The sequence below is a fragment of the Zea mays genome, chromosome 3 (genome assembly GCF_902167145.1).
Source record: "Zea mays cultivar B73 chromosome 3, Zm-B73-REFERENCE-NAM-5.0, whole genome shotgun sequence".
In the NCBI taxonomy this organism is placed as follows: Eukaryota; Viridiplantae; Streptophyta; class Magnoliopsida; order Poales; family Poaceae; genus Zea; species Zea mays.
In genome coordinates, this window is record NC_050098.1 from 187,775,510 (window position 1) to 187,845,115 (window position 69,606).

Here is a 69,606-nt window from a genome sequence, read left to right on the forward strand (position 1 = left end):
CCCGAAGCTGAGCAGTTCAGAGTGATTCTCCCTGGTGCACCGGACACTGTCCGGTGGCACACCGGACAGTCTGGTGCGCCAGACCAGGGCAGCCTTCGGTTGTCTTTTGTTGTTTTTATTTGAACCCTTTCTTGGACTTTTTATTGGTTTGTGTTGAACCTTTGACACCTGTAGAACTTATAATCTAGAGCAAACTAGTTAGTCCAATTATTTGTGTTGGGTAATTCAACCACCAAAATCAATTAGGAAAAGGTTTTAGCCTATTTCACTTTCACTGGCCCCACAAGGTAATGGGGATATGCCTGAGTCTGTACGTGGTGGCGTTCAGTCGTGCCTATGGTATGGACGTGGTTCGGTGATGACACGTTTTGTTGTGGCTAATGTGGGCCAATAGTACTGGATTGGGGCCTCCGCCTCGCTGGGTTGCCCGATAGGGAGTTGGTCAACCACTCCACCTTGTTGGGTTGCTCGATAGGGTTGCTCGGTAGAGAGTTGGTCGGCCGCTCCGCCTTGTTGGGTTGCCTGGTAGGGAGTTGGTCGACTGCTCCACCTTGCAGAGTTGCTCGGTAGAGAGCTAGTCGGTCGCTCCGCCTTGCAAGGTTGTTTGGTAGAGGGTTGGTCGGCCGCTCCGCCTCGTAGTGTTGCTTGACTGCTCCGTCTCGCAAGGTTGCTCGGTAGATACTTGGTTGGCAACTGAGCCATTAAGAGGCTTTGGGCCTACTTTGGGCACCCGATTCCTAGGTACCTGATAAGCAGTGTCGCCCTAGTTTCTAATAACAAGCCCAAGTTTTATTTTTAAATAGGCTTGTTCACTCTCTCTCTCTCTCTCTGTCACACACGACATCAAGGTGTTTCACATATAGCTTTCTCAAATCTTTTCAAATTGTATTATTTAATTTTATCTAATATTTGTCGAAGTCCATATTATAAACGACTCACTCCTAATATCACTAATAAAGAATGGATCATAGTGCTAATAAGTAATATTCTTTACCTTAAAAGTCTAAGTGTTTGTCTCCTATAAGTGCTAAGAACAAGTGTGCACACTTTCAGTAGGAGGTCACTCTATAAGTTGGTATCATTAAGGCTAACACCTTTCTCGAGCTTATATGTGTGTAGTAGTCTCATTGAAAGGAAAATGGGAGTCTCCAGAGAAAAGCAACACACTTCAACTACAAATGCTATCATGCACATTGGTATCTAGTTTAAATGAACTCGTACATGTGGCATCTCTAAACTGATGTCACTGTGAAGTTCTTTAATTAGTATAAAAATTATTTAGTATCCTTTGTATGCTTCCACCAGACTTTATATAGATTAAAATCACATTTGGCTCACTCCCATCGTTATGCATAAGGTTTGTTCCTCTACATATGTATGCATACATATAGGGGGAGCCTAGTCTATATAACACGAGAGTCTATTCATGTGATCACTCTTCTAACCAAATGGGGAGATTTCATATCAAAGGGGGAGAAGTTTGTAGGATCACAAAAATTATCCCTCCCTAGTGCTTTTGATATCTTCATTTTGGTGTTTAGTTCTAAAGGGAGAGAATTTGTAGCACCAAAGTAAGTCTAATCCATATCAAATTCCAAAACTACATAATATTCAATTTTTATTACAATTGGTTTATAACTTACAAATGGTATTTTGTGGAAGGCATATTTCGATAGGGGGAGAATATACATAAGAGATAAATAGACTGAAGCTTTCAAAGGAAAAATATCACCCTATTTTGGGAAATGGCCCAAGAATGGGAGGAAGTGATTTATGGAGTTAGGGAGAGGCTTAAGTCTATAACACCATGCAATGAGGATATTTAGCAAGGACAATATAGTTTTCATCTAAGTTCCTCGAATGGTATCTTTTTGTATCATATAGATCTTGCCTTTGCATTGCATCATATTAAGTAGATTGTATTTTATATGTTGGCATTTAATTATTTGCTTGTTTGGTTGTGTTAGAACCAATCACCACAAAGGGGGAGATTGTAAGGAAAATAGACCAATGCCTATTAATAGTTAAAGTTTTGGTGTTTAATGATCAACATAACCATTTAGACTAACAATACTTGCTAGTATTTTTTGCTATAGTTTAAAGGATGTAAAGTGGACTTACAAATGCAAAGGGTCATCTGAATGGTCAACACCTCAATAAAAGCATCAGAAGACAAGATTGAAGATCTTCAAATACATGCAAGTGTTTAAGATGCCAGATGGAAGAACCCTAGACGAAGCAACAAAAGAAATGAGGAAAAATAGGATGCTTAGCATCACCAGACATGTTCAGTGAGGCACTAATAAACCATCGGATACGAGTGGTACTACGTTGAAGAAGGGATACTGCAACAATGTACACTAGACATATATTTGTGCACCAAACATCACATCATATGGAGCACTAGAAACAACACTCATAGAATGCTACAATGTATTAGGGAGATCCGTAAAGAAAATATGTGTCTGATGTGCCATCAAATACCCATCAAACTGGATACTCATAGAGGTTGTAAAGCAACCTGAGAAGGGATATAACACACCAGACGTGTTTAACGTAACACCATTCAAAGCATCAAATGCCCTTTCTCAAAATAGTTGCAACAACTAGTTCTAATGGCTAGCTGATGTGGATATGCCTTGCCTTATCTGGTGAATATGCGGAACCATTGTGTCACTTCAACGTACTAGTTTTAGACTTAGGGGCTATATATACCACCTCAACCGATCATTTTAAAAGGTGTGGGAGCACATAAACATTGCAAGTGAGTTGAGACTTATTCCTAGTAGCTTTAGTCACCTAAGTGTTCATAGAATCACTCAATGACTAGCACAAGTGCTTTTGTGAAGTGCTTAGGTTAGTTAAAGCGCTATATTAATACTTGCTCTAGGTTTTGCCCTAGTGTTAGAAGTGATGATTAGAAACTTCTTACACCTTGGTGCTTGCATGCACTATTGTAATAGTTGTATTGGAGGGGTTTGTAATCTTATAGGACCACACTAATCATGTTTGTAGTGTGGTCGCCACCATGTAATGGAAGAAATGATCTCCATGCCATTTTTGTTGGAAACTGAACAGTGAAGATGGTAAATAGCATTCGGGAGAGGCCACACCAGAGACCCACTTGCATATGTGGAAGAAATGAGACTATTCACGAAGTTACCTAACCGGGAGCTTAGTCTTTGCGTGGACTTGCCTTGTGCGGGGCTCCAATGAGTATTAGGAGGAAGTTTGGACGCTTCTTGATATCTCGATAAAAAATCAAAAAGCGTCAACGATAGTTTATATCTTTATTTTACTTTAGATTTCATATTTATATTATAGGGTTTTTAGATTTATGTCATTATAAAAATCAAGTATTCTAAAGATGCAATTATAATTTGTGATACCCTATGACTACCATTACTAGATCTAAAAATTTGCCCCCCACATTATCTACACCCACACTTGTAATATACATTAGTATTGCCATTTCTACCCATTCTTCCTCTCTTCTCTCCTCCCTCATGTTCTCCCCTCTTGTTGTGGTGTCGTGTCTGACTCTGATGTTGCGTTCCTAGCCTACCCGTCGGCGACAATGACGGAGCCCCATGGACGTGATGAATGCTAATAACACGATTGTCACCACCTCAGAGACAAGCATGTAGATCGCCAGCAACAGCGACACAGTGAGGTGCAACAGCAGCGCTCGAACGCAGGAGCCGACCTCCAACGCCACGAGGAACTAGTAGGGGAACTATGGTGTTAGTTGTCGTGGTGGATGCATTTTGTTGAGTGGTCAATGTTGTGTTACCGACAACAGTGATCGGAGTCGGAGCAGAGGAGGGGGAGAGGAAGCAGGGGGGAGTTAGGTGTGGATCAGATTCTGAGTCGACCTCGCACACATACAAGAACGAGCATGGATCCATGGCACATTGCATCTACTCCTCCGGCGAGGGAGAAGAACGGGAGGGAGGAGAGCAGGGAGGAAGAAGGGTAAAAGGGGCAATGTTGATGTACGTTACACACGTGGGTGTAGATAATGACTGAGGACAATTTTTTAGATCTAGTAATAGCAGCCACCATGTATCACGAATTATAATGGCATATTTAGAATACTCGAATTTCATAATGCCATATATCTGAAAAAACCCTTACGTTATATGCTTTGGTTGTTTGCTTTTACCATTCTAGTTTAGTTCTAGGTTTAGAAGATAGGTTGGATAATTTTTATGATATAGATAATAACACTTAGTTAAAACCGTAATTGCGCATAAGATAGTTTATGTATTGCAGAATGTCTAACTAGACATAAAATAGAGTCCTTATATTAGTAAAAAAGTAATTGACTAATTTACCTTTTTATTAGATGTCAAGAGTTTTATGTTTAATTTAGAATCGAAGAAGTGCAAAATATACAGTTCAATGGTAAAGAAATCAATCACTACACCCATTAAGGGCCCATTCGTTTATGATGGAATAATACCGATACAAATTAGACAACCATTTCGCCATGAACCATTCTCAGAAACTGTTCATGGATAATCGAATATCCGAACGGTCCTTAAAGGAGATTGAAGTCTTACAAACTGAATTTTTTAGCGTGGCCTCGTGAGGATGAAAACGGACGAAAAAATCTCGTTTCGTTTGGTACCATATTCAATTTTTTATTCGGTCCGTTTTCATATTTGCGAGGAAAAATAGAAGCGAGACGAAAATGAGATGGTATATTGAGGGAACGAGAACGAAAACGCTTTAGTATTTTCCGTCCGTCACTCTGTATTTCCAAAATCCCATTTTTACCATGATATTCCTGTTTTCGCGTTTCCAATATCCCGTTTTAGGTAGCATATAAAACAATATACAAAAAGGTATTGTCTTAGCCATACCCTCTATGACATGCTTGCTTAATCTTTGATTCTCTATTTTTATTTATTGGAGACTATAATAGTATGAACTAGTTTTAGTGGATAATTTTATTGTGGTTTAAACTTTATTGGACTATCTTGTGTAGCTTGTGGTGGATAATTTTATTGTTTTTTTATTTGCATGTGAACTATTGTCCTTGAAACCGAAGCCTGCGAATTGTGATGCTTGTGATGGCCTGGTGGATTAGGACTTGCTTGCATAATCTTTGATGTTATCATATCAGCGTGTTACTACAACCGTACAGGATACTCCCTCTTGTCTTATGTATCCACAAGTTTGGATTCATGATTAAAGAATGTTGGCGAAAAAAGTGTTGTCCTTACATAAGTGGTTGATTTTTTGAAAAAGACATGTTTTGTGTGACTTAAAAACTTGTGAAGTTGTGATTTATAGGTCCTGTTTGGGACAATTAAAACTAAAAAAATTGGTGGAGTCAGTGGAGCAAGTCATTAGGTGCTCCAGAAAATTGTAGAGCTGAAGTTGTAAGTCTTTAGAAGATATTTAGATAAGTCATTTTGTTTATTATTTAGATAAAAATATTTGTAAAACTATTTAAATTGACATTATAAATTACAGCTTCACATTAGAGCTAGAACGTGGATCTATCTTTAACACCTTTATAGTGTTCTAAACTCTTAATATTATAGTTTGCTGAGTGACTATACAATATTGCATATTCCGATCAAAGTTTTCAGTTACCGTTCGTTTTAATCTGTTTTCGTCTAGCTGTATAATCCACAATCGTCCGTTCTTTTACTATATCGATCCTGGTGTAAAAAAATATGGTAACGAAAATAGTGAGGGGCTTTTCCCACCGTTTTGGTCTGTTTTTATCCTACTCGTGGCCTCATGGTGTGGGCGTGGAGCTCCCTTAAACAATCGTTACTTTTTCTGACTGATGCAATGATTCTGTGGTTCGGTCATTGCTGTTCTTTTTGCGAAGAAGATAGCTAGTCCTTGCCATCATCATCAGAGCTTCGCCAGCGGAAGCGCCTCTATGCCTGCGCCTGTGCCTGTGCCTGCGCTGTCGAGCACCACTTCTCCAAACGAACCATGCCAAACAGCTCACGATCCCTCGCATTCTGTAGCAGCCCGCGTGTTTGGTTTGGTTTGGTTTGGTTTGCTTGTCCCTTTCCATGTTCTCTCGTGCGCGCACGCGACTGCCGACGGACGCCGCGGAGCAGATGCGATGCGCCCCAAGCTCCCAACCCCTGGATTCCTCCTCTTTCCTGAGTCCCGCGCGGTTTCCCTCCAACCCTCCATCCCATGTGCCTCATTTCAGCCGCTTCCGCCCTTCCCCACGGCACAGCTCGGCTGAATCGGTCTCACGCGCACCACCGGCACCACCAGTCCACCACCAATTTGCCGCGCTGTACTGTAGCACGCAGGTTTTCCCGTTCGGCCAGTGCTGGTACGGCGCGCGATCTGATCCGGCCCTTTTTGCACGGCGCCTTGAGCTGTACCCGTGCCCAATCAATCATCGAAGCGGGTGAGGAAATCTCGGCACATTCGGCTTGTACTTGCCCGCACCTACCGGCCGCGCCCGCGCGTTGCTGGTCAGAGCCAGCGGGCAGCGGACGAGGTCAGCTGCCTCCGCGGCTCCCTCCTTCGGTCCTTTGACGCTTCAAGGAGACATCGCTCCAGCGCCCCTGAGCTGTCCTTGGTCAATGGGAGTGGCTGAGGCTGGCGTGCGGACCTAAAATCCCCACTGATATCAAGGCAACTGCGCAAGCAATCTCCCTGCCCCTGCTCATTGGTCAGCACCAGCAGCAACAGCAGCTGCTGGAGTGCTGTTGCGTTCTCCTCAAGCGCAACTGTGCAAGGACTGCTGGAGTGCAAGCACAGTTCTGCTTCCACTACTTGAAGTCGACTCCCTCCCACTCCAGTCTCCAGGGGAGAGCCGCATTGGCAGCTTGCCTCTGCCCATGCCCAGGCATTGGAGCTCGTCCCCAATGGCAATGCGTCACCAGTTCGGGGCTTCGGTGCTGCTGCATCTACTGGTGTTAGCGGGGGCGGGGGCCATGGTCACTGCTGACCAGGAGAGCGACCGGATCCGCGAGCTCCCGGGCCAGCCGCCGAACGTGGGGTTCTCGCAGTACTCCGGCTACGTCACCGTCAACCCGGCGCGGGGGCGCGCGCTCTTCTACTGGCTCGTGGAGGCGGTGCCGGCGGCCGGGCCCATCGCGCCGCTCGTCCTCTGGCTCAACGGCGGCCCTGGATGCTCGTCAGTCGGCTACGGCGCGTCCGAGGAGGTCGGCCCGTTCCGCATCAGGCCGGACGGCCAGACTCTCTACCTCAACCCCAATTCTTGGAACAAGGGTGCGTGCTCTTGAGCTCAGTTAGACACGGAATCCGTTCTGCAATGCTGGTGCCGGATGTGGCTGATTTGTTTCCGGTTTGCTTGCTCCACGGTTGACTGCAGCGGCCAATTTGCTCTTCCTGGAGTCGCCGGCCGGCGTGGGGTTCTCGTACTCGAACTCGTCGCTGGATCTGTACACCGCAGGAGATGCAAAGACAGGTAAAACTGATTCATGGCCATTCCTGCTCGAGCTGCCCGGTTACCTTGGTTCATCAACAATTCAGGAGTACCAACCTTAATGCTTGTACTTGCATTTGTCTTTTCTTGTAGCACTGGATGCCTACGCTTTTCTTGTGAACTGGTTGGAGAGATTCCCACAGTACAAGTACAGGGAGTTCTATATTGCTGGGGAAAGTTACGCGGGTAAAGTTCGTGTGTCACAAGTTCTGAATTCTGTTTGGGCCGGCTTATTTTAGTGTGAAAGAGTTGAAATGTTTGGCCTCTGATGCGTGCAGGTCACTACGTTCCACAGTTAGCCCAGCTCATATATGAAAAGAACAAGGGCATTCAGAATCCAACAATTAATTTCAAAGGATTCATGGTAAACCTCAGGCTCGATTTTTATCTGTACTAGTTCCACTTTATTTATACCTGTTTCTGAAGTTTTGTAATTCCTGAAAAATTAAGGTGGGCAATGCAGTCACTGATGACTACCATGATTACCTTGGTACCTTTGAGTTTTGGTGGACTCATGGTCTGATCTCTGACAAGACTTATCACAACTTGAAGGCGACATGTTTGCTTGAATCCTCACAGCACCCTTCACCTGACTGTGTCAAGAACCTGAATCTAGCCAGTGCTGAAGAAGGCAATATTGATCCTTATAGTCTGAATACAAAGCCATGCAATGACACCGCCTCTCTCAAGCTTGGCTTGGGTGGACGCTACGTAAGTGCTTTTCTTTTTTGCCTTCTTGAATTCCCACTGTGTAATCTTGTTGCGGTATCATTTCATATATCTACTTCTCCAGACTTCCATTTCTTAGTAACTGAAATAGCTATTCCATTTACTTTTGACACCATTCACACTCATCAGAGAGCAATGCAATGTCAGTCGCCAAATGCTACTGAAACTATCAGATGAAGCACGATTCATTTACTTTAACATGTAGTAGCTCCATTTACATACCAAATTAATATGGAGCATAAACAAAATCAATTTTCTGTCAAACCAATTGGTTCACTGTTAGTTTTGTGCTGTGGTTCAGAAAAGCGCAAGAAAGGTCCATCACAAAACCAATCATTATTTTTGGCAACAGCTGATGCTACATAAGGCAACTGGATGGAATAAAGAGATTCACTAACAAGGACATATACAGTTTGTGATTGCTGATTACTTCAGGGCAAGTTTGCATTTAGCACACAATGCATTTATCCAACTGTGACATCTAACACTTAATTTGTTGGTTGTAATGTGCATTTATGCTTGTGTCGGGCAATTTACATTGGATATACTTATATGGAATAAATGGATACAGTTCTGCAAATCTCTACTGTGAATGAAGTTATGTTTGATATTTTTCCTCGTTATTGTTATTAACATTTCTTTCTAAACTTGATTCACTGTATATTTCTATCAAAGAAACTATTTGAGCCATTTCATTTCTATGTCTAATTACATGTTCCCCATCCACAGCCTTGGTTGTCCAGAGCCTATGATCCTTGTACTGAAAGATATGCAAGTATTTACTACAACAGGCCAGAAGTGCAGATGGCATTGCATGCAAATACAACTGGAATTCATTACCCTTGGCAAACATGCAGGTTATAATGATTGTACTTGAGAGTATACATATATTTGATGTTCCTTTTTTAGACATGTGAACTCATGTACACTATCTGTCACAGCGATATTGTTGGATCCTACTGGGCTGATTCCCCAAGATCTATGCTTCCAATCTACCAAGAACTGATAGCAGCTGGTATCAAGATCTGGGTTTTCAGGTGAGCACCATTAGCTTTAGCCTCATTTTACATTACAACGATTTACCAGATGTGCGTCACATCTGATATATATTTTGGCCAGTTCAAGGTGAGTGATATCATTAGTTATTATCTATAGGTGATTTCATGTTCTGTAATTGTAGTATTGTTTTACTTTTTATGGAAGTAAGGGCAGGAATTGTAGTACCATTTTACTATTTAATACTGGTATTAGACTGCTGGTATAAACGGATGTTTTCTCCAAACATCTTAACATATGAATGGATGTTTTTTCTTTGTGGGGAAAAAACTTTGAGCATTCTCTGAAACTAAGTTTTCATGCAAAATAATAGGCTGTATTGCCATGGATTGCATCGACTATTGACTTGGGTGCATTTTTCCTCTTTACCTGTTCACAGTGGGGACACGGATGCTGTAGTTCCTGTAACTGCGACAAGGTACTCAATAGATGCTCTCAAGCTTCCAACACTGGTAAATTGGTACCCTTGGTATGACCATGGGAAGGTCAGTACAAGAACGGTTCGCTCTAATAAAATTCTGCAACATAATGAAAATTTTAACTTGATCTTAATTCCTATTTTTTTCCCGATGTCACAGGTTGGAGGTTGGAGCCAAGTTTACAAAGGACTAACCCTTATAACCATAGCAGGTGCAGGACATGAAGTGCCACTGCACCGGCCTCGACAAGCTTTGATCATGTTCAGACACTTCTTGCAGAACAAACCGATGCCAGCACAATAGCCAGTCGAAGCAGAAATATAGTGTAAACTACCACAGTCATGTTTAATATTTTTTAAATTCTTTTTTACTTGATTTGATTGTTATTGTTACAACATATTGTTCAATTATCTCGATTGAATGTATGTACGCCCAGTAGCAAATAGGGATACCTGAAATTTGTACTGCTGGAGCTAAAGAGCTCCGCTGTATATGTAATGATGATCTTTAGCATTATCGTCCTTCGCCTTCAGTGTTTGGATCATTGGAATTGAATTTCAATCTAATAATAGTAATTTAGTCATATATTAATTAAGCTAATTCGATTTATGCAAAATATATTTATATACTATTACTAGCAAGAAGTCGGAGATATTTATTTGCTACATTTTTACTATAGAGGAGTGAGTCGAAAAGCGTCCTGTAAGTTACAGAGTAGAAATAAATTCTATTAATACATAAAATCATTTTTTATCTTGCATCCCATGAATTTAAAATAGTCTTATATTTGAACTTTGAAATTCCAAACTAAATATGTTATTTTATTAAATGAATTCCAATTCTGAGATCAAACGGCCCGTAAGAAAATAGCCGTTGTTTTTTTTTTTTTTTTTTGCATATTGGCCTGACCCCCGGCCCCGACTAAGTATGCTTCAAGTCCTGGTTCTCAGTGAGCTGCTGCACATATATAAGTGCCTTAACAAATAAACAAATTCCACGAAAGTTGGGTCAGCAAAAATTGCGAAATCCCCGGCCACGACGGCCAAATCAGCACAGCCACGCAGGGCCAATTTCTTTGCGGGAGTGCGATGTCGTTGTGACTTGCTGTGATTGGTGGCTTGGTGAAGGCCCCTGATGTTTGGTCAGCTTATCTGCTTTTGCTCGGCCATGGTCTCATCGGCATCTTGTGCGTCGATTTTTCATCTCAAAAGCCGAGCGTCGTCATTGTTCATGAAGGTTGAGTATAGGTGGTATGTAGATCGAGTATAGTTGCAGGTGACAATAAAGTTTAAATTTTATACTATAAGATTTAAGAATTAAATTGGGTTAGGATCGGACCTTATTTCTATTCATTTTTAAATTTTGTTTAGATCCCTAACAATTTATAAAGAATCATTTAGTCATGATCCATTAGCACCTCTAAGCATAGATAGTACTTATGTGAACCTATCCTCTCTATCAGAAATGACCAAGATAGCGTGTACCATTTCTTTTTAGTGGCGAGTTTCAAAAAAAACTTTTTGGTGGCAATATCATTGGCAGATCAGTACTGATAATCAGTTTCGAACGCCTAGAAAGCAGGGGCGAACTTTTGCCTTTATTTCGGTTCTAACAAAGCACGATACACAAGTTTGAACAAGGACCTCAGATGCGCATTTCTACATGACACTTTACATGTTGGTTGTTCACTACAAACATGGACAAGATCAGCCAGCGGTCTTGTCAGTGGTATTCGGATTGAGAGATGTTCTTTTTTTAGTCCTCCACCACAAATGTTATCCCATCATGTTTCTTGAAATGGTGTGTGGTATGATCAACAACCTGCAAAGCCAAAAGCAGCTGTGTGATGCAAATGCCACGTTCTGTGCCCAACTTCGGATTACAATAAAACGGGGAATTCCTCATTGTTTCAATAAACATTCAATTGCATACGATGAACTCAACAGTAAGGCCACAGAATTTCATTTCGTATCATAAGGATTTCACAGCCTTGGGAGTCGGGACACACTGGTAATCCAAAACATTCTAATTAGCCACAACTAGCAATTTTAAACTTTTAGTCGCGTTCCAACTTCAGCAAGCAATAATCCAAATTAGGTAATAGACTGTCAGTCATTTGCTGTAAGAATAGTTGGGACTCCGTCAGGTTTTCAAGTCCAGGAACATAAAAAAATCTAGGACTGTCAGTTTCCATAAACAGTAATTCAATTTGATAACATGACCATTGTTACCACATTATATCACAGTACGAACCAAGTGAAGGCTTCATTCATCATGATATGGATACTTAGGCCCTGTTCCAATCTCGCGAGATAAACTTTAGCAGCTTTTTTTTAGCTACTTTTAGCCATTTATAATCTAAACAGGAGAGCTAATGATGGTAATTGAAACTAAACTTTAGCACTTCAATTCATATAGCTAAAATTTAGCAGGAAGCTAAAGTTTATCCCGTAAGATTGAAACGGGGCCTTAGCAAGCTGATACGTGAAAAATGAACAGAACCAAGTATATCTATAAGCAAGTTAACAGGGGCTATTTTTGGTTAAATTGTTCTATTAACCAATCTGCCAAATCAATTATTACTTGCACAGCTATTGACATATGAGATTTTCATGTGTCATTTAAAGCAGATAAGTGAGGTCTAACAAAACAGGTAGGACACTAAAGCTAGAGAAATGCAAATTCATGGTAATGCTTGCTGAACTGCCCAAAAAGGCTGAATGAAAGGTTATCACGTGAATAATATACAAGAACATCATATATGAAATCTCTAACGAAATCTCTAAAACAGAGACATCCATCTCCAATGCTCCATTTATCTACAGTATCATATGAGCAACTTTTGAAATAAACTATGCTTGGTCATCCAATCAGCACAGTGCATTCCAAACAGTGGTATATATTGCTATCGATGCCTAGGCTCGTTGAGATTTTTGGGTACTACTGAGTACATTGTGCTATTTCCAGGGTTTCGCTTGCTAAAAATCTGTCATGCTCCAGGAGAACATGTAACTTCCAGTTTAATAACTTGCTGACTACTGTACTTAGCTTGGACACTACAAAACTAAGAGACCTAACTAATTCTGATATGGTTAGTTAGCATTTCAATAAGCAAAAAATTAATAGAACCAGGTATATTTACTAGCAAGTTAACATGGGCTTTTTTTAGTTAAATTGATTTATCAACCAATCTGCCAAATCCAATTTTACTTGCAAAGGCTATTAACACATGAGATTTGCTCATTTGCATAGGTTACTTAAAGCAGACACATGAAGTCTGACAAAAGAGGTAAGAAATTAAGTGAGCATAATACATAAATGGAAATTCATTTGAATGCTTGTTGGACTGTCCAAAAAGGCTTTAAGTTAGGTTAATCCTGTGAACAATACACAAAAAAACTATGTATGAATGCATGCACGCACACACATATGTACCAGGAACTGCTAGATATCTCTAAACCACAGATATCCATCTCAGTTTATGTACCCCAGTTTATGTACAGTAACATATGAACTAATTTTGGAAGAGACAATGCATGCACTGATGGACATTGAATCAGCACCATGCCTCGGGTCGGTGAGATTTATGTGCGTAGACTGTAGTACTGAATACTGACAGTAACACTACTTCCAGGGTTCTGATTCTTTAATATCTATGGCGCCTCAGGAAAACATATAACTTCCAGTTTTATAACTTGCTGTGTTTGGTTTCTTCACCCTCCTAAACTTTAGGGACTAAACTTTATTCCCTAGAAATCCTATTTGGAAGACCCATTTTAGGGGGTGTTTGAATGCACTAAAGATAATAGTTAATGACTAAAATTAGCTAGAGACATCCAAACACCCTAGCTAATAGTTCAGCTATTAGCTATTTTTAGTAAATTAGCTACTAGTTAACTAACTATTTGTTAGCTAGCTAATTCTACTAGTATATTTTTAGCTAACTAACTATTAGCTCTAGTGCATTCAAACACCCACTTAGTCACCCCATTTGGTATTTTAGGGATTAAAAGTGTTTAGGAGGTGGGAACCAAGCACCCCCTTAGCATTGAGACTACAAAACTACAGGAAACTAATAATGTACGAAGTAATAGGTGTAGCTTTTTTCTGTCAGGATCACCTGACATAACGATGAACTACTAATGTCTAATTCAGACATTCAGAGATTTAGCAATTAGCACTCACGTTGGTGTTGCTCAGTTCCAGATTATAGAAATCAACGGCGTCCGCCTTGAACAAAGGCCCGGCATGCCAGGTCCCCTTGTTCAGCTTGAGAAACTTGGGGCCAGAAACCCGGAACACGCAGACCTCGGCTGGATCAGGAGGCAGGTAATAGTGCCCTGCGGCAGACTGCAAGAACTTCCTTCCCTCCGGGCCACTCTGCTCGGACGCCCCATCCACGATCGACGGCTTGGCCACCCCGAGGTACCAGTCCTGGCCGCCGACGGAGCCCAGGCACTGGGTCACGCTGGCGTGGTGGGTGATGGTAGAGAATTTCAGCGGCCGGTTCTGCAACCGCATGATGTAGAACCTGTAACGGAGAGAAGGGAGAGCAAAGCTTAAATCTCTGTCGGGTGAAGTCAGGATGACACGATCTGAATTGGATTTCGTGCGGGGATACAGTGGGTTTACCTTGGGATGCCGCGGCTGAGATCGAGCTGGGCGTCGTGGGGGCCGAACTCGTCGCCGTCGGGGGAGGCGCCGATGACCTGCCCGAACGAAGCGAAGGACTCGGGCGTGGCCTCCACCGCCCGCAGCTTCACAACCTTCGCCTCCTGCCTGCGTTCCATCTGCGCGGACTGGGCAGCGCTGGCGCGCACGGCGGCGATGCAGGTTAGCCTTGTGATGTTGCGATTGCGAGGACGGGGTGGAGCCGGAGGATAGGAAGAAGCGGTGCAGCGGCAGTGGCTGGCATGGAGGGGGCTGCACCCGCGGCCCAGGCCCAGCGCCTGCATCTTGGGTCCTTTTTTGTGGCTGGAGTGGCCTCGGGATGTCAGGAGGACTATAGATGCTTCTCTCTTAAAGAAAGCTAGAAAATGTTGTGGCGTTCTTTCAGTTGCTGTGTAATTTTAAGGGAACCTACTCACGTTGCCAATTTAAATATTTCTAACTAGATATTGAGAAGCGCGTAAATCGTAATCTTTTTTAGTCCTCGTTAGAACCCCTCACAAGTATGTCCACTCAAGATCTCGGTCGGTTAACTACGTGGATTTCATTAAACCTTCCTCCACACATAATTGGGTATCTAGTGTAGCCTCTCTCTCAGATGTTCTCTATCGGGTTTTCGTCCTAAACGACATGTTCCTTGTTCCCTCTAATATGCAATGTCAAGTGCACCACAAACACAGTTGGTCTTGCAAGACTATAATCTCCTCTGGTACAACTAAAATAATGGTGTACATAAGAACCAAGAGGTAAGAGGTATTCTAACTTCACCCAAATAGTATGCAGAAGCCTAGAGCAAGTGTTATAAGTGAAAGGGAATTAGGCTTACACCTAGTTCCTATATAATTTTGGTGGTTGAATTGCCCAACACAAATCTTTGAACTAACTAGTTTGCTCTAGTATATCAGTTATACAGGTGTCAAAGGTTCACACTTAGCCAATAAAATGACCAAATGTTGGGTACAACAAAATGCAAAGGAGCAACCGAAGGCTCCTCTGATCTGGCGCACCGGACTGTCCGGTGCGCCACCGGACATGTCCGGTGCACCAGAGGACTCAGGTTTCAAACTCGTCACCTTCGGGAATTTTCAGAGGCCACTCCGCTATAATTCACCGGACTGTCCGGTGTGCACCGGACATGTCCGGTGCTCCAAGGAAGGGTGGCCCCAGGAACTCGCAAGCCTCGGGTTTTCATTCCAGCCGCTCCGCTATAATTCACCGGACTGTCCAGTGTGCACCGGACTGTCCGGTGCATCTGCGGGGCAACGGCTACTTCAGGCGCCAACGGCTACCTGCAGCGCATTTATTGCGCGCCAGCGCGCGCAGAGGTCAGGCACGCCCATGCTGGCGCACCGGACATTCTACAGTACATGTCCGGTGCGCCACCGGACATCAAGGCGGGCCCAGAAGTCAGAACTCCAACGGTCGATTTCCAACGGCACTGATGACGTGGCGGGGGCACCGGACTGTCCGGTGTGCACCGGACTGTCCGGTGCGCCATCGAACAGACAGCCTCCCAACGGCCACTTTTGGTGGTTGGGGCTATAAATACCCCAACCACCCCACCATTCATTGCATCCAAGTTTTCCACTTCTCAACCACTTACAAGAGCTAGGCATTCAATTCTAGACACACCAAAGAGATCAAATCCTCTCCAATTCCACAAAAGGCTTTAGTGATTAGCGAGAGAGATTTGCCGTGTTCTTTTGAGCTCTTGCGCTTGGATTGCTTCCTTTCTTTCTCACTTGCTCTTGTGATCAACACTCAATTGTAATCAAGGCAAGAGGCACCAATTGTGTGGTGGCCCTTGCGGGGAAGTTTTATTCCCGGCTTTGATTTGAGAAGAGAAGCTCACTCGGTCCGAAGGACCGTTTGAGAGAGGGAAGGGTTGAAAGAGACCCGGCCTTTGTGGCCTCCTCAACGGGGAGTAGGTTTGAGAGAACCGAACCTCGGTAAAACAAATTCGCGTGTCTCACTTTATTATTTGCTTGCGATTTGTTTTGCGCCCTCTCTCGCGGACTCGATTATATTTCTAACGCTAACCCGGCTTGTAGTTATGTTTATATTTGTAAATTTCAGTTTCGCCCTATTCACCCCCCCTCTAGGCGACTATCAATTGGTATCAGAGCCCGGTGCTTCATTAGAGCCTAACCGCTCGAAGTGATGTCGGGAGATCACGCCAAGAAGGAGATGGAGACCGGCGAAAAGCCCACTACAAGCCACGGGAGCACTTCATCGGAAGAGTCCCGCACAAAGAGAAAGGAGAAGAAGAAGGACTCCTCCAAACGGAAGGAGAAAAGATCTTCCTCTTCTCACCACAAAGAGAAGAAGGAAAAATCTTCTTCTCACAAGTCGCATCGGAAAGGCGACAAGCACAAGAGGATGAGGAAAGTGGTCTACTACGAGACCGACACTTCTTCAACATCGACCTCCGACTCCGATGCGCCCTCCGTAACTTCTAAACGCCAAGAGCGTAAGAAGTTTAGTAAGATCCCCTTACACTATCCTCGTACATCTAGACATACTCCATTACTTTCCGTTCCATTAGGCAAACCGCCAACCTTTGACGGTGAAGATTATGCTAGGTGGAGTGATTTAATGAAATTTCATCTAACCTCACTCCACAAAAGTATATGGAATGTTGTTGAGTTTGGAGCACAGGTACCATCAATAGGGGATGAGGATTATGATGAGGACGAGGTGGCCCAAATCGAGCACTTCAACTCCCAAGCCACAACCATACTCTTGGCCTCTCTAAATAGAGAGGAGTACAACAAGGTGCAAGGGTTGAAGAATGCAAAGGAAATTTGGGACCTCCTCAAGACCGCGCACGAGGGTGATGAACTAACAAAGATCACCAAGCGGGAAACGATCGAGGGGGAGCTCGGTCGCTTTCGACTTCGCCAAGGGGAAGAGCCACAAGACATGTACAACCGGCTCAAGACTTTGGTGAACCAAGTGCGCAACCTCGGGAGCAAGAAGTGGGACGATCACGAGGTGGTTAAGGTTATTCTAAGAGCTCTTATTTTCCTTAACCCCACTCAAGTTCAATTAATTCGTGGTAATCCTAGATACCCACTAATGACCCCCGAGGAAGTTATCGGGAATTTTGTGAGCTTTGAATGTATGATTAAAGGATCAAAGAAGATCAACGAGCTTGACGAACCCTCCACATCCGAGGCGCAACCGGTGGCCTTCAAGGCGACGGAGGAGAAGAAGGAGGAGTCTACACCAAGTAGACAACCAATTGACGCCTCCAAGCTCGACAATGAGGAGATGGCTTTAATCATCAAAAGCTTTCGCCAAATCCTCAAACAACGAAAGGGGAAAGACTACAAATCCCGTTCCAAGAAGGTTTGCTACAAGTGTGGTAAGCCCGGTCACTTTATCACTAAATGTCCATTATCAAGTGACAGTGACAGGGACAACGACAAGAAGGGCAAGAGAAGAGAAAAGAAGAGGTACCACAAGAAGAGGGGCGGCGATGCCCACGTATGCCGCGAGTGGGACTCCGACGAGAGCTCCACCGAGTCCTCCTCCGACGAGGACGCCGCCAACATCGCCGTCACCAAGGGGCTTCTCTTCCCCAACGTCGGCCACAAGTGCCTCATGGCAAAGGACGGCAAAAGGAAAAAGGTTAAATCTAAATCCTCCACAAAATATGAGTCCTCTAGTGATGATAATGCTAGTGATGAGGAGGATAACTTGCTTATCCTTTCTGCCAATCTTAACATGGAACAAAAGGAAAAATTAAATGAATTGATTAGTGCTATTCATGAAAAAGATGACCTTTTGGATTCCCAAGAGGATTTTCTAATTAAAGAAAACAAGAAACATGTTAAGATTAAAAATGCTTATGCTCTAGAGGTAGAAAAATGTGACAAATTATCTAGTGAGCTAAGCACATGCCATGACACTATTGCCAACCTTAGAAATGAAAATGTTAAATTAATTGCTAAGGTTGATTCTCATGTTTGTAATGTTTCAATTCCCAATCTTAGAAATGATAATAATGATTTGCTTGCTAAGATTGAAGAATTAAACGTTTCTCTTGCTAGCCTTAGAGTAGAAAATGAAAATTTAATTGCTAAGGCTAAAGAACTAGATGTTTGCAAAGTTACAATTTCCGATCTTAGAGATAAAAATGATATTCTTCATGCTAAGATTGTTGAACTTAATTCTTGCAAACCCTCTACATCTATTGTTGAGCATGTATCAATTTGTACTAGATGTAGAGATGTTGATGTTAATGCTATTCATGATCATATGGCTTTAATTAAACAACAAAATGATCATATAGCAAAACTAGATGCTAAAATTGCCGAGCACAACTTAGAAAATGAGAAATTTAAATTTGCTCGTAGCATGCTTTATAATGGGAGACGCCCGGGCACCAAGGATGGCATTGGCTACCAAAGGGGAGACAATGTCAAAATTAGTGCCCTTCCTAAAAGATTGTCTAATTTTGTTAAGGGCAAGGCTCCCATGCCTCAGGATAACGAGGGTTACATTTTATACCCTGTCGGTTATCCCGAGAGCAAAATTAGGAGAATTCATTCTAGGAAGTCTCACTCTGGCCCTAATCATGCTTTTATGTATAAGGGTGAGACATCTAGCTCTAGGCAACCAACCCATGCTAAGTTACCTAGAAAGAAAACTCCTAGTGCATCAAATGATCATAACATTTCATTTAAAACTTTTGATGCATCTTATGTTTTGACTAACAAATCCGGCAAGATAGTTGCCAAATATGTTGGGGGCAAGCACAAGGGCTCCAAGACTTGTGTTTGGGTACCCAAAGTTCTTGTGTCTAATGCCAAAGGACCCAAAATCATTTGGGTACCTAAAGTCAAGAACTAAACTTGTTTTGTAGGTATATGCATCCGGGGGCTCAAGTTGGATACTCGACAGCGGATGCACAAACCACATGACAGGGGAGAAGAAGATGTTCTCCTCATATGAGAAAAACCAAGATCCCCAAAGAGCAATCACATTCGGGGATGGAAATCAAGGTTTGGTCAAAGGTTTGGGTAAAATTGCTATATCTCCTGACCATTCCATTTCAAATGTTTTTCTTGTTGATTCATTAGATTACAATTTGCTTTCCGTATCCCAATTATGTCAAATGGGCTACAACTGTCTATTTACTGATATAGGTGTTACTGTCTTTAGAAGAAGTGATGATTCAATAGCATTCAAGGGAGTGTTAGAGGGTCAGCTATACTTGGTAGATTTTGATAGAGCTGAACTCGACACTTGCTTGGTTGCTAAGACTAACTTGGGTTGGCTCTGGCACCGCCGACTAGCTCATGTTGGAATGAAGAATCTTCATAAGCTTCTAAAGGGAGGGCACATTTTAGGACTAACAAATGTTCATTTTGAAAAAGACAGGATTTGTAGCGCATGCCAAGCCAGGAAGCAAGTTGGCACTCATCATCCACACAAGAACATCATGACGACCGACAGGCCACTGGAACTCCTACACATGGATCTATTCGGCCCGATTGCTTACATAAGCATCGGCGGGAGTAAGTACTGTCTAGTTATTGTGGATGATTATTCTCGCTTCACTTGGGTATTCTTTTTACAGGAAAAATCTCAAACCCAAGAGACCTTAAAGGGATTCTTGAGACGGGCTTAAAATGAGTTCGGCTTAAGGATCAAGAAAATAAGAAGCGACAACGGGACGGAGTTCAAGAACTCTCAAATCGAAGGCTTCCTTGAGGAGGAGGGCATCAAGCATGAGTTCTCTTCTCCCTACACTCCACAACAAAATGGTGTAGTGGAGAGGAAGAATCGAACTCTATTGGACATGGCAAGAACCATGCTTGATGAGTACAAGACACTGGATCGGTTTTGGGCCGAAGCAGTCAACACTGCTTGCTACGCCATCAACCGGTTATACCTTCACCGAATCCTCAAGAAGACATCCTATGAACTCCTAACCGGTAAAAAGCCCAACATTTCATATTTTAGAGTCTTTGGGAGCAAATGCTTTATTCTTGTTAAGAGAGGTAGAAAATCCAAATTTGCTCCTAAAACTGTAGAAGGCTTTTTACTAGGATATGATTCAAACACAAGGGCATATAGAGTCTTTAACAAGTCCTCAGGACTTGTTGAAGTTTCTTGTGACGTTGTGTTTGACGAGACTAACGGCTCTCAGGTAGAGCAAGTTGATCTTGATGAGATAGGTGAAGAACAGGCTCCATGCATAGCGCTAAGGAACATGTCCATTGGGGATGTGTGTCCTAAGGAATCCGAAGAGCCTCCTCATGCACAAGATCAACCATCCTCCTCCACGCTAGCATCTCCACCGACTCAAAATGAGGATGAAGCTCAAGATGATGAAGTAGAAGATCAAGCAAATGAGCCACCTCAAGATGACGGCAATGATCAAGGGGGAGATACAAATGATCAAGACAAGGAGGATGAAGAGCAAAGGCCGCCACACCCAAGAGTCCACCAAGCAATCCAACGAGATCACCCCGTCGACACCATCCTCAGCGACATCCATAAGGGGGTAACTACTAGATCTCGTATTGCACATTTTTGTGAACATTATTCGTTTGTTTCCTCTATTGAGCCACACAGAGTAGAGGAAGCACTACAAGATTCGGATTGGGTGGTGGCAATGCAAGAGGAGCTCAACAACTTCACTAGGAATGAGGTATGGCATTTGGTTCCACGTCCTAATCAAAATGTTGTAGAAACCAAATGGGTCTTCCGCAACAAGCAAGATGAGCATGGTGTGGTGACAAGGAACAAAGCTCGACTTGTGGCCAAGGGATACTCCCAAGTCGAAGGTTTGGATTTCGGTGAAACCTATGCACCCGTAGCTAGGCTTGAATCAATTCGCATATTATTAGCCTATGCTACTTACCATGGCTTTAAGCTTTATCAAATGGACGTGAAAAGTGCCTTCCTCAATGGACCAATCAAGGAAGAGGTCTATGTTGAGCAACCTCCCGGCTTTGAAGACAGTGAGTATCCTAACCATGTCTATAAGCTCTCTAAGGCGCTCTATGGGCTCAAGCAAGCTCCAAGAGCATGGTATGAATGCCTTAGAGATTTTCTTATTGCTAATGGCTTCAAAGTCGGAAAGGCCGATCCTACACTCTTTACTAAAACTCTTGAAAATGACTTGTTTGTATGCCAAATTTATGTTGATGATATTATATTTGGGTCTACTAACAAGTCTACATGTGAAGAGTTTAGTAGGATTATGACACAGAAATTCGAGATGTCTATGATGGGGGAGTTGAAGTATTTCTTAGGATTCCAAGTGAAACAACTCCAAGAGGGCACCTTCATTAGCCAAACGAAGTACACTCAAGACATTCTAAACAAGTTTGGGATGAAAGATGCCAAGCCCATCAAGACACCCATGGGAACCAATGGGCATCTCGACCTCAACACGGGAGGTAAGTCCGTGGATCAAAAGGTATACCGGTCGATGATAGGTTCTTTACTCTATTTATGTGCATCTCGACCGGATATTATGCTTTCCGTGTGCATGTGTGCAAGATTCCAAGCCGACCCTAAGGAAGCTCACCTTACGGCCGTAAAACGAATCTTGAGATATTTGGCTTATACTCCTAAGTTTGGGCTTTGGTATCCTAGGGGATCCACATTTGATTTGATTGGTTATTCGGATGCCGATTGGGCGGGGTGCAAAATCAATAGGAAGAGCACATCGGGGACTTGCCAGTTCTTGGGAAGATCCTTGGTGTCTTGGGCTTCAAAGAAGCAAAATTCGGTCGCTCTTTCCACCGCCGAAGCCGAGTACATTGCCGCAGGACATTGTCGCGCACAATTGCTTTGGATGAGGCAAACCCTGCGGGACTATGGTTACAAATTAACCAAAGTCCCTTTGCTATGTGATAATGAGAGTGCAATCAAGATGGCGGATAATCCCATCGAGCATAGTCGCACTAAACACATAGCCATTCGGTATCATTTTCTTAGGGATCACCAACAAAAGGGAGATATCGAGATTTCATACATTAATACTAAAGATCAATTAGCCGATATCTTTACCAAGCCTCTTGATGAACAATCTTTTAACAAACTTAGGCATGAGCTCAATATTCTTGATTCTAGGAACTTCTTTTGTTAAATTGCACATATTACTCTTCTATATACCTTTGATCATGTCTCTTTTGTATATGCTATGACTAATGTGTTTTCAAGAGTATTTCAAACCAAGTCATAGGTATATTGAAAGGGAATTGGAGTCTTCGGCGAAGACAAAGGCTTCCACTCCACTCCACTACTCTTCCTTCGCCGTCACTCCGAGCATCTCTCCAACTTTGGTATACTCTTCATTCATTTATTTTATGACCAAAGGAGGAGATACTTCGAGGGCTCTAATGATTCCGTTTTTGGCGATTCATGCCAAAGGGGGAGAAAGTATGAGCCCAAAGCAAAAGGACCGCACCACCACCAATTTCAAAAAATTAGTGTTTTCCAAGAGTATTTTTCAATTGGTATCTTTTTGAGTTCAAAAGGGGGAGAAAATAGTATTTCAATTTGAATCATCAAAACCCTCTTGAACACTAAGAGGAGGATCTCCTTTAGGGGGAGTTTTGTTTAGTCAAAGGAAAAGCATTTGAAACAGGGGGAGAAAATTTCAAATCTTGAAAATGCTTTGCAAATTCCATTCATTCACCTTTGACCATTTGCAAAAGAACTTTGAAAAGGATTTACAAAAGAGTTTGCAAAAACAAAACATGTGGTGCAAGCGTGGTCCAAAATGTTAAATAAGAAAGAAACAATCCATGCATATCTCGTAAGTAGTTATATTGGCTCAATTCCAAGCAACCTTTACACTTACATTATGCAAACTAGTTCAATTATGCACTTCTATATTTGCTTTGGTTTGTGTTGGCATCAATCACCAAAAAGGGGGAGATTGAAAGGGAATTAGGCTTACACCTAGTTCCTATATAATTTTGGTGGTTCAATTGCCCAACACAAATCTTTGGACTAACTAGTTTGCTCTAGTATATCAGTTATACAGGTGTCAAAGGTTCACACTTAGCCAATAAAATGACCAAGTGTTGGGTTCAACAAAATGCAAAGGAGCAACCGAAGGCTCCTCTGGTCTGGCGCACCGGACTGTCCGGTGCGCCACCGGACATGTCCGGTGCACCAGAGGACTCAAGTTTCAAACTCGTCACCTTCGGGAATTTTCAGAGGCCACTCCGCTATAATTCACCGGACTGTCCGGTGTGCACCGGACATGTCCGGTGCTCCAAGGAAGGGTGGCCCCAGGAACTCGCCAGCCTCGGGTTTTCATTCCAGCCGCTCCGCTATAATTCACCGGACTGTCCGGTGTGCACCGGACTGTCCGGTGCATCTGCGGGGCAACGGCTACTTCAGGCGCCAACGGCTACCTGCAGCGCATTTATTGCGCGCCAGCGCGCGCAGAGGTCAGGCACGCCCATGCTGGCGCACCGGACACTCTACAGTACATGTCTGGTGCGCCACCGGACATCAAGGCGGGCCCAGAAGTCAGAACTCCAACGGTCGATTTCCAACGGCACTGATGACGTGGCGGGGGCACCGGACTGTCCGGTGTGCACCGGACTGTCCGGTGCGCCATCGAACAGACAGCCTCCCAACGGCCACTTTTGGTGGTTGGGGCTATAAATACCCCAACCACCCCACCATTCATTGCATCCAAGTTTTCCACTTCTCAACCACTTACAAGAGCTAGGCATTCAATTCTAGACACACCAAAGAGATCAAATCCTCTCCAATTCCACAAAAGGCTTTAGTGATTAGCGAGAGAGATTTGCCGTGTTCTTTTGAGCTCTTGCGCTTGGATTGCTTCCTTTCTTTCTCACTTGCTCTTGTGATCAACACTCAATTGTAATCAAGGCAAGAGGCACCAATTGTGTGGTGGCCCTTGCGGGGAAGTTTTATTCCCGGCTTTGATTTGAGAAGAGAAGCTCACTCGGTCCGAAGGACCGTTTGAGAGAGGGAAGGGTTGAAAGAGACCCGGCCTTTGTGGCCTCCTCAACGGGGAGTAGGTTTGAGAGAACCGAACCTCGGTAAAACAAATTCGCGTGTCTCACTTTATTATTTGCTTGCGATTTGTTTTGCGCCCTCTCTCGCGGACTCGATTATATTTCTAACGCTAACCCGGCTTGTAGTTGTGTTTATATTTGTAAATTTCAGTTTCGCCCTATTCACCCCCCCTCTAGGCGACTATCAATAAGCAATAGTCTAGCTAACCTACACACTTCGTAAAACATCTATGCTAATTATAGAGTGATTATTTGAGTACTTGAGTGTCTATATTTACTAGAATTGGGCCTTGATTCTCTTGTGTTGTTCCTAAGCTCCCACGCACTTCAAATAATTGGTTGGGTAGTATATAACTATATATAGCCTCCAAATCCAAAATTAGTTATTGAAAGTGACACATAAATTCTATGCACTCATCAGATATGTTCGGTGTACTTGTGTAGTCACTAAATACGCTGATGCCGCATATGTCATCTAACCATTAGAACTAACCGTTGGAGATTATGCATCTTGTGTTTCGTTCAGTGCCTCATCGAACACGTCTGGTGCCTTATGACCATCTCTAGTTGCTTTGCAACTAGGGATGGCAATGGGTATGGGTCTGGTAAATAACCGCGAATAATTATCCATTATATATGGGTATGGTGGAATTTGGTATCCACGAGTACGGTTATGGATATAATAAGGTATCCGCGGATAATTTTTTCGCGGGTATGGATATCCAATATGCATACCCGTTACCCAATGGATATCTTACATGTGGGCCATCCAGATTTAATATATCACTTCTTATCCATAACATGTTGTTTGGTGCTAAAATTATCATTTGATACCGCTAGAATGATAATTATTTTGAAATGTGATAAAATTGTTGTTTGGTGGTGAATACTAAAATTATAGTGGGCGGGTGGGTAACGGGTATCCATCGGATAGCGGATACCCGGCGGGTACGGGTATGGATACATATCCATACCCACGAATGTTTATGGGTATGAGTTGAGTTTTATCTCGCGGGTATGGATTCACGAACTGTATATCTGTGTATTACCCGCCCGATTGCCATCCCTATTTGCAACCTCTCCTGGTACCCTATCCAGTGGGTTATCCAATGTTACACCAGATGTATGTGATGTCTTATAGATCTGCTAAACATGTTGCAGCCTTCTTCGAGTGTCATAATAGGTTCCCTATCTGGTGCCACATCGGTTGTGTCTGGCGAATGATATCTGGTGCACACTTGCGTGTCATGTGTATTCTATTGTACTAGCTCTTCTTCGATACAATACCACTCGTATCTGGTGGTTTATTTGGTGCCTCATCATCAGATATGTCTGGTGCTGTTGAGAAGTCTAATTTTTTGTCTTCGTGTTTATTCGTCTGGACTTCTTCCCTCTTGTATCTTAAACTTTTGCATGTACATAAACTTCTTGAATCATGTCTCGTGATATCTTACTTGAGGTATTGCTCATCGAGATCACCCCCTTTCCCATGGTTGTAGCCTCTTCATTTGAAGTAAAAAAATTGCTAAGAGAAACATCCATTGTGCAAAAAAGGCCATCGTTTGGAGTGGCCGTGAAGGATCCTTGAAATTTGCAAGTTCAAAATGCTTCAGATGTGTACTGCGTGCAAGATTTATGTGCGACAACGTCTCACACGCGCGGCAAACCTTCCTACGCGTGGTAACTACTCGCTACATCCAGCCTCTAGCGTCAGTGACAAAGCTAGAGCAAATATAAAGGATACACTTACCTTGTGGATGTATAAGGATGAGATATAAATGGTGCTTGTCAGTACCCTGAATCAGGGGTACCCCTTACTACAGTATGAATAAACGGTGCCCGTGCAGTTATCTCTAAACGCGTGGTGAACAGCACCCGACTCCACCACGTGGGCGGCCCAAAGACCCCACGTGGCCAGAAGAGGTGATATACTCCAGGATGCCATTAGTGGGTCCGGACCTCCACGAGAGAGCGTCGGACCCCTGTACACTCAACCCGGACCTCCGAGTACGGTCCAGGACTCCCAAGTAAGCAAGCCGGACCCCTTGGTTGGGACCCGAACCCCTCTGAGTAAGGTCCGGACCACCTACAGCAAGGTCTCGGACAAGGAATACCCTGGCCTAGGTCAAGGACATGCGAGGGTCCGGTACTGACACGTGCCCAGGCTTTATCCATTGCGCTTCCACTCCCCGCTCAGGCGGGGGCCCGATGCTGCCACGTGGACTATCGCCCGTGACGTAAGCCAGCGGGCGGAGCCTGACGTAAGGCCTCTGGGCCACGCTGCCTCTGCATTTATTGCGGAGAAGACGCACCGCCAGTCTATCTCGCTGACAGACGATGTGCCCCTCAGCATTTAATGTGTCATGTCCACTCCGCTGGCAGGCGGCGTCCAGGCCATCCTGCAGGCGGCGTGCCTGTCCAGTCCATTGTCAAACAGTACGCCCGTGTTGCGAGGTGCACTGTGTCCATCATCACTTATACGTTGCCAGGGAAGCTTCCCCTACACGCCAATACTACGCAGATCACGGATGTCAGGGCGCAAGAAGATTGCTCCAGCAACGAACATTAGTTGCTCCAAGTATTACATCCGTTATATTCCTGGGCCCACATGTCGGGGCTCAGTACCCTTGTACGTGCCTCCCTTAGCTATAAAAGGGGAGGCATGAGCCGTTACAAGGGGGGCTCACACGGACAGACTCAAGCACACTTAGACGCTCACAAGTTTATACAAGCTCAATACATCACACAGTGGAGTAGGGTGTTATGCTCCGTCGGCCCGAACCACTCTAAATCCTTGTGTGTTCTTGTGTTCTTCCCGTTTCCAACTAACACGCAAAATGCTTAGCCCCTTCCTCATCTTAGGATTTAGGGCGGGTGCATTCCACCACCCCGCCGGAGATTTCCTCTCCGACGTGTTAAGCACCATTTGTGACACTATATATGGTCGGATGGTCCATGATTATATGAGATCTGGCTTAACTAATCACTTTTTCATGTGTGTTTATCGCTCTAAATCCATGACTGTTGTTGAGAAACGACTCGGAACGGGTCCAGACCCCATGTATATATGATGGGATATGGTCGATTGCGCGTATCAACAATCGAATCCAAACAATCTGTCGGTACCCTGAATCAGGGTACCCCTTACTACAGTATGAAGATACGGTACCCGTGCGGCAATCTCTAGCCGCACGGTGAACAGCACCCGACCCCACCACGTGGACAGCTCAAGGGGCGCCACGTGACCAGAAAAGATGATATATCCCAGGATGCAATCAGTTGGACCGGACCTCCACGAGGAAGCGTCGGACCCCTGTACGCACAACCCGGACCCCTGAATACGGTCCAGGACTCCCAAGTAGCGTGTTGGATCCCTTGGATAGGGACCGGATTCCTCTGAGTAAGGTCCGGGCCACCCATAACGAGGTCCCGGGACAAGGGATACCCTGGCCTAAGCGAGGGTCTGGTACTGACATGTGTCCAGGCTTTATCCTGTGCGCTTGCGCTCCTCGCTCGGGCGGAGACCCGATGCTGCCACGTGGCTTGTTACCCGTGATGTAAGCCAGCGGGCGAAGCCTGACATAAGGCCTCTGGGCCGCGCGGTCTCTGCATTTATTGCGGAGAGGACGTGCCGCTTGTCCACCTTGCTGACAGGCGATGTGCCGCCTCAGCATTTATTGTGACCTGTCCACTCAGCGGGCAGACGGCGTCTAGGCCATCCTGCAGGCGGCGTGCCTGTCCAGTCCATTGCCAAACAGTACGCCCGTGCTGCAGGTTGCGTTGTGTCCATCATCACCTATGCGTTGCCAGGGAAGCTTCCACTGCACGCCAATACCACGCAGATCGCGGATGTCAGGGTGCAGGAAGATTGCTCCAGCAACTCCAAGTATTACATCCATTATATTTCTGAGCCCACATGTATGGGCCCAGGGCCCTTGTATGCGCCCCCCTTGAGCTATAAAAGGGGAGGCATGCAACGTTGCAAGGGGAGGACACACTCGGACGGACAAACTTAGACTCTCAGCTCTCAAGCTTCCATGTAATCCAACACATAGTGGAGTAGGGTATTACGCTCCGGCGGCCTGAACCACTCTAAATCCTCACGTGTTCCTGAGTTCATCGTGCATCTACCAACAGACAAAACGCTTAAGCCCCCTCCTCATCTTAGGATTTAGGGCGGGTGCACTCCGCCACCCAGCCGAAGAATTCCCTCTCCGACATTTGGCGCGCCAGGTAGGGGGCTTGGCATTAGGTTTTTGCTTGTTTTCTTGCTCAGCATGATGATGCAAATCGTTGAGCACCGCGCCGAGACTTCGGTGGATTTCGTGGTGGAGGAAGAAGTTGTTTCTTCCACGCCACAGGTTCCCAACCGCCATGTGTCGGGCACTGCTGCTGTGCACGCTGCACGGCAGCATACAACTGCGTAGACATCCCAGGCTCCATCGAGGACAGTGCCGGGAGTATTGTCTGCAGCCAGGGAGTTGCTGTGTCACCCTCTAAGCTCCACAGCCTCGTCATGGGCCATGAAGCAGTGGCGCGACGACGTCGACCGGCTGCTCGGCATGGCGCATTCCACCTCGACTAGGTCCAAGCCTCGGTCATCCCAGCGCCAACGTGAGGCGACAGCGTTTGTGCGCTCACCCTCAGTAAGGGGCGCGCAGACCGACGACCTCCGGGTAGAGCTCAACCGCAGGAGTGTGGGAGAGGACGCCCGGATCTCTTTAGAGAGGGCGTGCGAGCGCCGACAAAACATCGAAGGTCGCAACCTCGATCAAGACTTCGCTGTGGTAGCACCGCAGGCCCCAATGGGCACCCGGTCCCAAGCGAGTGTCCCCTTGGCCGGCGTGGGCTGCGCCGCCCTCGTGGATCATCTCCGCGCGGCGTCATGGCCATCCAAGTTCCGGCCACACCTACCGAAGAAGTACGACGGTACGTCAAACCCGTCGGAGTTCCTGCAGGTGTACGTCACCGCTATCACAGCAGCAGGTGGAAACACCGCTGTGATGGCGACATATTTTCATGTCGCCTTGTCTGGGCCTGCCCAGACTTGGCTCATGAACCTCGCCCCAGGGTCAATCTACTCCTGGAAGAGCTCTGCACACGGTTCGTTGCGAACTTCGCCAGCGCTTACCAGCAACACGGTGTGGAGGCCCACCTCCACGCAGTGAGGCAGGAGCCCGTGGAGACTCTTCGAACGTTCATCTCCCGCTTCACCAAAGTGCGAGGTACTATACCTCGCATTTCCGATGCTTCCATCATCACGGCCTTCCGTCAGGGAGTACGTGATGAGAAAATGTTGGAGAAGTTGGCCATACATGACGTGGAGACTGTCCCCACACTCTTCGCTTTGGCTAACAAGTGCGCTAGAGCCGCCGAGGGCCGTGCATGGCACTCTGCCCCTTAGACCGGTGTTACCTAGACGGGTGGCTCGGGTGCTGTCCCCCGGGACGGTAAAAAGAAAAAGAAGGACCGCGACCACCAGAAGCCGCGGTCCACCGCTCTAGTCGTAGCAGCTGCGACTGGGGGCCGAGGCGACCGCAACATACGCCCACGACCGCAGAGGGGTAACAGCGGCTCATGCCCTGTGCACCCCAACGGTCGTCACAGCGCCATAGAGTGTCGCGAGATCATCGACCTCGCAAAACGCGTCAGTGAGCGGCGCGAGCAGTCTTCCAAGGACGACTCCCCACCTCATCGCCGACCTGGCAAGGAAAGGGTCAACGACGGCGAGGTGGCCACGGCTGAACGGGACCTCGCGTATCAGTCACTCGAGGGGGACCTGAAGGATGTCTTCGCCGGAGACTCCTACTCCGGTGGCGACAACTAGATGGACCCCCGGAGGGACCCCGTACTCCTCGGTTTACGGGGCCGAAGCCTACCTTCCCCCGGAAATCCTTCTGGACTCCCCATGGGTCCAGGCTTCTCACAAGTCCATGCAGAAATGGCTATAGCACGAGTACGAGGACTCCGTCATCAAACGTAGATGGGAACCCATGGTCGGGACCTAGTCCTACAGCAAGTACCAAACCAAGAAGGGCTCCGCAACTCTCCCCCAGCTAGGAAGGACCCTTCAAGGTGATGGGAATACGCTGACCCAGGGGTGACTATCCTGCTACGACTGAAGGAGTACCTCTTCCTGAACATTGGAGCACCTCTGTAAGTTCTATCCATAGGAGCAAGTCTGAGGGGTCGAATTTTCTCCCTTTTGTAACTAGGTAACGCATACGTGTACGCCAGCCCGGTGAGGTCCGCCCTCATAAGCTCGGCCTGTTGGTCTGCACCCATGCATGACAAGTTATAAAGAAAAGATTTACCCCCTCAGATGTGCCTCTATGATAGTTTTATCCTACTGCTCCATGGTCTTACCTTGCATTTTTCCGGATGTTATTTTATCTAACCCACCCAAGCAGTTCCCATTCCATCAAACATGATGACATCCGAATTGAACAGCCAGACTTGCAGTTTAGGACCTCTCTGTGAAAGCAGGAGGGCCCAACAGCCTGGGGACCGGTTCTAAAGAACGGGAGCCCGTTCCATGGGGTGGTCCGGAGCCTGTGTGACCGCTTAGCCTAGTCCCGTACCCGAAAGCCTGCACACTCCACCACTCCGTGACGGGTACCTAGTACTTGGAGCTATAAGTCTTGTGGGTCTGACAACCTAGGGTCCGGAACTAGAGAATGGACACTTGTCTCCTGGGGTGGTCCGGAGCCGTGTAGCCACTCAGCCTGGTCCCGTACCGTGGGCCTGCACGCTCCACCACTCTGTGACAGGTGTCCTAGTATCTAGAACCACTATCCAGGGGGTCCGAACGCACATCTTGGCTTCCCAGACTAGACCCTGCAAGTCCCGAGCATGTATCAAAGGATGGCTAGTGTCAGATGGCGGGTTCTACGGGTGTACTACTAATGCTCCCTAGCCGAAGCTGTGTGTAGGCCCAGGTCCTAGTCGAGGCTACCTCTTGGGGGGCCATTGCCAACTCTTTCTTAGGTATGCTGGTCTGCAGCCTCGACAAATCGAGCCTACATCCCAGGGGGCCAGGTACCAAGGAGAAATTTGTTACACCACACACAACAGGGACAAGTGGTACACAGATAAGTGCTAATACTACTTGATAAATAGTACTCAAAAGTACCTTACAAAAAGCAAAAGTATTACATCCGCCTTCAAGAGGAGCCCTACCTCCATCTCTACTCTGCAGGAATGGACTACTCTCCACCAGTAGGGTCGCGTGGGCAGCTAGCTCCGAGCGGCTCGCCAGCGGAGGCGACCACCTCTGCACCGACGGCTCGCCAGCGGTGGCGGCCACCTCTGCACCGGCGGCTTGCCAGCGACGGCGGCCACCTCAGCGCGTGCGCCATGGTGAAGAGGCCCTCGCCCCCGTCCTCCTACGGGGGTGAGGACAAGACCATCCAAGAACGCGACCGCCACCTCCACGGCGTACGATGTCTTGTACGACCCCCCGGGCAGCGTCGAAAAAGCGTGGCCGGCGGCGCTGGGGACGCTACGGATGCGGCGGACCTGCGCACGGTGCAACCATCGCCCGTGCGGCGGACGGACAGCCACTCCCCGCTTGGCGGCGGGAGGCAGCATTGGAGGCGGCACCAAAGCCATCAAAACCAAAAAGAAGGAGCTGCGGCACGGCTCGCTTCTTACCCCAAAGAGTTGGGGGCGCGAGGGATGGAGCCGTGGCTCAGCCCGCTGTCCACCTTCACGGGGCTGCTGATCATCCTCCCCCCCGAATGCTGGAGGAAGAAGCGGGAAGGAGCGTCGCCTCCACGGACATCCCGCGGAGGTAGGCGATGATGGCCGCCTGAAGGATGAAGCAGGACACCATGGGTAGAGGCTAGAGGCCAAGCCCCTCCAGCAACTGCACGAAGAAAGATGGGATCGGCAGAGCCAACCCGCTGGGGAGTTTGGAAACAAAGAACACAAACTCTTCGGCGGCAAGGTCGGCGAGAGGAGAGACACCAGCACAAGTCCTCCCGGCAAACGCCAGCACACCCCATCCGAATAATGAAGTGAGACACGCGGATTTGTTTTACCGAGGTTCGGTTCTCTCAAACCTACTCCCCGTTGAGGAGGCCACAAAGGTCGGGTCTCTTTCAACCCTTACCCTCTCTCAAACGGTCACTCGGACCGAGTGAGCTTTCTCTTCTCAATCACTTGGAACACAAAGTTCCCACAAGGACCACCACAAGATTGGTGTCTCTTGCCTCAATTACAAGTGAGTATGATCGCAATGAAGAATCAAAGAAAGAAGAAAGCAATCCAAGCGCAAGAGCTCGAAAGAACACAAGCAAATCTCTCTCTCTCTCTAATCACTAGGGCGTTGTGTGGAATTTGGAGAGGATTTGATCTCTTTGGTGTGTCTAGGATTGAATGCTAGAGCTCTTGTAAGTAGTTGGGAAGTGGAAAACTTGGATATCATGAATGGTGGGTGGTTGGGGTATTTATAGCCCCAACCACCAAACTAGCCGTTTGGTGAGGCTGTCTGTTCGATGGCGCACCGGACATGTCCGATGCGACAGCCATGTCACCAAAAGCCGTTGGGGTCGACCGTTGGAGCTCTGTCTTCTGGGCCCGCCTGGATGTCCGGTGGCGCACCGGACATGCACTGTAGATTGTCCGGTGCGCCAGTATGGGCGTGTCTGACCACTGCGCGTGCAGCGCGCGCAATTAATGCGTCGCAGGTAGCCGTTGGCGCCGAAATAGCCGTTGCCCCGCTGTTACACCGGACAGTCCGGTGTACACCGGACAGTCCGGTGAATTATTGCGGAGCAGCTTCAATAAATTCCCGAGGCTGGCGAGTTCCGGAGGCCGCTCTTCCTTGGAGCACCGGACATGTCCGGTGTACACCGGACAGTCCGGTGAATTATAGCGGAGTCGCCTCTGGAAATTTCCGAAGGTGAGCAGTTCGAAGTTTGAGTCCTCTGGTGCACCGGACATGTCCGGTGGCACACCGGACAGTCCGGTGCGCTAGACCAGAGGGCCTTCGGTTGACCCTTGCTCCTTTGTTTGAACCCAATACTTGGTCTTTTTATTGGCTAAGTATGAACCTTTTGCACCTGTATAACTTATACACTAGAGCAAGCTGGTTAGTCCATTTATTTGTGTTGGGCAATTCAACCACCAAAATTAATTAGAGACTAGGTGTAAGCCTAATTCCCTTTCAATCTCCCCCTTTTTGGTGATTGATGCCAACACAAACCAAAGCAAATATAAAAATGCATAATTGAACTAGTTTGCATAATGTAAGTGCAAAGGTTGCTTGGAATTGAGCCAATATAAATACTTACATGATGTGCATGGATTGTTTCTTTGTTTTTAACATATTGGACCACATTTGCACCACATGTTTTGTTTTTGCAAATCTTTTTGTGAATTCTTCTTAAAATCCTTTTGCAAGATAGTCAAAGGTAAATGAATAAGATTTTTGCAAAGCATTTTCAAGATTTGAAATTTTCTCCCCTTGTTTCAAATGCTTTTCCTTTGACTAAACAAAACTCCCCTAAATGAGATCCTCCTCTTAGTGTTCAAGAGGGTTTTGATATATCATTTTTGAAATACTACTTCCTCCCCCTTTAGAACATAATAAGATACTAATTTGAAATTGACCAATTGAAAATCTCCAAATTTTTAAAATTAGGTGGTGGTGCGGTCCTTTAGCTTTGGGCTCATATTTTCTCCCCCTTTGGCATGAATCGCCAAAAACGGAATCATTAGAGCCCAACGAAGTACTTTCTCCTCCTTTGGTCATAAAATAAATGAGGGAAGATTATACCAAAGTTGGAGAGATGCTCGGAGTGACGGCGAAGGATGAGTAGTAGAGTGGAGTGGAAGCCTTTGTCTTCGCCGAAGACTCCAATTCCCTTTCAATATACCTATGACTTGGTTTGAAATACACTTGAAAACACATTAGTCATAGCATATATAAAAGAGACATGATCAAAGGTATACTTGTGTGCTATGCGTGCAAATTAGCAAAAGAAATTCCTAGAATCAAGAATATTGAGCTCATGCCTAAGTCTGGTAAAAGATTGTTCATCAAGTGGCTTGGTAAAGATATCGGCTAATTGATCTTTAGTGTTAATGTATGAAATCTCGATATCCCCCTTTTGTTGGTGATCCCTAAGAAAATGATACCGAATGGCTATGTGTTTAGTGCGGCTATGCTCAACGGGATTATCCGCCATGCGGATTGCACTCTCATTATCACATAGAAGAGGAACTTTGGTTAATTTGTAACCATAGTCCCGCAGGGTTTGCCTCATCCAAAGCAATTGCGCGCAACAATGGCCTGCGGCAATATACTCGGCCTCGGCGGTAGAAAGAGCGACCGAATTTTGCTTCTTTGAAGCCCAAGACACCAAGGATCTTCCCAAGAACTGGCAAGTCCCCGATGTGCTCTTCCTATTAATCTTACACCTCGCCCAATCGGCATCCGAATAACCAATCAAATCAAATGTGGATCCCCGAGGGTACCAAAGCCCAAACTTAGGAGTGTAAGCCAAGTATCTCAAGATTCTTTTTACGGCCGTAAGGTGTGATTCCTTAGGGTCGGCTTGGAATCTTGCACACATGCAAACATAAAGCATAATGTCCGGTCGAGATGCGCATAAATAAAGCAATGAACCAATCATCGACCAGTATACCTTTTGATCCACGGACTTACCTCCCGTGTCGAGGTCGAGATGCCCATTTGTTCCCATGGGAGTTTTGATGGGCTTGGCATCCTTCATTCCAAACTTGCTTAGAATGTCTTGAGTATACTTCGTTTGGCTAATGAAGGTGCCCTCTTGGAGTTGCTTGACTTGGAATCCTAGAAAATACTTCAACTCCCCCATCATCGACATCTCGAATTTCTGTGTCATGATCCTACTAAATTCTTCACATGTAGATTCATTAGTAGACCCAAATATAATATCATCAACATAAATTTGGCATACAAACAAATCATTGTCAAGAGTTTTAGTGAATAAAGTAGGATCGACCTTGCCGACTTTGAAGCCATTTGCAATAAGGAAATCTCTAAGGCATTCATACCATGCTCTTGGGGCTTGCTTGAGCCCATAAAGCGCCTTAGAGAGCCTATAGACATGGTTAGGGTACTCACTATCTTCAAAGCCGGGAGGTTGCTCAACATAGACCTCTTCCTTGATTGGTCCATTGAGGAAGGCACTCTTCACGTCCATTTGATAAAGCTTGAATCCATGGTAAGTAGCATAGGCTAATAATATGCGAATTGACTCAAGCCTAGCTACGGGTGCATAGGTTTCACCAAAATCCAAACCTTCGACTTGTGAATACCCCTTGGCCACGAGTCGAGCTTTGTTCCTTGTCACCACACCATGCTCGTCTTGCTTGTTACGGAAGACCCACTTGGTTCCTACAACATTTTGGTTAGGACGTGGAACTAAATGCCATACCTCGTTCCTCGTGAAGTTGTTGAGCTCCTCTTGCATCGCCATCACCCAATCCGAATCTTGAAGTGCTTCCTCTACCCTGTGTGGCTCAATAGAGGAAACAAAAGAGTAATGCTCACAAAAATGTGTAACACGAGATCGAGTGGTTACCCCTTTATGAATGTCGCCGAGGATGGTGTCGACGGGGTGATCTCGTTGTATTGCTTGGTGGACTCTTGGGTGTGGCGGCCTTGGTTGTTCATCCTCTTTGTCTTCAACATTTGTATCTCCCCTTGATCATTGCCGTCATCTTGAGGTGACTCATCATTGTGTTCTTCCTCTTTATCATCTTGAGCCTTGTCCTCATTTTGGGTTGGTGGAGATGCTTGCGTGGAGGAGGATGGTTGATCTTGTGCATTTGGAGGCTCTTCGGATTCCTTAGGGCACACATCCCCAATGGACATGTTCCTTAGTGCTATGCATGGAGCCTGTTCTTCACCTATCTCATCAAGATCAACTTGCTCTACTTGAGAGCCGTTAGTCTCATCAAACACAACGTCACAAGAAACTTCAACTAGTCCTGAGGACTTGTTAAAGACTCTATATGCCCTTGTGTTTGAGTCATATCCTAGTAAAAAGCCTTCTACAGTTTTAGGAGCAAATTTAGATTTTCTACCTCTTTTAACAAGAATAAAGCATTTGCTACCAAAAACTCTAAAATATGAAATATTGGGCTTTTAAACGGTTAGGAGTTCATAAGATGTCTTCTTGAGGATTCGGTGTAGATATAACCGGTTGATGGCGTAGCAAGCGGTGTTGACCGCCTCCGCCCAAAACCGATCCGGTGTCTTGTATTCATCAAGCATGGTTCTTGCCATGTCCAAAAGAGTTCGATTCTTCCTCTCCACTACACCATTTTGTTGTGGGGTGTAGGGAGAAGAGAACTCATGCTTGATGCCCTCCTCCTCAAGGAAGCCTTCTATTTGTGAGTTCTTGAACTCCGTCCCGTTGTCGCTTCTAATTTTCTTGATCCTTAAGCCGAACTCATTTTGAGCCCGTCTCAAGAATCCTTTTAAGGTCTCTTGGGTATGGGATTTTTCCTGCAAAAAGAACACCCAAGTGAAGCGAGAATAATCATCCACAATAACTAGACAGTACTTACTCCCGCCGATGCTTATGTAAGCGATCGGGCCGAATAAATCCATGTGTAGGAGCTCCAGTGGCCTATCACTTGTCATGATGCTCTTGTGTGGATGATGAGTGCCAACTTGCTTCCCGGCTTGGCATGCGCTACAAATCCTGTCTTTCTCAAAATGAACATTGGTTAGTCCTAAAATGTGTTCTCCCTTTAGAAGCTTATGAAGATTCTTCATTCCAACATGGGCTAGTCGGCGGTGCCAGAGCCAACCCAAGTTAGTCTTAGCAACCAAGCAAGTGTCGAGTTCAACTTTAACAAAATCTACCAAGTATAGCTGACCCTCTAACACTCCCTTAAATGCTATTGAATCATCACTTCTTCTAAAGACAGTAACACCTACATCAGTAAATAGACAGTTGTAGCCCATTTGACATAATTAGGATACGGAAAGCAAATTGTAATCTAAAGAATCTACAAGAAAAACATTGGAAATAGTATGGTCAGGTGATATAGCAATTTTACCCAATCCTTTGACCAAACCTTGATTTCCATCCCCGAATGTGATAGCTCGTTGGGGATCTTGGTTTTTCTCATATGAGGAGAACATCTTCTTCTCCCCTGTCATGTGGTTTGTGCATCCGCTGTCGAGTATCCAACTTGAGCCCCCGGATGCATAGACCTACAAAACAATTTTAGTTCTTGACTTTAGGTACCCAAACGGTTTTGGGTCCTTTGGCATTAGAAACAAGAACTTTGGGTACCCAAACACAAGTCTTGGAGCCCTTGTGTTTGCCCCCAACAAACTTGGCAACTACCTTCCCGGATTTGTTAGTCAAAACATAAGATGCATCAAAAGTTTTAAATGAAATATCATGATCATTTGATGCACTAGGAGTTTTCTTTCTAGGCAACTTGGCACGGGTTGGTTGCCTAGAGCTAGATGTCTCACCCTTATACATGAAAGCATGGTTAGGGCCAGAGTGAGACTTCCTAGAATGAACTCTCCTAATTTTGCTCTCGGGATAACCGGCAGGGTACAAAATGTAACCCTCGTTATCCTGAGGCATGGGAGCCTTGCCCTTAACAAAGTTAGACAAATTTTTAGGAGGGGCATTAAGTTTGACATTGTCTCCCCTTTGGAAGCCAATGCCATCCTTGATGCCAGGGCGTCTCCCATTATAGAGCATACTTCTAGCAAATTTAAACTTTTCATTCTCTAGGTTATGCTCGGCAATTTTAGCATCTAATAATGCTATATGATCATTTTGTTGTTTAATTAAAGCCATGTGATCATGAATAGCATTGATATCAACATCTCTACATCTAGTACAAATAGAAGTGTGCTCAACGGTAGATGTAGAGGGTTTGCAAGATTTTAATTCTACAACCTTAGCATGCAACATATCATTCTTAGTTCTAAGGTCGGAAATTGTAACATTGCAAACATCTAATTCTTTAGCCTTAGCAATTAATTTCTCATTCTCATTTCTAAGGCTAGCAATAGAAACCTTCAACTCATCAATTCTAGCAAGTAAATCAACATTATCATTTCTAGGTTTGGAAGTTGAATCAATACAAACATGAGAATCAACCTTAGCAATTAATTTAGCATTTTCATTCCTAAGGTTGTTAATGGTCTCATGGCAAGTGCTTAGCTCACTAGACAACTTTTCACATTTTTCTACCTCTAGAGCATAAGCATTTTTAACCTTAACATGCTTTTTGTTTTCCTTAATAAGGAAGTCCTCTTGTGAGTCCAAGAGATCATCCTTCTCATGAATAGCACTAATCAATTCATTTAATTTTTCCTTTTGTTGCATGTTAAGATCGGCAAAAAGGGTACGCAAATTATTCTCCTCATCACTAGCATTATCATCACTAGAGGATTCATATTTAGTGGAGGATTTAGATTTAACCTTCTTCCTTTTGCCGTCCTTTGCCATGAGGCACTTGTGGCCGACGTTGGGGTAGAGAAGTCCCTTAGTGACGGCGATGTTGGCGGCGTCCTCGTCGTCGGAAGAGGAGTCGGTGGAGCTCTCGTCGGAGTTCCACTCGCGGCACACGTGGGCATCGCCGCCCTTCTTCTTGTGGTACCTCTTCTTTTCTCTCCTTTTGCCCTTCTTGTCGTTATCCCTGTCACTGTCACTTGATAATGGACATTTAGCAATAAAGTGACCGGGCTTACCACACTTGTAGCAAACCTTCTTGGAACGGGATTTGTAATCCTTCCCCTTCCGTTGCTTGAGGATTTGCCGAAAGCTTTTGATGATTAAGGCCATCTCCTCATTGTCGAGCTTGGAGGCGTCAATTGGTTGTCTACTCGGTGTAGACTCCTCCTTCTTCTCCTTCGTCGCCTTAAACGCCACCGGTTGGGCCTCGGACGTGGAGGGCTCATCAAGCTCGTTGATCTTCTTTGAGCCTTTAATCATACATTCAAAGCTCACAAAATTTCCGATTACTTCCTCGGGTGTCATTAGTGGGTATCTAGGATTACCACGAATTAATTGAACTTGAGTGGGGTTAAGGAAAATAAGTGATCTCAAAATAACCTTAACCACCTCGTGGTCATCCCACTTCTTGCTCCCGAGGTTGCGCACTTGGTTCACCAAGGTTTTGAGCCGGTTGTACATATCTTGTGGCTCCTCCCCTTGGCGAAGACGAAAACGACCGAGCTCCCCCTCGATCGTTTCCCGCTTGGTGATCTTGGTGAGTTCATCACCCTCGTGCGCGGTCTTGAGAAGGTCCCAAATCTCCTTTGCATTCTTCAACCCTTGCACCTTGTTGTATTCCTCCTTGCTTAGAGAGGCGAGGAGTATGGTTGTAGCTTGGGAGTTGAAGTGCTCGATTTGGGCCACTTCGTCCGTGTCATAGTCTTCATCCCCTACAGATGGTACCTGTGCTCCAAACTCAACAACATTCCATATACTTTTGTGGAGTGAGGTTAGATGAAATTTCATTAAATCACTCCACCTAGCATAATCTTCGCCATCAAAGGTTGGCGGTTTGCCTAATGGAACGGAAAGTAATGGAGTAGGTCTAGATGTACGAGGATAGTGTAAGGGGATCTTACTAAACTTCTTGCGCTCTTGGCGCTTAGAAGTTACGGACGGCGCATCGGAGTCGGAGGTCGATGTTGATGAAGTGTCGGTCTCGTAGTAGACCACTTTCCTCATCCTCTTGTGCTTGTCGCCTTTCCGATGCGACTTGTGGGAAGAAGATTTTTCCTTCTTCTCTTTGTGGTGAGAAGAAGAAGATCTTTTCTCCTTCCGTTTGGAGGAGTCCTTCTTTTTCTCCTTCCGCTTGGTGTGGGACTCTTCCGATGAAGTGCTCCCTTGGCTCGTAGTAGGCTTGTCGCCGGTCTCCATCTCCCTCTTGGTGTGATCTCCCGACATCACTTCGAGCGGTTAGGCTCTAATGAAGTACCGGGCTCTGATACCAATTGAAAGTCGCCTAGAGGGGGGGTGAATAGGGCGAAACTGAAATTCTCAAGAATAATCACAACTACAAGCCGGGTTAGCGTTAGAAACATAATAGAGTCCGCGAGAGAGGGTGCAAAACAAATCGCAGGCGAATAATGAAGTGAGACACGCGGATTTGTTTTACCGAGGTTCGGTTCTCTCAAACCTACTCCCCGTTGAGGAGGCCACAAAGGCCGGGTCTCTTTCAACCCTTACCCTCTCTCAAACGGTCACTCGGACCGAGTGAGCTTTCTCTTCTCAATCACTTGGAACACAAAGTTCCCACAAGGACCACCACAAGATTGGTGTCTCTTGCCTCAATTACAAGTGAGTATGATCGCAATGAAGAATCAAAGAAAGAAGAAAGCAATCCAAGCGCAAGAGCTCGAAAGAACACAAGCAAATCTCTCTCTCTAATCACTAGGGCGTTGTGTGGAATTTGGAGAGGATTTGATCTCTTTGGTGTGTCTAGGATTGAATGCTAGAGCTCTTGTAAGTAGTTGGGAAGTGGAAAACTTGGATATCATGAATGGTGGGTGGTTGGGGTATTTATAGCCCCAACCACCAAACTAGCCGTTTGGTGAGGCTGTCTGTTCGATGGCGCACCGGACAGTCCGGTGCACACCGGACATGTCCGGTGCGACAGCCACGTCACCAAAAGCCGTTGGGGTCGACCGTTGGAGCTCTGTCTTCTGGGCCCGCCTGGATGTCCGGTGGCGCACCGGACATGCACTGTAGATTGTCCGGTGCGCCAGTATGGGCGTGTCTGACCACTGCGCGCGCAGCGCACGCAATTAATGCGTCGCAGGTAGCCGTTGGCGCCGAAATAGCCGTTGCCCCGCTGTTACACCGGACAGTCCGGTGTACACCGGACAGTCCGGTGAATTATAGCGGAGCAGCTTCAATAAATTCCCGAGGCTGGCGAGTTCCGGAGGCCGCTCTTCCTTGGAGCACCGGACATGTCCGGTGTACACCGGACAGTCCGGTGAATTATAGCGGAGTCGCCTCTGGAAATTCCCGAAGGTGAGCAGTTCGAAGTTTGAGTCCTCTGGTGCACCGGACATGTCCGGTGGCACACCGGACAGTCCGGTGCGCCAGACCAGAGGGCCTTCGGTTGACCCTTGCTCCTTTGTTTGAACCCAATACTTGGTCTTTTTATTGGCTAAGTGTGAACCTTTTGCACCTGTATAACTTATACACTAGAGCAAGCTGGTTAGTCCATTTATTTGTGTTGGGCAATTCAACCACCAAAATTAATTAGGGACTAGGTGTAAGCCTAATTCCCTTTCAGAACCAATCGTCAGTCAAACTTTGGCCCTACCTGCAGGCTCGTATCCTCCCCTGAGGCGGGCCCGGGGGCCACTGTAGGTACCCTGAATCAGGGGTGCCCCTTACTACAGTATGAAGATACGGTGCCCGTGCGACGATCTCTAGCCGCGCGGTGAACAGCACCCGACCCCACCACGTGGACGGCTCAAGGGGCGCCACGTGACCAGAAAAGATGATATATCCCAGGATGCAATCAGTTGGACCGGACCTCCACGAGGAAGCGCCGGACCCCTGTACGCACAACCCGGACCCCCCGAATACGGTCTAGGACTCCTAAGTAGCGTGCCGGATCCCTTGGATAGGGACCGAATTCCTCCGAGTAATGTCCGGGCCACCCATAACAAGGTCCCGGGACAGAGGATACCCTGGCCTAAGCGAGGGTCCAGTACTGACACATGTCCAGGCTTTATCCTGTGCGCTTGCGCTTCCCGCTCGGGCGGAGACCCGATGCTGCCACGTGGCTTGTTGCTCGTGACGTAAGCCAGCAGGCGGAGCCTGACGTAAGGCCTCTGGGCCGCGCGGTCTCTGCATTTATTGCGAAGAGGATGCGTCGCCTGTCCACCTTGCTGACAGGCGATGTGCCGCCTCAGCATTTATTGTGACCTGTCCACTTAGCGGGCAAGCAGCGTCCAGGCCATCCTGCAGGCGGCGTGCCTATCCAGTCTATTGCCAAACAGTACGCCCGTGTTGTAGGTTGCACTATGTCCATCATCACATATGCGTTGCCAGGGAAGCTTCCCCTGCACGCCAATACCGCGTAGATCGCGGATGTCAAGGTGCAGGAAGATTGCTCCAGCAACTCCAAGTATTACAACCATTATATTTCTGAGCCCACATGTCTGGGCCCGGGGCCCTTGTACGCGCCCCCCTTGAGCTATAAAAGGGGAGGCATGCAACGTTGCAAGGGGAGGACACATTCGGACGGACAAACTTAGACTCTCAACTCTCAAGCTTCCATAGTAATCCAACACACAGTGGAGTAGGGTATTACGCTCCGGCGGCCTGAACCACTCTAAATCCTTGCGTGTTCCTGAGTTCATCGTGCATCTACCAACAGGTAAAACGCTTAAGCCCCCTCCTTATCTTAGGATTTAGGGCGGGTGCACTCCGCCACCCGGCCAGAGAATTCCCTCTCCGACACAATCTATTTACAATCTTTCTACTTTTGTGCCATAGGAATAGCAGTAATTAGTCTTCCTCACCTCCAATCTATCGATCCCAAGACAAACCATAGGATCTCTCCTCCCCGACGGGTCTCTCTTCTTCTACTTTTGTGCCCTAGGAATAGTAGTAATTAGTCTTCCCCACCTCCAATCTTCGCCTCCCTTCGAATCTATATCGTTTGGAGGTGGCTTGGGCGGTCTACCGACCCCAAGACAAACCATAAGATCTCTTATCTCCGACTGGGTCTCTTAGGAGCGAGATCAGGTGCTGTTGGCGAATATCGTTGCCCCTGCGCACGGTTGGACCGTCCGCCCACCAGGCGCGGAGCGCCCAGCTTCACCATAGGGAAGACTCACCTTTGTGCCAGGTCGCGGACCGTCCGCCCCAGACCATAGACAGTCCACGGTGTCGTAGTGAGCATCGCCGGTGATACACTTTGCAGTGATTGGCGACCCGATCGACACCAACGACTGATATGGTGGAAATTTAAATACTATAACTTTTTTTTATTTTTGGGAGGCATGTGCACCGCTAGGTACTATGTAGCTTCACCCCTGTCTAACGCGAAACCTTTCTACAAACGCGCGAGTGGCGGACCAACATGAATTAGACATAGCATGCAACAACTATCGTTTAAATCACGGTATTCGGCGGATTACGTAAATCGTGTGACTGATTAGAGCAACATCAGAAGAACTCGAACTTCATACGCTTGTTTTAATATTGATAATAAACGTCCTAATCAAAAGGATAGATATATAGAGAGAGTATTATTAAAAAAACCTCACGGTCTCATCCTAGCAATTCTCTCTATGAACACGTCTGTGCGTGGCATGACTATCATCACATACCGCATGTTTGGTTGTTGGACGGTGCCAGCCTGGTCCGTACGGGCGTGGCTGCACCGCGCCTGCATGCGCGCGTACGTGCCGAGCGATCGTTTCTGGCGGGCCTGGCTCGCTGTTGTTTCTTGCACCTACTCAGCCTGGTTATGCAGAGAAGTGAAACAAATAAAATGTGATTTGAGAATTTGTGGATGCTGTTTCTCCCTCGGTACAACCAACCAAACGGACGGATAACGAATATCGTGGACCATACCATATTGTAGTATAGTAATTTGATCGAGACTTGTCACGATGTTTACTCCTTGCAGAGGGCCATTTCTGTATTTCCCCCCTTCGAGAACACGTGGTGGATGTTAGTTGAACGGTTGGACCCAGCTAGAAGAGGTCATGTGTGTCTCTGTCTACCTGGCTTTGGTTAGGTACTTGGGTGCCTCCGTGCCTGGCTGCCTATTCAAGTAATATATACACTCAGCATGGCCCGCACTTGCTTTCGTTGTTCTTGGAACACAAAGGGGACCAAAGGTACTTTGTTATGATCACAAAGAAAAGCAATGCCTTCGGTTCGGAGCATGGCGTGTTTAGAGCAGGCCTGGAGGAATATCGTGCTGTGACAGCTAATTTTTTGCACTTGGTTGCTGTGATCGTTTCTCACACACACTTTATGGTCAAAGAGATATTTTTTTTTCAAGCAGTATTATGTAGTCTATATATTGCTACAATAGCCGTGCTCAGGATTGACTAAGAACCTCTCTCTAGTCTGCAATTAGTCCAGTAAAGATTGTGTCAACCAATCCATGCGTTTTGAGAGTTTAGCGTATGACAAAAGGATACGGTGCTACCCAAATCAAACACGACCGGTTGAGATCTACAACATATGTTTATTAAAAAGCTGTGGTAATGTGGGTCAAAATCACTGTACCTCCGTCGATGTTTCCGTCACAGCGAAGAGAAATAGAGGGGGTTAAACCAGACTGAACATCAAGCCAGTGCTAGAAATACGAAACAATAATAATAAAAGAAACACTGGAAAATTGCACGAACCCTGCGTGTGCGCGTACGATAGTTACCACTCGCGGCAGCTCTCCAGTCCAGCTGTACTGTCCATGACAGGTGGGGACATATGAATCTCCACCTATCACGAATACCCTATTCCGCTAAGCTCACCCGCCCGCAAAAACACCACGGGCGCGGGCGCGGAGACCGACCACCACGGCACCACCTCCACCTCCTCCGGTTGCCTTCGGCCTCGCCTCCCCTCCGTCCTCCCCGTCTCCAGCCTCCGGGACCGGAAGCTCCACGTGGCGCGGCAGCTCGTACCCGGCGTCTATGGCGGCGGCAGAAGTGTACTCGCCGACCGCGGCGGCGGCGGCGCAGCAGCAGCGGGAGAAGGCGGCGTCGCAGGCGTGGCGGACGGTGGTAGGGTGGATCGGCTTCCTTGTTCAGGTTCTGCTCCAGATCCTTCGAGGCACGCCGTCCTGCGCCCAGCTCTTATCCTTCGTCGGCGTCCGCTACCCGCTCCTCTCCGGGCCCACAGCCTCGAACCCGTCGCCGGAGGTGGCCTTCATGCCGCTCCGCTCCGAGATCCCAGCTGACGCGGCACCTGCCCCGACACCTGCGCCTGAGCCCCTGGGCCGCCTCAAGGTACGGAGCTTCGATTTTTTTTATTCGATTCGGTGGAGCTTTTGAGATGTCCGGGGTGGGGAAATGGCGCCTTTGTGAAGTAGGAGTAGAAGGGTTTCAATCAAATAGTATTTGGTCTTGGACGTGCTGATCAAATTGGATTATGCTTCGGTATTTGGGGATGATTGGGATTAGTTGGAGTGGCTGATTTAAGGCTAACGGAGATTTGGTGGTTTAGTTCAGGTAGTATTGTTGATTTTTGGTTATAGAATAATTAGTATTTGGACTATATAGCAGACCTTCCCCGATGATTTGGTTACTAGCATGGGCAATTAGTTGCTCTGCAATTGCAAAATAAGGCCTTGATCGTTTTAGTAGTACATACTTACGGCTGCATTATCATCTCCTCTCCATACTGGCGGTGATATGTTTCCGGTGGCCTTCAAGTGAAGCTGTGGGTAGTTCCAGAATACTGGTTCCCTGTCATTCTGTGTAGGTGAGTAGATAACCTTCTATCATTGTTAAAAACATCTTGATTGTAGCTGGATTATGACATATATACTATCTTATCAGCTGATCCAGTACACGGGCTGTTATACTGTAAGGTATGCCCATAGTTAGATTTCTGATAGTTTGGATCGGCAAAGAAGCTTATAGCTTCTCATAAAAGGAGCTGAAACTGAAACTGGAAGTCATATCGTTGCTAAACATTACTACTTAAGTTCCTTGAAATGAAGTCAGACTAAACATTTGTCTCTTATGTTTGCGCATCGGATATTCTCACAACATTAGAGCTGTCTGTTCAGGTAGTGCTTGACTTGGATGAGACTTTAGTTTCTGCATATGAATCATCTAGTCTTCCTACTATTGTACGTACACAAGCTGTTGAAGCAGGATTACATTGCTTTGATATGGAATGCATATCATCTGATAAGGTACTGATCTTCTAACTTTGATATATGTCACTTCGTTTATAATAATTTGAATCGCAACTGGACAACTGGTAAATGAGCTTTTGCTTTTGTGAACTTTGAAGGATGCTGAAGGAAAACAGAAGGTGAATCATGTGACTGTTTTCGAGCGTCCTGGTTTGCATGAGTTCTTGCAGAAAACTAGTGAATTTGCAGACCTTATCCTTTTTACAGCAGGTTTAGAAGGTATGGTTGCTACTGTTATTTTTCGTAACTATATGAGCCCGATTATTTTTTGCGCATTTTCTCTCTTAACCTATTCATGCTTCTCCTCAGGTTATGCTAGACCTTTAGTTGATCGAATAGATGTTCACAATAGATTCAGACTTCGTCTCTATCGCCCATCAACTGTTACCACGTAAGTTACATTACCCTCTCTATACAAATCATGTTATACCACCACTGTGTTGTTGCTTCATATTCTTGTGTTGAGATGAGAACTGTTACCTCATTTGGGACGTCTGTAAACTTTGTTAGCATTCCAGTATCTCTGTAAGTGGCAAAAAAGCAGATCACGGCCAATGCTTTTTCACAGCAATCAATAATGATGTTCATATTGTACACATGAAATGCTAGTAGTGTTTAGATTTTAGCGTTCATTTTATCTTCTTTAAGTATATGCACTCCAGAACTTCTACAATATATTCAATGTGCATTTTTATCTGGTGTCTTGATCTACCATTTGTTGATTGTGTACAACTATGAATGCTTCCTTTAGCATGCATGTTTGTGCTGAGTTATTCAGTCATAATACACTCGTTTCTTGATGTTTTTCTCTTCCTGCCTAACTGTTTCAATGCCCTGAACAATCCTTGTCTGATATCAATGGGCTGCATGATTGCAGGGAATACAGAGAACATGTGAAAGATCTTTCTTGCGTGTCAAAAGATTTCGGCAGGATTGTCATTGTCGACAACAATCCGTTCAGTTTCATTCTTCAGCCTTTGAATGGAATACCTTGTGTTCCATTTTCAGCTGGACAACATTCTGATGACCAGGTAAATGACGTTGAGCACAAGTCATTCTGTGGGCCTGAACTTGTACCCTCAAAAATTGCACTGATGTTTTCTTGATTAAACGTTTCAGCTCATGATGGTTATATTTCCACTCCTGAAGCATCTTTCTCTCCAGAAAGATGTCAGACCTGTATTGCATGAAAGGTTTCATATGCCAGAATGGTTCCAAAAGCATGGGATCCCCCAAACTAATCAGTCTGTGTAAGTTTTGCTGCCCTTGTTTTGATGAAGGCTGTGCCTATTATGCTATAAGCCCCTTAAGGGAGAGCACTTGTATATTATTATCAATATTCATTTAGGGTTCTTGATAAAACCGAGTCACTGTTTATATGGAGTTGTCACATCCAAAGATACGGAAATTGTAATCTAGCATAATGTCAGATTTGTATCTGTGTAGTGGAGCATTTTATATCAATTAGTAACTGTTGTATATCACCATCTGCTGTAAAACTCGATTGTTGACAGTTAAGATAGTCTAATGAATAGTTCGTGGCCCATCAATGTCAAGTTTAAACCTTGAGGACTAATGTCCTGCCTTACCGGTAAAATGGCGCAATTAATGTAACCATCCGGTAGGTAATCATTAATATTAGCAGTAAGCACACTTATCAGCACAGATAACATGTTTGAATCTTACTCGCCAATCGCAACAACCTTAAGTCAGTGACTTTTGTTATTTTATCTGAAACATTGTCGCCCATTCGCCGAATAAGTTACTGGAACATGGAGCCTTTTATCTGAGTTTCTGGACATCGAATTCGTTGGAGCTTCTTATCTGGCTTATAATCTGGGATGCCTTATCAAACTTGTACGCTCTCTCATAAACGCCTGCAGCCACAAGATAAAGCTCCCTCTTGTCGATGCTTGGGTCATGGCTTAGCTCGCCAACCAGCACTTCGAGCGCCTTGAAGTCCTTCTGAGCGCCAAGGAGGCTAATCATCTGAAAGTGCACCCGGTCTGAGAACACACAACCTGCCTCCCTCATTGCCTGGTACAGCGCCGCGGCCTTGTCGAACTCCTTCAGCTTGCCATAAGCATTCATCGCGGTGGCAATGATCTCTGAGTCTGGCAACTGGCCCAACTTCCTCATTTCATCGAACACCTCGATCACATTACGGTGCCTCCGGTTCTTCGCGTACAAGTCCATCATTGCTCTGTGCACCGATGAGTCCTTGATCTCACCGGTGTTGACCGCACGACGGAACAGCCATGCGGCCTCTTCCAGACGACCGGCACTGGCCAAGATTTTAATGGCTGTCTCCTTGGGGATGCCCTCCGGGTCTTTCAGATCGCGCAACAAACGCTTGGCCTGTGAGACAAGCCCGGCACGCTCATAGGCCACTACCATTGTCTGGTACAGCACTGGGTCGATCTCCGTGCCAGCTTCCCTCAGCTTCTCAAACAGCCTGGCAGCGCGGTCGAGCTTCCCGGCCTTCACCCATATGGACAAGATAGTGGAGTAAGTGATGGCATCAGGCTGGACGCCAATGGCCTGCATCTCCTGCACCAACCTTCCAGCTTTCTCGTCCTCCAGCGACTTGCCGTAGATGGTAATCATGGTGTTGTACGTCACCACATTCGGTTTGACGCTGCTACCAGCGCCACCGTTGCCATCTGAAGTGCTGCGCATGAGGTCAAACAGGTGAACTGCCTCGCCGAACAGCCCTGCATCGCCGTACACACGGAGCATGGTGTTGTAGGTCACCACGCTTGGCGGCACGCCTGCCCGGCGCATGGACCAGAACAGCCGGTCCGCCTCGCGCGCGAGGTCCAGCTGCCCGTACGCGTTGAGGATGATGTTGAACACCGAGATGTCCGGCTTGACGCGCGCCACGGCGCGCATGTGCGAGAACAGCGACACGGCCGCGAGGTGCCGCCCCCTTCGCGCCAGCGCCGCGAGGATGGGGGAGTATGTCTCCGCGTCGGGCGCGACGCCGTCGGCCGGCATGTCGTGGAGCAGCATCCGCTTGGCGTCGCGGAGAAGGTCGGACTTGCAGTAGGCGGCGACGGCCGCGTTGTATGCCTTGAGGTCGGGCCTGATCCCCGCGGCACGCAGCCGGGAGAACAGCGCCAGCGCCTTGGGCGCGTCGCCACCGCGGAGGGCGAGGTGAATGAGGTTGGAGAAGAGGATCAGGTCCGGAGCCACGGCGTCATCCTCCATGAGCGGCAGGAAGGTGAGCGCGTGGTCGAGGTGGCCCGCACGGGTGAGCGCGGCGAGGAGGGTGGAGTACGAGAACGCGTCGGGGGTCACGCCCCTCTCCCGCATCTCGAGGAGGAGGCCGGAGGCGAGGCGGAGCTCGCCAGCGCGGCAAGCAGAGCGGAGCAGTAGGTTATATGGGATGAGGAGCGTGGGGGCGGGGAGGTCCGGCGCGAGGAGGTCGAGCAGCGCGACGCCGCGGCGGGGGTCGGGGAGGCGGGAGAGGAGCGCACCGAGGAGGCGCGCGGAGACGGGTCGGTGCGTGGCGAGCACGGCTGCCAGGTCGGGAGCCGTCCGCGCGGCCGAGAGCGCGGTGACGAGGGCCGGGACGTCGATCGTACGGTCATCGTGCTGCCGTTGTTGGAGCTCGGCGGCGGACTTGTGGCGCTGGTGGAGGGGGTGAGAAGAGGGGAGGTTGGGGTTCAGCCAGACGGATTTCGCGGCGGGGAGCCTGCGGTGAGAAGGTGATGGGAGCGCCGCGGCAGCGGCCGGGGCTGTAGTGGGCGGCATTGGGTGTCGGCGTGTGGCCGCGTGGGAGGGAATGAGAGATGGATAGGAGATTTTTGCCATTGGTGGTATAGATGGTCATATGTAGGGATGGAAACGGTCGGTAAACACTAAAACCGTTACCGTTTTTATATTTTTTATCGAAAATAAAATCGAAAACGGTAACTCCAAAAACGGAAACGATATCAGTATTTCAGAAACATCGGAAACAAAAGTTTATTGCAGAAAATACACCGATAACAGTCGAAATCTAAAATACGATTGGTAAACATATTAAACTTCATAATTCAACAAAGTTGACAAAAGATCACAAAGACCACAAGTTCACAATTCATGATATAACAAGTTTTCACAATATAACAAGTTCACAAGGATCACAAATTTATAATATAAAAAGTTTACAAAGATCACAAGTTCACAATATAACAAGTTCATAAAGATCACAAGTTCACAGACTCAAAGTTCACAATTCACAATATCCACTCGATCTAGCTGACATGGCATACTTACTTATAAAATATTTTTTTCCTCACATAAAGAGTTTTTCACAACCTCACAGGAAAACCCTAAAACCTAGTGTGTAGAAAAGACCAAATCGTTAATCTGAATTGCCTTCCAACACCATCTATCCCAAAAAAAGATTAAGGCGTCCAAAAAATACAAAATAAGTAATCCTTGTCTAAAGACGTACAGGCGATACGAAAAATCACATGCTGGAAATTTCCAAAAAAAAATCCGAGACACAATTTCGGAAAATTCCGAGACACAAATCCGGTAATTTCCGACAAAAACCGATAACCGAAGGAAACAATCGGTAAAACACCACACCGATTCTGATAGAAAATTCTGAAAACCGATTCTGTTTTCGAAAAATACTGTTACTGATGAATCCGATCGAAAAATTTCGAAATCAGTTTCTGGAATACCGAAAAATTCCGAAACCGTTTTCATCCCTAGTTATATGGCACTAACACGGTGGGCCGAACCGTGCACGCCACTAAAAAGCACGGCTCGGCCCGGTCCATGTAGTGTCGAGCCCGGTCCGTACACAGTGTCGTGCCTGGGCGTGTCTGGGCCACCAGCTCGGCCCATAGTATCGACCCAGTCCCAACACGGTTAACTGGGCTAGCACGGCAGTGGCACGGCGCAGGTGCTAGGCCCAGCCAGCCAAGCGCCATATGCCCCCATATCCCAAAGTCGCACCCGTGCGCTAAACTAAACCCTAAACGCCTCGTTTGTCCGTGGACAACTCTTCCTCTCGCATCGCGAAGCCGCGAACTCCTCCCTCGGTCCCTCCGCCTCCGCTCAGATCTGTCCTCTCTCCGCTCCGGTCTACCTCTCCTCTCTCTCGTCTTCGCCTCCGCTTAGATCTATCGTCGGAGATCCTCTCCCCCGCCCCATCCTCAAGACCTCAACGGATTTGCGTGTTTGTGGAACCGGGTAACTCCTATCCGTAACCCTAGCTCTGGTCTCCCTCTCCTCACTCTCCTATCTTCTTCTCCCCCTCCGGTGTCATCTACACCAACTGGTGGCCACTGGCCGGCACTGGCACACGGCACAACATCATCCTCGTCTATCTCGTCGTCTCCCTCGAGCTCATACGCCGTCGGCTGCTACGGTGCTCCGGATTCAAACTCGTCGAGGAATCGGGTGGTCGGACCGGTTGTTCGTCGACGGTCGACCGGTCGACGCCGCCTGCGGAGATCCCGGTGCTCCGGCTTATTTGGTAACCCTAACCCTAACCTCTTTGATTATGTAACCCTAACCCTAATCTTGTATTCCTGTTGTAGTAAGAGTCTAAGCCTGTTGAATACTTCACTGACAAAAAGGCTAAGCTTGTTGAGACTCTTACTTCTTCTTGGACCCTAGAGCTAAAATGAAAGGTTTCAGTAGAGTGCTTAGAAGGTTGATGAACCTGACTAGTACAGATTATGCTGCTTATGAGGTTACCGCTAGAGCTAGGCTTACTGATGTTTATAATAAGTATGAAGAGAAATATGGATCTGTTAGATTGACAAGGGTTGTCCCTCCTAACTTGTCTGGTAAGAAAAGGTCTGCTTGGGATGAAATTTATGATGATGCTGATGATGTGGGTGATTATGTTGGTATGCATTCTTTTGCTTCTACTCTAAACATTGCTAGAGATACCTCTGAACTACTCTGTTGCATGCTGCAAACTCTTCAGCTTCTAATGCTTCTGAACTCGTTTCTTACTTAGATTGTGACACTGTAAACCAGTTAACTAATGATTTCAACATCTTGCACTGGTGGCATCAGCACAAACTCACTTATCCAGTACTGTCAATTATGGTTAAAGATATTTTAATTGTTCCTGTGTCTACCATCTCTTTAGAATCCACTTTTAGTTTAACTGGCAGGATCATCGACGAGCGGAGGAGGAGGTTGAAGTCTGATGTGGTTGAGATGTTGACATGCATTAAAAATTGGGAGGATGCTGAAGCAAGGATGCAACACATGGTGGATGACAAAGAGCTTGAAGAAACATTTGAAAATGTTTATCTTGATTAGTCTCTTTGTGACCATTTGTGCAATGGGACTGTAATATTATGCACCTGAACTTTGTTTATTGTAAGGACAGTGAACTTTTTAATGAGTTGGGTTGTACTCTTTTTTCCTGTCTAAGGTTTCTCACAAGGGTGAGTTTTACCTAGACAGGTTTTTAACGAGGCAGCCATTGCACTACAGCTCATAATAAAAATGTTTTAATAAACATAGCAGTTTGAAGTTGTATTTCTTATCTGTTTGATGCTAGAAAGTGTGTTTTCAGACTTAGTGCTCGTGCTGGCACTAGCACTAACATGCCACCATGTCTGGTGGCACGGCATGGTTGGCCTTGGCACTGATAGTGTCGTGCCTATGCCGGTGGTCCAGCATACAGGCACTAACAGGCACGACACGAATCTTTTGCCATGCCTAGATGTGCCTGGTCGTGCTAGTGTCAGGGTCGTGTCGTGCAGCCAGGTTGGCTATCTATAATTGGTGGTGACATCACGCCAGGAAATTACGAAAGGCGCCAGTCAGAGCAAGGCGACGGCATCCGACCAGTGTGCGCTGTCCATTGGTCCATTGAACTTGCATCGGCCGACCGGTTGGCGGTAATCGCAAACTCACACGGCGCATTGTCACATTTGAACCATTTTATTTTATAAACTAGGTGTCGGCGTTTCGAGACAGGGGGGGTCCCTAAGCCGACGAGTGAGTGTGCTGCGTGCCCCAGCCCAGATGGGTCGAGCGCGTGGGCGAGCGCGAAGGGGGGAGAGGCGAGGAGGCCGGAGTCGAGCGTGAGAGAGGTGGAAGTCCCGCGGCCTTCGTGTTCGTCCCGCGCCCAGGTCAGGTGCGCTTGCAGTAGGGGGGTTACAAGCGTCCACGCGGGTGAGGGAAGCGAGCGGCCCCAAGAGAGCGCCTGTCCCGTCCTCGGTCCCGCGCAGCCAACCTTCTCTAAGAAGGCCCTGGTCCTCCCTTTTATAGTCGTAAGGAGAGGATCCAGGTGTACAATGGGGGGTGTAGCAGAGTGCTACGTGTCTAGCGAAGGGAGAGCTAGCGCCCTAGGTACATGCCAATGTGGCAGCCGGAGAGATCTGGGCACCCTGCTGGTGTGATGTCGTGGCTGTCGGAGGTGCGGCGGAGCCTGGCGGAGGGACAGCTGTTGGAGCGGTCGAGTCCCTGCTGACGTCGTCCTGCTTCCGTAAGAGAGCTGGGGACCGCCGTCGTCATAGAGCTTGTGGAGCGCCATCATTGCCCCTCCGGCGGAGCTGGCCGGATGGGACGCCGGTCTTGTTCTCCGTGACCCGAGTCGATTCGGGGTAGGATGATGATGGCGCTTCCTGTTGACGTGGCGGTCTGTGCCCTAGGCAGGGCGACGTGGGGGTTCCTCCGAAGCCGAGGTTAAGTCTGCCTTCCGTTGCCGTGGCCGAGCCCGAGCCAAGGGGTCGGGCGAGGCGGAAGTCGTTCGGCCGAGGCCAGGGCGGAGTCCGAGCCCTGGGGTCGGGCGAAGCGGAGTTTCGTCGTCTTCCGGGTCTTAGCCCGAGTCCGAGCCCTGGGGTCGGGCGGAGCGGAGTTCGCCGTCTTCCGGGTCTTAGCCCGAGTCCGAGCCCTGGGGTCGGGCGGAGCGGAGTTCGCCGTCTTCCGGGTCTTAGCCCGAGTCCGAGCCCTGGGGTCGGGCGGAGCGGAGTTCGCCGTCTTCCGGGTCTTAGCCCGAGTCCGAGCCCTGGGGTCGGGCGGAGCGGAGTTCGCCGTCTTCCGGGTCTTAGCCCGAGTCCGAGCCCTGGGGTCGGGCGGAGCGGAGTTCGCCGTCTTCCGAGTCTTAGCCCGAGTCCGAGCCCTGGGGTCGGGCGGAGCGGAGTTCGCCGTCTTCCAGGTCTTAGCCCGAGTCCGAGCCCTGGGGTCGGGCGGAGCGGAGTTCGCCGTCTTCCGGGTCTTAGCCCGAGTCCGAGCCCTGGGGTCGGGCGGAGCGGAGTTCGCCGTGGCGCCTTTGGCAAGGCCTGACTGCCTGTCAGACTCGCTCTGTCGAGTGGCACTGCAGTCGGAGTGGCGCAGGCGGCGCTGTCCTTCTGTCAGACTAGCCAGTGGAGCGGTGGAGTGACGGCGGTCACTTCGGCTCTGCCGGGGGCGCGTGTCAGGATAAAGGTGTCAGGCCACCTTTGCGTTAAATGCCCCTGCAATTTGGTCAGTCGGTGTGGCGATTTAGTCAAGGTTGCTTCTGAGCGAAGCCAAGGCCTCGGGCGAGCCGGTGATGTGTCCGCCATAAAAAGGGGGCCTCGGGCGAGACGGAAGTCTCTCGAGGTCGGCTGCCCTTGGCCGAGGCTAGGCTTGGGTGAAGCGTGATCGAGTCACTCGTGTGGACTGATCCCTGACTTAATCGTACCCATCAGGCCTTTGCAGCTTTATGCTGATGGGGGTTACCAGCTGAGAATTAGGCGTCTTGAGGGTACCCCTAATTATGGTCCCCGACAGTAGCCCCCGAGCCTCGAAGGGAGTGTTAGCACTCGCTTGGAGGCTTTTGTCGCACTTTTTTGCAAGGGGACCAGCCTTTCTCGGTTGCATTTCGTTCCGGTGGGTGCGCGCGAGCGCACCCGCCGGGTGTAGCCCCCGAGGCCTCGGAGGAGTGGTTACACTCCTTCGAGGTCTTAATACCTCGTGTAACGCTTCGGCTGGTCTGGTCGTTCCCTCATGCGAACTGGCCGTAGCCCGGGTGCACGGTCGGGGCCCAAGCTCTCGGGCTGGTATGTTGACGCTGTCAACGATTTGGCCGGAGCCGGTTTTTGCGAGAGCAGCCCCCGAGCCTCTGCACAGGGCGAGAGGACGATCAGGGACAGACTCGACTTTTTACATACGCCCCTACGTCGCCTTTCCGCAAGGAGGAGGGGGGGAGTGCGCCATGTTACCCTCGATGGGCACCGAACATGGTGTCTCCGGTGAGCTGCAAGCGGGTAATCCGAGTGGACGTCCGTGCCCCGTTCGTTGGGGGTCGGCTAGGGGCCCAGAGGCACGCCCAAAAGTACCTGCGGGTGATTTGCCGGACCCGGTCCCCTGGCGACGGGGTCCGAGGGCTCGATGCCTCCCTCCGATGGGATTCCGTTACAAGATCGTTCCCGCTGGTCTCGGAAATGTCCTAGGGTACCTCGGGAGCGCAGCCCGAGCCTCGGTCATGTATCGAACGTACCCCTGGTCATCCCTCGCTCGGTGTCTGAGGCGACTGTGAACCCTTCGGGGGCCAGCCTTCGAACCCCTGATCAGTAATGGGCGCGGAGCCCGAGTAGCCTGAGGCGGCCATGGAACCCTTCGGGGGGCTGGCCTTCGAACCCCTGACCAGTAGTGGGTGTCGGGCCCACGCGATCTGAGGCGACTGTTGAACCCTTCGGAGGGCCAGCCTTCGAACCCCTGATCAGTAGTGGGGGGCTCGGAGCCCGGTTCCTTCGCGGAGAAGGATCCCTTTCGGGGTATCCCCCTTTCCCGGTCCCTGTTGCAAGAGATAGAGAAAGAGGAAAACGGAAAAGGATACGAAATCGGACGACGTGGCGTACCTTTTCTGACGCGGTTATTATGGCGAAGGTGAAGCGTCGCGCGCTCCTCCCGTCAGAGACGCCGCCTGTTCCACCGCGGAGTTAATGCGACGGGGCGAGTGGTTGGCGGGGCGGCCGTTGCGCGCGTGCGATCCGTTCGAGGAACGGGTCACGGGTGCACCGTCTCCACGCCGTGAGAGGAGGCTCCCTTGCTGTCCCAGGATGGGACGTGAGCCTGGCTAACGACGCGACCGCTGCGCCCGCCCGCCTGCCACCGCTATTACTGCCGGCCCACTTTCGGTTGCTTTGACCGACGCATGGGCCTGGGTTCCCAAGCTGGCGTGTCAGAAGTCGGAGAAGCGCGTCCATCTGGCGCGGTTGCATGCCGCCTGCATGGCTGCCCGCCCCTTCTGCCCGTTGGTCTGGGCGAAAATGGGGGGTCGCTTGTAACCGCTGGACGGTCGTGCGCACCACGCGCGGCGGTTTGGCTTCTTCTGCCCTGAGCCGGCTTGCATGACATGCGGGACCCAGCCCCCGAGTCGCAGGGGAGGGCCTTGGAGCGTGTTGGAGAAGACTCAGCCCGCGGCGCCTGGAGGCGCGCGTAGGGAGAGTTGCCTTTAAAAGGAGGGAGACTCCTTTCGGAAGGCAACCATGTCTTCTTCAACCCTTAAGCGTCGTGTCTTCCCATCTTCCAAGCCCCCGGATAGGGGGTATCCGCCGCCTTTCCGCCTCCTCGTTGGAGGAACGCAACTCCATGGGAGTTGGTACCTCTCAGCCATCGTTCGGCTTCAAGGATTTTCATCACGCAGCCCGGTCGCACCCCTTCACCGGCGGTCACCCGAGATGGCGACCTCCGGCTTGATGGTGGGGGAAAGCGAGCCGGGCTGCGGCCTCCGCCCCTCCCTCAGCCTCAAGGATTTTCATCACCAAGGCTGGGGAGGGGAGAGTGCCGAGTTGGGGTCGACCCCTGCGTGGGCGGTGGCCCGCTCCTTCACTCAGTGATGGGGGGAGAAGCGGGCATTGCCCGTGGCGTCCGGCAGCTGCAGCGTGCCCGGTCTTCAGCCGCGAGTGGCTTCGGGGCCGCTCGCGGCGCCGGCGTCCGTCACGGCAGCTGGAAGAGGTTCTTCCGCCGGCGCGGCGGCCGGGACCGGTCACGGACCGACCTCCAACTTCTCGGCCTTCTGCCCGTCCTTGCCTCACAAGTTTTGGCACGGGCGGGGGCCTCCTGGCAGCGGCATCGACCCTGAGGTCAGTGCTGCCGCTGTTCGGCCCCCCGGAGCAGAAGTCGTCGTTGTCGCCGCTGCCGGAGCAGGTGACGGCGCGCCGTTCGTCGGCCTTCCGTTGCTCCGCAGGCCTTCCCCCTCGGAGTGGGGTCGTTCGTACCTGCGGAGGGGGGAACCGGAGTTCCGTTCGTAATGGCATCTCGAATGCCAGTGTTTTTTGTTCATTGCGGCTGTCGGGGCCTGAACATGTATGTAATTTCGGCACGGAGCCGTGTTTTTTCTCATTTTCGAGCACTAAGTCTCGCCTGTTGATTATCTGAACCGCTTTACCAAGCATGAGTCGCCCCGTGTCAAGGTGACGGGTGAGGTATCCGTATCCCGGAGGCGTGGGAATCCCTCGGCCCGTTCGGCCTTGTTGTCTGGGGCTCCTCTAGCATAGTTAAAGAGACCCCTCGGCCGCCCTTCGGTGGACCGAGGCCAGGGGTAGCGATATCAGTATGAACAGAGGCGGAGTTGGCTCGAGAATGGGAACCTGGTTGGCCGGAGCCTAGCCGTGTTGTCCGTCAGCGGAGCCGACGCCAAAGTCGATCAGTCGAGGCCTCGGGTCGGGCTGGCGCCCTTGGAAGCCGGTTGACCGAGGCCCCAGGGGTAACCGGTCGAGCCGCCTGCTCGGGCCGGATTCCCGGAGGAGTCCCTGGACCGCGTCGCCGCCCGAGGCTGGGTCGGACTTTGCTGAAGACGTCGTCGATGCCGAGGGTGCTACGGCTCCCTTCAGCGTGAAGACCCGAGCCTGCAGGATCAGATCATCTTGTAGCGTGTGCTTTCTGCGGCCGCCGAGGCCAGAAAAACACACCCTCGCCGCGCTTGCGAAGCTGCGTCTTCTTTCCTCTTGTTTCGAGCATCTGGACTCTGTCGGTAACAGGGATGTTTGTGTGAGCGAGAGTTGCTTTTCGCGGAAGGGACGAGTGAGGTATCCGTATCCCAGAGGCGTGGGAATCCCTCGGCTCGGTCGGCCGTGCCGCTTACGCGTACTTTCACCCGTCCATGAGGCCATGTCCCCGACTTAGTCGAGAAAGCTTGAAGGACTGCTTCGGCAGGAGAGCTTCCGAACGTGAAGACTTGTTCGGTCCACGGAGTCGCTTTATCCGAGCGCAAGTTACTTATCGCAGAAGGTGATGAGTGAGGTATCCGTATCCCGGAGGCGTAGGAGTCCCTCGGCTCGGTCAGCCTTGGCTGCTTACATGTACTCCGTCGTTTCCAGGATCCGCTTTCCGAAGTAGTCAAGTAGCACGAAAGAAATCCTGCTAAAAAGAGGTCCTTTTTCGAGGAAAAATTCGACGCAGAGGGGGTCTCCCCCCTTTTAGCCCCCGAGGGAGGGTCGGGCTTTGCCGAGGCTAGGCCGACCCTTCCTTGACGACTAAACTTTGTGTAGGTGCGAGGTATATGAATAACTTGAAAACATCTTAAGGGTAGAAGCGACGTAGCTGTTTGATGTTCCAAGCGTTGCCGTAGATCTCGCCTTGATTGTTGGCCAGCTTGTATGTTCCGGGCTTCAGAACTTTGGCGATGACGAATGGCCCTTCCCAGGGGGGCGTGAGCTTATGCCTCCCTCGGGCGTCTTGCCGCAGCCGAAGCACCAGATCGCCCACCTGGAGTTCTCGGGACCGGACCCCTCGGGCGTGGTAGCGTCGCAGGGACTGTTGGTACCGCGCCGAGTGTAGTAAGGCCCTGTCTCGAGCTTCCTCCAGCTGGTCCAGCGATTCCTCTCGGCTAGCTTGGTTGCTTTGTTCGGTGTAGGCCCTCGCCCTCGGGGAGCCGTATTCCAGGTCAGTGGGCAAGATAGCTTCAGCCCCGTAGACCAGGAAAAAAGGCGTGAAGCCCGTGGCACGACTCGGCGTCGTCCTTAGGCTCCAGACCACCGAGGGGAGTTCCTTCATCCATCGCTTGCCGAACTTGTTGAGGTCGTTGTAGATCCGAGGCTTGAGCCCTTGTAGAATCATGCCGTTGGCACGCTCTACTTGCCCATTCGACATGGGATGAGCCACGGCGGCCCAGTCCACCCGGATATGGTGATCCTCGCAAAAATCCAAGAATTTTTTGCCGGTGAACTGGGTGCCGTTGTCGGTGATGATGGAGTTCGGGACCCCGAAGCGATGGATGATGTCGGTGAAGAACGCCACCGCCTGCTCGGACCTGATGCTGTTCAGAGGTCGGACCTCGATCCACTTGGAGAATTTGTCGATGGCGACCAGCAGGTGCGTGTAGCCCCCGGGCGCCTTCTGCAAGGGACCGACGAGGTCCAGACCCCATACAGCGAAGGGCCAGGTGATGGGTATTGTCTGCAGAGCCTGAGCGGGCAGGTGTGTCCGCTTCGCATAGAATTGGCACCCTTCGCAGGTGCGGACAATTCTAGTGGCGTCAGCCACCGCCGTTGGCCAGTAGAAGCCTTGCCGGAAAGCATTCCCGACAAGGGCTCGGGGCGCTGCGTGGTGGCCGCAAGCCCCCGAGTGTATTTCTTGCAGCAGTTCCCGACCTTCGGCGATGGAGATGCATCGCTGGAGGATGCCCGAGGGGCTGCGATGGTAGAGCTCCTCTTCGTCGCCCAGCAAGACGAATGACTTGGCGCGTCGCGCTACCCGTCGAGCCTCAACTTGGTCGAGGGGTAGCTCTCCTCGACGGAGATATTGCAGGTACGGGGCCTGCCAATCTTTATCTGGCGTGGCCCCGCTCTGTCCTTCCTCGACGTTCAGTGCCTCGCCCTCGGGGGCCGAGGGTACCTCGGGCTGTGCCGAGGGTACCTCGGGCTGAGCCGAGGGTGCCTCGGGCTCGGGCGCGTCGTCGAGCTTGACGGAGGGTTGATGCAGATCCCGGGAGAAGACGTCCGGGGGGACTGTCGTTCGCCCCGAGGCTATCTTAGCCAGCTCGTCCGCGGTTTCGTTGTAGCGCCGAGCGATGTGGTTGAGCTCGAGCCCGAAGAACTTGTCTTCCAGGCGCCGAACCTCGTCGCAGTAGGCCTCCATCTTCGGGTCGCGGCAGCGGGAGTTCTTCATGACTTGGTCGATGACGAGCTGCGAATCACCGCGGGCGTCGAGGCGTCTGACCCCTAGCTCGATGGCGATCCGCAATCCGTTGACCAGAGCTTCGTACTCGGCCACATTGTTGGACGCCGGGAAATGGAGGCGCAGCACGTAGCGCAAGTGCTTTCCGAGGGGCGAGATGAAGAGCAGGCCCGCGCCGGCCCCCGTCTTCATCAGCGACCCGTCGAAAAACATGGTCCAGAGCTCCGGTTGGATCGGAGTCGTTGGCAGCTGGGTGTCGACCCATTCGGCCACGAAATCCGCCAACACCTGGGACTTGATGGCCTTCCGAGGGGCGAACGAGATCGTTTCGCCCATGATTTCCACCGCCCACTTTGCAATCCTACCCGAGGCCTCTCGGCACTGGATGATCTCCCCCAGGGGGAAGGATGACACCACAGTTACCGGATGAGACTCGAAGTAGTGTCGCAGCTTCCGCCTTGTCAGGATCACAGCATACAGCAGCTTTTGAACTTGTGGGTAGCGGATCTTAGTCTCGGACAGCACTTCGCTGATGAAGTAGACCGGCCTCTGAACGGGCAATGCATGCCCTTCCTCTTGCCTTTCGACCACAATCGCGGCGCTAACCACCTGAGTGGTCGCGGCGACGTAGACCAAGAGGGCTTCTCCGTCCGCCGGGGGCACCAAGACAGGCGCCTTTGTAAGGAGCGCCTTCAGGTTACCGAGGGCTTCCTCGGCCTCAGGGGTCCAAGCGAAACACTCGGCCTTCCTTAAGAGGCGGTACAGAGGCAGACCTCTTTCGCCGAGGCGTGAGATGAAGCGGCTCAGGGCCGCGAGGCATCCCATGACCCTCTGTACCCCTTTTAAGTCCTTGATGGGTCCCATGCTGGTGATGGCCGCGATCTTCTCCGGGTTGGCTTCGATGCCTCGCTCGGAGACGATGAACCCTAGGAGCATGCCTCGGGGCACCCCGAAGACACACTTCTCAGGATTAAGCTTGACTCCTTTCGCCTTGAGACACCGGAATGTCACTTCAAGGTCGGAAGCCTTCCTTGTCTTGACTACGATGTCATCGACGTAGGCCTCGACTGTGCGACCGATGTGTTCGCCGAACACATGGTTCATGCACCGCTGGTACGTCGCGCCCGCATTCCTCAAACCGAACGGCATGGTGACATAGCAGTACATGCCGAACGGCGTGATGAAAGAAGTCGCGAGCTGGTCGGACTCTTTCATCCGGATCTGGTGATACCCTGAGTAGGCATCGAGGAAGGACAGGGTTTCGCACCCAGCGGTGGAATCCACGATTTGGTCGATGCGAGGCAGAGGGTAGGGAACCTTCGGACATGCTTTGTTGAGACCAGTGTAGTCTACACACATCCGCCATTTCCCCCCTTTTTTCCTCACGAGCACAGGGTTGGCAAGCCATTCGGGATGGAATACCTCTTTGATGAACCCTGCTGCCATTAGCTTGTGGATCTCTTCGCCAATCACTCTGCGCTTCTCCTCGTCGAATCGGCGCAGAGGCTGCCTGACGGGTCGGGCTCCGGCCCGAATATCCAGCGAGTGCTCGTCGACATCCCTCGGTATGCCGGGCATGTCCGAGGGACTCCACGCAAAGACGTCGGCGTTTGCGCAGAGAAAGTCGACGAGCACTGCTTCCTATTTGGGGTCGAGCCCGGAACCGATCCGGACCTGCATGGTGGTGTCGCCACTGGGGTCGAGAGGGACGGCCTTGACCGTCTCCGCTGGCTCGAAGTTGCCGGCATGGCGCTTCACGTCTGGCACCTCCTTGGAGAGGTTCTCCAGGTCGGCGATGAGGGCCTCGGACTCGGCGAGGGCCTCGGCGTACTCCACGCACTCCACGTCGCATTCGAACGCGTGTTTGTACGTGGGGCCGACGGTGATGACCCTGTTGGGGCCCGGCATCTTGAGCTTCAGGTAGGTGTAGTTGGGGACGGCCATGAACTTCGCGTAGCATGGCCTCCCTAGCACGGCGTGGTAGGTTCCTCGGAACCCGACCACTTCGAACGTCAGGGTCTCCCTTCGGAAGTTGGAGGGTGTCCCGAAGCAGACGGGGAGGTCGAGTCGCCCGAGGGGCTGGACGCGCTTCCCAGGGATGATCCCATGGAAGGGCGCAGCGCCTGCTCGGACGGAGGACAGATCGACGTGCACGAGCTTGAGGGTCTCGGCGTAGATGATGTTGAGGCAGCTGCCCCCATCCATCAGGACCTTGGTGAGCCTGACATTGCCGACAACCGGGTCGACGACGAGCGGGTATTTTCCCAGGCTCGGCACATGGTCGGGGTGGTCGGCCTGGTCGAAAGTGATGGGCTTGTCGGACCAGTCTAGGTAGACTGGCGCCGCCACCTTCACCGAGTAGACCTCCCGGCGCTCTTGCTTGCGGTGCCGAGCTGAGGTATTCGCCGCATGTCCTCCATAGATCATGAAGCAGTCGCGGACCTCGGGGAACTCTCCTGCTAGGTGATCTTCGTTCTTGTCGTCGTCGCGGGCCCTGCCACCCTCGGCGGGTGGCCCGACCCTGTGGAAGTGACGCCGAAGCATAACGCACTCCTCGAGGGTGTGCTTGACGGACCCCTGATGGTAGGGGCACGGCTCCTTGAGCATCTTGTCGAAGAGGTTTGCACCTCCGGGGGGCTTCCGAGGGTTCTTATACTCGGCGGCGGCGACAAGGTCCGCGTCAGCGGCGTCGCGTTTCGATTGCGACTTCTTCTTGCCTTTCTTCTTGGCGCCGCGCGGAGCAGACGCCTCGGGAGCTTCTTCCGATGGGCGGCCCTAGGGCTGCTTGTCCTTTCGGAAGATAGCCTCGACCGCCTCCTGGCCAGAGGCGAACTTGGTGGCGATGTCCATCAGCTCGCTCGCCCTGGTGGGGGTTTTGCGACCCAGCTTGCTCACCAGGTCGCGGCAAGTGGTGCCGGCGAGGAACGCGCCGATGACATCCGAGTCGGTGATGTTGGGCAGCTCGGTGCGCTGCTTCGAGAATCGCCGGATGTAGTCCCGGAGCGACTCCCTCGGCTGTTGCCGGCAGCTTCGAAGGTCCCAGGAATTCCCGGGGCGCACGTATGTGCCCTGGAAATTGCCAGCGAAGGCTTGGACCAAGTCGTCCCAGTTGGAGATCTGCCCCGGAGGCAGGTGCTCCAACCAGGCGCGAGCAGTGTCGGAGAGGAACAGGGGGAGGTTACGGATGATGAGGTTGTCGTCGTCCGTTCCACCCAGTTGGCAGGCAAGGCGGTAGTCTGCGAGCCACAGTTCCGGTCTCGTTTCCCCCGAGTACTTCGTGATAGTAGTCGGGGGTCGGAACCGGGTCGGGAATGGCGCCCGTCGGATGGCCCGACTGAAGGCCTGCGGACCGGGTGGTTCGGGCGAGGGACTCCGATCCTCCCCACTGTCGTAGCGCCCCCCACGCCTGGGGTGGTAGCCTCGGCGCACCCTTTCGTCGAGGTGAGCCCGACGGTCGCGTCGATGGTGCTCGTTGCCGAGGTGGCCCGGGGCCGCAGGCGCGGTGTTGCGCGTGCGCCCGGTGTAGACCGAGGCTTCCCGCATGAATCGGGAAGTCGCGGCATGAGGTTCCGAGGGATATCCTTGCCTTCGGGAGGCAGTGCTCTCGGCCCGCCGGGCTGCAGCGCCTTCCAGGAGATTCTTGAGTTCTCCCTGGATTCGCCGACCCTCGGTGGTTGACGGCTCCGGCATCGCGCGGATGAGCATTGCTGCGGTTGCCAGGTTCTGACCAACCCCGCTGGATGCGGGCGGCGGCCTGATCCTGACATCGTTGGCGACGCGGTGCTGGAGACCTTGGGGCAGGTGACGTATTTCTCCGGCCAGGGGTTGGCCCACCCCTGCCTGTCCGACGTCCCGACGGATCGGCTCAAGCGCTCCTGTTCCCTCGTTGAGCCTGGCCTGCGCCTCGCGGACTTGCTCGAGTTGTGGGTCGTAACCCCCCGCCGGAGCGGGGACCACAGCTAGCTCCCGTGGGATGTCGGCGCGAGGCACCGGCCTAGGGAGATCACCGTCCTCCGGCATGCCAAGATGGTTGCCTTCGGAGGGATCCCCTAGCTCGATGTGGAAACATTCGCGGCTTGGGCCGCAGCTCTCGTCGCCAAGGCTGCGGCTTCCATCGGAACAGTCGGATAGGCAGTAGTCACATGCGGTCATGAAGTCCCGCACGGCACTGGGGTTGCCAAGTCCGGAGAAATCCCAACCGATGCTGGGATCGTCATCTTCCTCGGACCCAGAGGGCCCGTAGGTCGAGACGTCCGTCAGTCGGTCCCAAGGCGACTGCATATGGAACCTCAGTGGGGTTGCACTCGCCTCAATGAGTGCGCCCGCCAAAACGAGGTCGTTTGGCGGGTTGAGGCCGAGTCGAAATGACGCAAGATGGGAGTTAGTCGGTACCTTTTGGTCGACGAGGAGCGACGTAGTCACATCGGGGGCTGGTTGCACCGTCATCTCTGGTTCGAGGGCGACGTCCTGCAGGATTTCCGCGAGCGCGCCGGCGTCGTCTTCTTGCTCGGGGTCAGCGTGCCGCGGGGGGACGGCGCTTGCCTCCGTCTTGAACGCGAGGTCGACGTCCGGCGTGCCTTCCGTCGGGGCGTCGGGGGCGTCGATTCGCTCGACGGCCGACGAAGTGCGGCCTCCCACCTGGCCTTGACGACCCCGCCTCCTCCTCCGTTGGCGGGGGAGAGAACGGAGCGAGCCCGAATGTTGCCCTTCCACCACGCGGGGAAGACGTCGTCGATTCCGCCGCCGGCGGACGGGTTGTCGGCCGCCATTGTCGTAGTCGTGCGGCGGTGGAAGAAGTATCATGTCGTAGCTGCCGTCGAAGGACATGAACTCAAGAGTCCCGAAACGAAGCACCGTCCCGGGCCGGAGAGGTTGCTGGAGACTGCCCATCTGGAGCTTGACGGGGAGCTGTTCGTCAGCACGCAGCAGATCCCCTACCTGGCGCGCCAACTGTCGGCGTTTCGAGACAGGGGGTCCCTAAGCCGACGAGTGAGTGTGCTGCGTGCCCCAGCCCAGATGGGTCGAGCGCGTGGGCGAGCGCGAAGGGGGGAGAGGCGAGGAGGCCGGAGTCGAGCGTGAGAGAGGTGGAAGTCCCGCGGCCTTCGTGTTCGTCCCGCGCCCAGGTCAGGTGCGCTTGCAGTAGGGGGGTTACAAGCGTCCACGCGGGTGAGGGAAGCGAGCGGCCCCAAGAGAGCGCCTGTCCCGTCCTCGGTCCCGCGCGGCCAACCTTCTCTAAGAAGGCCCTGGTCCTCCCTTTTATAGTCGTAAGGAGAGGATCCAGGTGTACAATGGGGGGTGTAGCAGAGTGCTACGTGTCTAGCGAAGGGAGAGCTAGCGCCCTAGGTACATGCCAATGTGGCAGCCGGAGAGATCTGGGCACCCTACTGGTGTGATGTCGTGGCTGTCGGAGGTGCGGCGGAGCCTGGCGGAGGGACAGCTGTTGGAGCGGTCGAGTCCCTGCTGACGTCGTCCTGCTTCCGTAAGAGAGCTGGGGACCGCCGTCGTCATAGAGCTTGTGGAGCGCCATCATTGCCCCTCCGGCGGAGCTGGCCGGATGGGACGCCGGTCTTGTTCTCCGTGACCCGAGTCGATTCGGGGTAGGATGATGATGGCGCTTCCTGTTGACATGGCGGTCTGTGCCCTAGGCAGGGCGACGTGGGGGTTCCTCTAAAGCCGAGGTTAAGTCTGCCTTCCGTTGCCGTGGCCGAGCCCGAGCCAAGGGGTCGGGCGAGGCGGAAGTCGTTCGGCCGAGGCCAGGGCGGAGTCCGAGCCCTGGGGTCGGGCGAAGCGGAGTTTCGTCGTCTTCCGGGTCTTAGCCCGAGTCCGAGCCCTGGGGTCGGGCGGAGCGGAGTTCGCCGTCTTCCGGGTCTTAGCCCGAGTCCGAGCCCTGGGGTCGGGCGGAGCGGAGTTCGCCGTCTTCTGGGTCTTAGCCCGAGTCCGAGCCCTGGGGTCGGGCGGAGCGGAGTTCGCCGTCTTCCGGGTCTTAGCCCGAGTCCGAGCCCTGGGGTCGGGCGGAGCGGAGTTCGCCGTCTTCCGGGTCTTAGCCCGAGTCCGAGCCCTGGGGTCGGGCGGAGCGGAGTTCGCCGTCTTCCGGGTCTTAGCCCGAGTCCGAGCCCTGGGGTCGGGCGGAGCGGAGTTCGCCGTCTTCCGGGTCTTAGCCCGAGTCCGAGCCCTGGGGTCGGGCGGAGCGGAGTTCGCCGTCTTCCGGGTCTTAGCCCGAGTCCGAGCCCTGGGGTCGGGCGGAGCGGAGTTCGCCGTGGCGCCTTTGGCAAGGCCTGACTGCCTGTCAGACTCGCTCTGTCGAGTGGCACTGCAGTCGGAGTGGCGCAGGCGGCGCTGTCCTTCTGTCAGACTGGCCAGTGGAGCGGTGGAGTGACGGCGGTCACTTCGGCTCTGCCGGGGGCGCGTGTCAGGATAAAGGTGTCAGGCCACCTTTGCGTTAAATGCCCCTGCAATTTGGTCAGTCGGTGTGGCGATTTAGTCAAGGTTGCTTTTGAGCGAAGCCAAGGCCTCGGGCGAGCCGGTGATGTGTCCGCCATAAAAAGGGGGCCTCGGGCGAGACGGAAGTCTCTCGAGGTCGGCTGCCCTTGGCCGAGGCTAGGCTTGGGTGAAGCGTGATCGAGTCACTCGTGTGGACTGATCCCTGACTTAATCGTACCCATCAGGCCTTTGCAGCTTTATGCTGATGGGGGTTACCAGCTGAGAATTAGGCGTCTTGAGGGTACCCCTAATTATGGTCCCCGACACTAGGTGAGTGCCCGTGCGTTGCAACGGGGACATATAATACTACGGTAACTTATATACAAAATGTGTGTTATACTGTTATGAGAAAATGTTTCATAATCCATTTGTGATTCTGGTCATATATAAATTTTGTTGTTTTAATCTAGTTGTTTCACCACTACATTGCAACCATCAGTATCATGCCGACTTTGATATATGCCACGATTTTCATGGTCTCATCATTGGAGAGCATGTCCCATGCCTGCCGGAAGAAGTTCCCTCGTACATCGTCAGTCATCAGGCACGTACCACCATACACGCTTGCTCAAACAAAAAAAGCAATTGTGTGTTTTTGCGAAGAGAATTAAAGGCAAACCAGCACAAAAAAACTACCCCGACGATAGGGAGGATGACGAACTGATCATTGCTGTCGGTCCTCCTCTACGTCACCTTCGGTGCCGAGATGACAACACAGTGCATGATATAGTAGTCGTCGAACGCGAGTAACATGTCGAGTATCGATGACTCTTGGCTGGGCTGCTAGACGAAGTGCACCTCAGGCTCATTAGCAAGGTAGTACACCTGACCGTTGCACCACCGGATGCGCTACTCCTCTACATACATCATGTTCGAGGACACTTATACAACGTCACCAACGACCATCGTCCGAGCGCACAAGAATTTATGGCCGGTCAGTAGCGACTTACATGGCAGGTTGGGCTTCAGATGGACGATGAACTGGACGGCGTGATGGCACCGTCGTTGGATGCGGTGCCTAGAACAACCTGAGAGTCGCCGATGTTGGCAACGACCATGAGGTCCCCCTGCTTGACGATGGACAACGCGGTGCAGTCGCTCTGGACCGAGTTCAAGCGACAGCTGCGTCGAAGCTTGTCATGCACAGCGGCTCATGCAGCCACGTAGGACTGCTTCCAGAGGTCGAACTGGCAGTCGTCAAGCTTCTTCTCGTCGTCGATGAGCGACGCCAACGTGAACGTCTCTTAGTGGTGTTTGTTCGGGGTTTCCAAGCAAGAAACATGGATTCATCCTTGACGTTAGTTTATGAAAATGACTCACAAGTGAGATCCATGGAAAAAAATATTATGAAAAATAAATGTCACGCATGCAAAAAAAGAATTTAAGTTGAAAACATTATTCAAACAAAAGAAATTGAATGCAAGACTCTTTTTTAAATACTACTTCCATCTAAAAATATAATTCAAGAATCTCGGTGATACTTATCTACTACTACGCATTGTGCAAGGGTAGTAGGGTAGGCTTGGAGAGAGATGTAGTAGATATTTTTCCTGTCATAGATGTAGACATAAACACACATGTGGTGTAGCAGTAGCTACTGCTCGCATTTGTTTGAGAGATCGTGGGTTCGAATCCCCTTAGGGTCATTTGTGTTTTTTAATTTTAGCTAGACGTGGGTTATACGTAAGAATGAGAATTGGAATGAGCTTTGTGGGAAGGGAGAATGAGAAAGGTAGAACATGGAATGACAGAACATGCGGGGAGGAGGGAATGGTGGCAGAACAAGGAAAAGCTAGACGTGGGTTGTACATGGAATGAGAATTGAAATGAGCTTTGCGGGGAGGGAGAATGAAAAAGGCAGAACATGGAATGACAGAACATGCAGGGAGGAAATGGTGGCAGAACACGAAATTACAGACTCTCTTACAACCTTAATAAGTAGTAAAGATTATAGCACCAGAAATAGGATATGATGACCTGCCATTACCGCTGATCCCATTCTTGTTTCTTCAATAAGAACCAACGATCAGATCAAATAGCATCGCGAGCGGTTTACATCGAAAACCATCCACGTGTACTTGAACATCTAATAATACAAATTAATGTGTTTGGTTTGATATTAAAGTAGGATGAGACGGGGTGACACTGTTCACTCGATTTTTTGAATCACACCACCACTGGATGTTTATCTTGTCACCACGTGACTCTCATCCAAACACTATAAGAACTGGCTGCTCCCTTCCATCCTCCTTGTACATCTAACCAGACACACCATAAGTGATACTATAAATGATACCGGACACATCAACAATAGAACCAACAATATGAAACGTTGGACACTATTTTGAAATTCCCATGTTATCATTCATGATCAGGAGTACAAGAGTGGGCTTACAACTGTACAGTTACTCCGCGGAAAATTTTCTGATATTTACATACACTCATGAATCACTCCAGGGCAGGGGTTCACACTTCACACCAAGAATTACCCTGAAGACAAAAAAAAAGAATCCTGGACCCAGAAAAAGGAAACGCAAGAATTACCCTGAAGACACAAAAAAAGAAGAATCCTGCACCCAGAAAAGGAGGGCTATTCTACAACAGAAGGAAAAGAGTAATGATTAGCGTTAATTAAGAGAAACACCAAGAAAATCGATATTTTTCAATAAGTTTATGAGGGCTCCATGTCAGGAGACAAAGTAACCTTTATATGTGAAGAAAGCACCGGATGGCTTCTCATTAGTACGAGAAAGAAAGCCATGGATGCTGTAGTGCTTCGTCAGCTGTAGGTCTTTTCCTGGGGTTAATTTGCAGTAGATAAGACAGAAAA

The 69,606-nt window shown here is 49.7% G+C and overlaps 5 protein-coding genes across 8 annotated transcripts in view; 2 read left to right on the forward strand and 3 right to left on the reverse strand.

The window, feature by feature from the left end:
• Positions 1-6,536: 6,536 nt before the first annotated feature.
• Positions 6,537-10,163, forward strand: LOC100285510 (uncharacterized). The gene is made up of 9 exons (NM_001158402.2): positions 6,537-7,227; positions 7,331-7,426; positions 7,538-7,630; positions 7,723-7,808; positions 7,895-8,155; positions 8,903-9,030; positions 9,115-9,210; positions 9,609-9,714; positions 9,808-10,163. Exons 1-9 carry the CDS (start codon positions 6,834-6,836, stop codon positions 9,949-9,951), a joined length of 1,404 nt encoding a protein of 467 aa, NP_001151874.2. The 5' UTR covers positions 6,537-6,833; the 3' UTR covers positions 9,952-10,163.
• A 1,065-nt stretch (positions 10,164-11,228) lies between these two features.
• On the reverse strand, positions 11,229-14,622 carry LOC100279019 (uncharacterized). The gene is made up of 3 exons (NM_001152087.1): positions 14,281-14,622; positions 13,834-14,179; positions 11,229-11,469 (listed from the first exon to the last, which is right to left on the reverse strand). The coding sequence occupies exons 1-3, from the start codon at positions 14,601-14,603 to the stop codon at positions 11,404-11,406; spliced, it is 735 nt and encodes a 244-aa protein (NP_001145559.1). The 5' UTR covers positions 14,604-14,622; the 3' UTR covers positions 11,229-11,403.
• A 29,921-nt stretch (positions 14,623-44,543) lies between these two features.
• On the forward strand, positions 44,544-52,742 carry LOC100216776 (uncharacterized). Of its 2 annotated transcripts, none has more exons than XM_008674043.3 (7): positions 44,544-45,321; positions 46,107-46,235; positions 46,337-46,457; positions 46,548-46,629; positions 47,116-47,269; positions 47,358-47,488; positions 52,370-52,742. In XM_008674043.3, the coding sequence occupies exons 1-7, from the start codon at positions 45,007-45,009 to the stop codon at positions 52,518-52,520; spliced, it is 1,083 nt and encodes a 360-aa protein (XP_008672265.1). In that variant the 5' UTR covers positions 44,544-45,006; the 3' UTR covers positions 52,521-52,742. The 2 variants fall into 2 exon arrangements, with proteins under 2 accessions (XP_008672265.1, NP_001136647.1); NM_001143175.1 differs by having other exon boundaries at positions 44,860-45,321; positions 52,358-52,693.
• Positions 47,747-50,016, reverse strand: LOC100191386 (uncharacterized). Its single transcript, NM_001136820.2, has one exon. The coding sequence runs from the start codon at positions 49,992-49,994 to the stop codon at positions 48,021-48,023; it is 1,974 nt and encodes a 657-aa protein (NP_001130292.2). The 5' UTR covers positions 49,995-50,016; the 3' UTR covers positions 47,747-48,020.
• A 16,344-nt stretch (positions 52,743-69,086) lies between the features above and the next one.
• The window catches only part of LOC100281776 (ATP binding protein), a 5,423-nt gene continuing 4,903 nt past the window's right edge, over positions 69,087-69,606 (reverse strand). Inside the window, exons 8-9 of one of the 3 annotated variants that reach the window (NM_001411906.1) lie at positions 69,481-69,606; positions 69,087-69,366 (exon numbers count right to left, since the gene is read on the reverse strand). The exon at positions 69,481-69,606 is cut by the window's right edge and continues 83 nt beyond it. In NM_001411906.1, the coding sequence (NP_001398835.1) occupies positions 69,516-69,606 (91 nt within the window). In that variant the 3' untranslated portion in view covers positions 69,087-69,366; positions 69,481-69,515. The other 2 variants (NM_001154696.2, XM_008674630.4) reach the window with 2 other exon arrangements.

Excerpts from the sequence above, each read along its gene's own strand:
- LOC100285510 (NM_001158402.2), top strand. The coding sequence starts at position 6,834 with ATGCCCAGGCATTGGAGCTCGTCCCCAATGGCAATGCGTCACCAGTTC. Across the intron at positions 7,228-7,330 it reads CCCCAATTCTTGGAACAAGG|CGGCCAATTTGCTCTTCCTG; the intron begins GTGCGTGCTCTT and ends GGTTGACTGCAG. Across the intron at positions 8,156-8,902 it reads TTGGCTTGGGTGGACGCTAC|CCTTGGTTGTCCAGAGCCTA; the intron begins GTAAGTGCTTTT and ends CCCCATCCACAG.
- LOC100279019 (NM_001152087.1), bottom strand. The coding sequence starts at position 14,603 with ATGCAGGCGCTGGGCCTGGGCCGCGGGTGCAGCCCCCTCCATGCCAGC. Across the intron at positions 14,180-14,280 it reads CTCAGCCGCGGCATCCCAAG|GTTCTACATCATGCGGTTGC; the intron begins GTAAACCCACTG and ends TCTCCGTTACAG. Across the intron at positions 11,470-13,833 it reads TGGAACTGAGCAACACCAAC|GTTGTTGATCATACCACACA; the intron begins GTGAGTGCTAAT and ends TTGGCTTTGCAG.
- LOC100191386 (NM_001136820.2), bottom strand. The coding sequence starts at position 49,994 with ATGCCGCCCACTACAGCCCCGGCCGCTGCCGCGGCGCTCCCATCACCT.
- LOC100216776 (NM_001143175.1), top strand. The coding sequence starts at position 45,007 with ATGGCGGCGGCAGAAGTGTACTCGCCGACCGCGGCGGCGGCGGCGCAG. Across the intron at positions 46,630-47,115 it reads CGCCCATCAACTGTTACCAC|GGAATACAGAGAACATGTGA; the intron begins GTAAGTTACATT and ends GCATGATTGCAG. Across the intron at positions 47,270-47,357 it reads GACAACATTCTGATGACCAG|CTCATGATGGTTATATTTCC; the intron begins GTAAATGACGTT and ends TAAACGTTTCAG.